Raw genomic sequence first — 60,948 nt, 5'->3', positions numbered from 1 at the left:
CAGGAAAACTTTTCCCTTCTTTGTTACCACAGTCCCACCTACCCTATACCACCGCAGCTGCTGGGGAAATAAGAGAAATCTAAGCTCCAGGCAACAGTCTATGCCACCAACAGCGCTGGGGACAAACAACTGTGAGGGTGTGACTGGTCCAGGTTCAGTGCAAGAAACAAAATCCAGTCTAGATATTTTAAGGAGAAAGGAATTTAACTTATTGAATTAGGTGTTTACAAAGTTATTGGAAGGGCTGTGGGAGAGGGCTGTACTCTGGGCTTCTATGGATGGTTCTCAGAACAAGGCAGAACCAGTCTGTCTGGGAAGCTGCTCTCTTGGCTGCGATCAGAAAGTTGGGAGGCTGTCAGGGGGTTAGTGGAACTATGCAGTTCAAGAACACAATACGACTCCATTGCAGTTCGGTAGAGGAAAGGATGGTCTTTTCACTAAATGGTGAATATCCACATGGGGGAAAAATGTACTTTGATCCCTAACCTCACAGCACATGCAAACACTAGCTCACAGTCGATCATGAACCTTAAAGTGAAAAGTAAAACAAATAAGCTTCTAGGAAACAAAAAAAAACTTCTTGATCTTAACCAGGATATCAAAAGCACTAACCATAAAAGAAACGTTGATAAATTGCACTTTATTAAAATTGAGAACTTCTTGGATGAACTTGGAAAACATTCTGCTAAGTGAAAGAAGCCAGATGTAAATATATTGTGTGACTCTATGCGTATGAAATACCCAGACAGTTAGATCTATAGAAACAGAACAGATAAGTGGTTGCCAAGGGCTGGGAGGGTGGGGAATGGGAGCAACTGCTGAATGGGGATGGAGTTTCTTTCTGGGGAAATGAAAATGCTTTGGAACTAGATAGTTGTGGTGGTCACACAACAATGTGAATATACCAAATGCCATTCAGTTGTTCACTTTAAAGTGTAAATTTTACGTTATGTGAATTTCGCAAGTAAAAACAAATTTAAGAGTTTATGTTCACCAAAAAACACCATTAAGAAAGTAGGAAGGCAAGCCCACAGACTGGAAGAAAATATCTAGAATCAACATACTTGACAAAGGACTTGTGTCCAGAATATATTTTAAAAAACTACAAATCAATAAGCAAAGAAAAACAAAATAAAAACAAAAACCCAATAAAATCCTGAACAAAAGACTTGAACAAGCTCTCTAAAAGGGATGACACAAATGGCCAATAAGAATAATAAAAAGGTGCTTAACATCATTTTCCATCAGGGAAATACAAATGAAAACCACAATGAAATATCACAACATACCCACTAGAATTTGTAAAATTAAAAGGATTGACAATGCCAAGTGTTAGTGAGGATACTATAGGGCAACTGTAACACTCCCAAATTGCTGGTGGGAGTCTAAATAAACCGGAATTCTTGGGAAAACTTGTACTGTCTCCTAACAGTAGACATACACATCTAGACCCACCATCCCTGAGTATATACTCAGGAAAAATTAGTGCACCTGTCCATCAAAATTGAGAGAAGAATGTGCATAGTAGTTTTACTTACAATAGCCAAAACCTGGATACAGCCAAAGTGTCCACCAACAGTAGAATGAATACATTGTGGTTTATTCATAAAATGAAACAAAATATAGCAACAAAAAAGAATAAACTAATTGCTGTAACATAATTAGATCTCACAAACAAAATACTGAAAGAAGCTAGATACACAAAAATTATATATTGTATGATTTCATTCATAAGAAGCTCAAGAAAGCCAAAACAAGTCAATGGTGATAGAAGCAGAATAGTAGTAACTATTGTGCGGGAAAGGCCAAGAGGGGCCTTTGGGGAGCCAGAAATGCACACTCACACTCATGGTTATACCACCCACCGCCTCTCCTTGTTGCAGCCATCTGCGGCCCCCGCCCCGTCACTCTCTCCGACACAACTCCTGTTACCATCCTTGTAAATGAATCTTCCAACCTCCTGACTGCTCAGTCTCCTAGTTCATTCCTCTTTCCCACCTTCTCTCTCAAACCTCTAGCTCCTTCATCATCCTCACTTTTAGGGGGCGATCTTGTTTCTTACACGGTGACAAGAGAAGCAGCCAGAAAGACCTTCCACAGCTCCCTCGCCATGTGCACTTATTCTGCCTTCTCTTCTGTTATCATGGGTGAACTATCCATGTCCCTCCACTTGTGAACTAGACCCCACCCTTCACCTTTTGAAGCACTTGGCTCCAGGAACTTTTCTCTATCTCTTTGCTGCGACATCAGTTTTTTCTGCCTGCAGGATCTTTCCTACCAGTGAGCAAACACTGCAATTTCTTCATCTTGAAATAGTCCTTTCCTCACCCCTCTTTCCCTTCCAGTTACCAGCCCATCTCTCTCCTTCCCTTCTTTGAAAGAATTGTCTATATTCACTGTCTCCTTTTTTACCCCTGCCCCATTCTTTTGAACCCACTATATGCAAGCTTTAGTTGCCATCAATCCACCTAATGTGTTCTTATTGTGATCACCCACGACTTCCATTTTGCTAAATCCATTGGCCAGTTCTCAGGCTTCATCTTATTTGACCTTTTAGTGGTATTCGACAGGTCATCATAATTCTTTCCTCCTCCTCCTTGAAACATTCTTTATTTGGCTTCAAGGACACAGTCCTCTCCTGGTTCCCTCTTTCCTCTTTCCTATTCTAAGTCCCCTTTACTGATTCCTCTCCCCTCCCTGACCTTTAAACTTCAGAGTTCTCCATGGCTCACTCTTTGGACTTTGTCTCTTTCCCTGGTGATCTCATCCATTCTGACCCAGATTTTAAATACTGTCTATAAGCTGATGACACTCACATTTCTGTCTCCCAAGTATGTAATTATGTGTGTAAACATATGGGTTAAGCTGCTGACCCTCCCCCAGGACCTGCTTCTCCTGTAGCCTTCCTTGCTCAGGAAATGGCAACATCATTCTTCTACTACCTCAGGCCCCAAATTTTTGAGTTTCTTTTTCTCGTATCCCATATTCAACCCTTTTAAAAGGTAAGTCAGGCCACCACGTCATTTGTCTCCTTCCCATCTCACTTTGAGAAAAAGCCGAAGTCCTTCCAATAGCCCCCAGAGCATCCCGTGATCTGACCCACTCCTCCCATCTCCTTCCCTCTCTGGCACGTAGACCCACCTCAAGACCTTGCTTAGTCCCTCTTCCTGGAGGGAAGCCATCTTGTCCCACATAGCTGCACGGCTCACTCACCAACTTTCTCAAAAAAGCCTTCACTGTCCACCATATCTAAAATTGCAACCCTCTTCACACTTCCTGTCCTCATTCCCTGCTTTGCATTTTCATAAATTTTTTTTCATTAATAGACTTTGTTTCTTAGAGCAGTTTTAGGTTTACAGAGAAGTTGCACAGAAATTAAAGCGTTCCTACACACTTCCTTTCCCCTAGTTTCTCCTCTTACTAACATCTTACGTTAGTGGTACATTTGTTACAATTAATAAAACAATACTGACACGTGATTATTAACTTAAGTCCATATGTTATGCTAGGGCTTTTGACAAAAGTATAATATCACGTATCCACTATTACAGTGTCATGAAAAATAGTTTCACTGCCCTAAAAATCCCCTGTGCTCCACCTATTCATACCTCCCTCCATCTGAATGCTTGGTAACCACTGATCTTTTTATTGCTTCCCATAGTTTTGCCTTCTCTGGAATGCCACATGGTTGGAATCATACAGTATATACCCCTTTCAGATTGGCGTCTTTCAGTTAGCAATGTGCATTTAAATTTCTTCCATGTCTTTTTCTGGCTTTTCTGGCTTGATAGCGCTGCCTTATTTTTCTCCTTGGCAATGATCATTTCTAACATGCTTCTATATATTTTACTTATTTATCATATTTATTGCCTTCTTCACAGGACTGTATATGTCATGAGGACAGGGATCCTCGTTGTCTCTGTTCACTGCTGTATCCCCAGTGCCTACAACAGTGTTGTACTTATAGATGGTCTTCAAGAAATATTAGTTGACTAATATTAAAATATTTCTTAAATACAATTAGTGTATCTAAGTGAAGAACAAACCTATCCAGAACACTCTTGGCAAGAGAGTATGTGAAAAAATGTTTAACTTTTTGGACTGCAAGAATCTCAGCTCCACTATCTTTGACCTTGGGCAAGTCACCTAACTTAATCTGTGTGTGACACAGTTTCCTTCTTGTAAAGTGGAGATAATAATAGCACCTCCTTCACAGGGTTTTGGTAAAGAATAAATGAGTTAAAATACGTAAATTCTTATAATAGGTCCCACATGTAGTACGCATATATGAGTAGTAATTATGGGGGAGGGTATAACTCAAGTGGTAGAGCACATGTGTAGCAAGTACAAGGTCCTGGGTTCAATCCCCAGCACCTCCTCTATAAATAAATAAATAGACCTAAGTGCCTACCACCTCCCCGCAAAAAGAGTAGTAATTATGGTTCCATACAGGAAGACTCAGAGAAGGTGGGACTAGAATGCTAGTTGGCTACATCCAGTGTGCGATTCTAGTTGTTCAGAGATGGAAGAGGCTCTATGAGTTGGAGCAACTGCAGGTAATCTTGAGAAAGACGGCAGCGGAGAAGGGGGCATTAATTCCATCTGCCCATCACTTTACTAAGCACTTTTACGTCCCAAACGCTTTTAATACTCACAAAAACAGTCATGTCAGGTGGGCATCGTAATCCCAATTTTACTCATGAAAAAAATGGTTTAGGGAGGTTCAGCGACTTGCCCGTTAGAACCATGTGCTAAGTGGTGGCCAGAGGTTTCGATTCACACCTCAATACAGTCGCTATTACCTAAGCAAACTCTCAGAGCGTGCCAGATAGTCCTGGGTCTAGGGGTTCCCCCTGGACAGAGTAACAGAACTACCTTAATTAACTTCTTCAAGTTGTCAGGGGCTGCGTGCAAGTCAGGATGCGCAGGCTCGCAGGCCGCATAGGGTGCGCGAGAGGTGGCACGCTGAGCTTGCAGGCGAAGACTGCGAGCGCTTGCTGATTAGTGTATCCAGCATCCCCTCCCCTTCCCCCGCCCAGGAGGCGGGACAACAAAGCGCGGGAAAACCGGCCTAGACTCCACCCCCCGAGCCCGTGCTAGGGGCGGGGAAAAGAGCTCTTAAATGGGAAATGGACGTGGTGAGGGTTTTCCCCTTTCCCCATACCCGTGCTTAGGACGCCTACTAGAATGCTGCTTTAAGATCCCTTTGGAAATGGTCCAGGCCACGCCAGCAGTCCTAACGTCACCTCTCCCCTACTTCCGGTCTGCAAGCCCGTCCAAGGCTTCAGGTGCCGGTTCCTTCCACACTCTAAATCCCGTCCCTGCTCCAAGTCCTCCTGCAGAGGGAGGAGCAGTGGGTGACGCCATCACCCAGGCGCTGGCCCGTACGAGGATCCCATCCATCCAGATTATGTGACGATTTAGATAGACAGTGGGAAAACCGCGAGGAAATGGTCAACCAGATGACGTAATGTTTTCGGTGACGTTCCGTTCTGACTTCTGCATGGCATGATCTACACTGTGGTTTAGCTTGAGAAAACAGACCTACACATCCTGGCTCCATTCAGGGCCAACAAGGTTCCTCTCAAAGTGCCCACCAAATAAAAGCAGAGTTCTTTAAATTTGCATAAGTGAACTGCAGGCTTCAAGGATCACAGCCAATAGGGAGTGTTGAGGCGGAGACGCACCTGGGACAGTCACCCCCTACAGTAGGGAAGCTTGGAATCAGATTGGCTTCTTGCTAAGCGACAGTAGCGGAAGCCAATCACCTTTGAGATGCACAGATGGGGGGCAGGTGGGCCCTGGCGCAACCAATGGGGAAAAGTATCTCCAGAAGGACTAGGCTCCTTGCCCAATGAGGCTGGGAAGGCCGTGCGGAGCTAGTTCCGAGAGGCAGTATTTTAGGCCAACCCAGTGCGGAGCTGGACGGGGCGTAGTACTGAATGACGGGAGGATTGGCCAATGGCGAGTGCGAAAGCGGGCAGCCGAGACCGGGAACGCGAAGGGAGCTGAAGGAGGGGGAGGCTGAACGGGAGAGAAGCAGGAAGTAGCGGCGGCCGCGGGGAGGGCGGCGGCGGCTGCGGCGGCGGCAGCGGCCAGAGCAGAGGCGAGACCGCCGGGTCTCTTCCCGCCCTGGGAGCGGAACAAGTAAGCGTGCCTGGGGTAAATACCCGCCTATGGCCCCGCCCCCTGGGGGGGACGGGTAAATAACCCCCTCCCTCCCCCACTTGGTCAACTAACCCCCTCTCCGCGCCGCCCCCCTGGATGGCTTCTAGGAGGGCCTGGACGCCGCCCCCGTTCCTTGGGGCGGATGGGCGAAACTCCAAGCCTGTTGAAAGCACAGCCCCTAGCAGGATAAGCGTGGAGGGAGGGTCGGGGTCCTTAACCCCTGGCGCCCCCAGCGCAAGAGGCGGCCGAAGCGCGGCCCGGGGACTGAAGGCTGCGGGATGTCGCGACCTAAAATGGTGTCCGTGTCCGGGAGTGGGGGCGGGGGAGCTGTGCCAGGTCGGAGAGGAGCCTGCACCCCGACTGGGGCGCAGGTCAGCGTTCGGGCCCCGGCAGGACTCGGGCTCGCGCCCCGGGCCGCCGCACGCCTTCCGACCCTTCCCATCTCAAGAGAGCCTTAGGAGTCCGCGGGAGAAGGAGGCTGCTCGGGGAGGGGAGGGGAGGGGAGGAGGTCGGAGTTGGGACGGACCCCGGCTGGAGAGCTGCGAGTCAGGCAGAGACTGTCCCCTCCCCACCGCTCTCTTTCCACGCCTCCCCTACTCCGGTGTAGTCCTGGGCCGAGAGGTGCGCGGCAGCTCCCCGAGGGCCTGGTCTGGCCGAGGCCCGTCCTTCCCTTCGCACGCTGGTGAGAGCTAGAGAAGCCGCGCGCCTTAGTTTCCCCTTTGGATTCTCCCATGTACACCCCGCCCCCTCCCCGCAACCCTGGACATGCTCCCCGCGCCGGTCCTCGGCAGATGGCAGGGACTTAATTCCGCCCGCTGCCCAGCTTGGCGGCAGCCTAATCGCCCCCGGCCGCCGGCCCCTCGCCCTCCTCTGCGCAGCAGGCCGCGGGCCAGGGAAAGGGACGTGGAGCCCCCACCCGACCGAGGCCAGTTCACCCTCTTCCTGTTCAGCCCCTTCCTTTGGCTTTTGGGGAAGAACAGAGGGAAGGAGTGGGGCTGGAGCCCAAGAGACAAGGCGCAGCAGCCGTAGAAAGGCCTGGGCCGTGGGGCTGGGGAAGCCTCTTCGGCCTTGAGCTCCGCTGCATGATCTTGGCTATCCGATGACCTCTAAGTCACTTGGACGCCAAAGGGGGAGTTGCTTGGGGGAGGCGAGTTTGCAGATGTTTTCTCTTAGTCCCCAGTGATCTGTGTTCCACCAGCCCACTTTTCTGAGGGCCTGAGTGGAAGGTAGCTCGGGCCTTTCCAGGTCCGGAGAGAGCCAGGCAGAGGAGGGCCCTAGCGATCCAGCAGAGCAGAGGCAAGGGGTGGAGGGCTTTGTTTAAACCCAGAGCCTGCAGAATTAAGTAGGGGGGGATGAGGGGAGGACTCCCCTTTCTTCCTCTAGTTGGTACCCTCTCCCTCCACCCCCACCTTGGTCCCTGCAATGCCAGCTGCCACCTGCTGGGACTATCTCCAGTTACAGTTTAAAGGCTGGAAAGAGGTGAGAGAATTGGCCCTGGGAAATGGCTTGCATCCTGGATAGGAAGTGTGTAAGGACAGAGACTTCTTCAGTTGCTTCTTCCTAGATATAGAAGCACATGTGGGGAGAAACAGATAGGAAACAGACCTGGGTCCTCTGCAGGCTCTAGGCTGGTCTCCTTGTTGGTTTAGTGCCTCATAAGTCTTGTGGGATTTGTGTGTGTGTGTGTGTGTACTGGGACAGGTTAGGGTTGGGTGAGACTTCCTGGGCTACTGTTGCCAAGGGAAAATGAAAAGGGTAAGCAGTATGAACTGGGGATAAACTGGGGTGAGGAGCTCAGAGCAGAAATGATAGGAGTGAGGGGCCTGGCTCTTCCCCATTGTGGCAGCTGTGCTGGATAAGCTAGTACCCTGGAGTTTTAGTCCTGAGAGAGCAAGATGGGGAGGGAGGGAGGGAGAGAGGGAGGGAGAGGCTGGCTAGGGGAGGACCAGGCACTCTTGGGAAGGTAGGTTAGCGAGCAGCAGGTGTTTGTGACAGGAGAGGCCTAGGCTGGGGCCCTTGTGACCAGGCTGCTGTCATGGTTTTCCCCTGTTTTTCTCTGTGTCTCTTTCTGTTCCTGTGCCTTATTCTTTCCATCTTGGTCTCTTGGGCAACTTCCCTGAGTCCACTTCTCCCTGTTAACCTAGTTAGATCTCCAGGTGCCAGTGATGACCCCAAGTGCCCCAGACTTGACCTCACACTACTCCTGACTCCTGTCTCTGACCCTAGCCGTAGATTTCCAGTGCTTATTCTCTCCCAGGGCCTCCTTGACCTGGCGTGTCCTTATTGTCCTAGTTGTAATACTAAATCGTATACTGGTTCTGACTCTCATGTTTATGATCCATATCATGCTCAGAACAACCCTATGATATATAGATTACTTGTCCCTTCTTTCAGACAGCCAATGTAAGGCAGTGGAGTAACTTGCTTATACAGCAGGCTATTGATAAAGCTGAAATTAGGATCAGTTCTTGCATCTTGGCTTGTCACTGCCCCTTTGTACACATGGCCTTTCAGATCTCTGTGGTCCTCAGGAGATCCATGAAGAATATGAATGATCCCGTTCTGCCGTGAATGAGCCCTTAAAGCTAGAGCATTGTGTACCTCCTCCTCCTTAATAGTAGTATTGATTGATTGATTGATTCTGTGCTGGGCACAGGAGGGGCTGAGGTGGTTTCAAACAAGATGCGCACTGAATTCCCTCTTACCCTTATCTCTTTTGTATTTCTGAAAAGTGTCTTCCTTTGCTTTTTCTGGATCTTGGTGTCCTCCCTGGAATGTGCACACTAACTTCCTTTCAGTTTTAGTGTTTGGCGTCCCAAGTGCCTTCACCAGCTGTACGATTTGCACTGTGGTAGAGGTGTACCCGAGTCAGAGTGCGAGTGGCTTCTGAGAGGGGATGGACATGGAGATCCTGAGGGCGGAGAACCAGAGGTCTTAGTTTCTCCCTCTTTTTTGCTGTTTTTGTCAAGTCTAGGACTTGCTGCCATGGGGGACATGAAGACCCCTGATTTTGACGACCTTCTTGCTGCCTTTGACATCCCCGACATTGATGCAAATGAAGCTATCCACTCTGGGCCAGAAGAAAATGAGGGACCAGGAGGCTCAGGGAAGCCAGAACCCAGTGGAGGGGGTGAATCTGGAGAAGCAACAGCAGCAGCTGCTGGGGATGGGCCTGGGGTTTCTGCCCAGGCCTCTGACCATGGCCTACCACCACCAGACATCTCGGCAGTCAGCGTCATTGTCAAGAACACTGTGTGTCCGGAGCAGTCGGAGTGCCTGGCTGGGAGTTCAGGAGGGGAAGGGGCCCGAGCTGGGCGGATGACTAAGGAAGGGCCTGTGGGACCTCGTCTGATGCAAAATGGTTTTGGGGGCCCTGAGCCACCCCTTCCAGGAACCCCCCACTCTCCAGCTCCTCCCAGTGGGGGTACCTGGAAAGAAAAATCCATGGAAGGCAAAGCTTCCCTGGATCTCTTTGCTCATTTTGGGCCTGAGCCAGGGGAGCACCCTGATCCTCTGCCTCCCTCTGCGCCCTCCCCACCTCGGGAAGGGGCCATGACCCCACCTCCTTTCCCCTCTCCCTTTGAGCTGGCCCGGGAGAATGGCCCAGCCCTGCTGTCCCCTGGTTCTCCCCCGCCGCTGGGGGCCTTGAAGCAGGACAGCTGCAGCCCTCTTCATCCCCAGGGCCTGGCTCGGCCAGGCGCAGGCTCTAGCCCTGAGGCCATGGGTGTCCCTGACAGCACCTCGCCTTCCCAGGTTGCTGGGGTGCCCTTCTTCAAGCAGTCTCCAGGGCACCAGAGCCCTCTCGCCTCCCCTAAAGTGCCCGGCTGTCAGTCCCTAAAAGAAGAAGAGGATGAGGGACCAGTGGACAAGTCTCCCCCAGGAAGTCCCCAGAGTCCTTCTAGTGGAGCCGAGGCTGCAGATGAGGACAGCAATGACTCCCCTGCCTCTTCCAGCTCCTCTAGGCCTCTCAAGGTGCGGATCAAGACCATTAAAACATCCTGTGGGAACATCACAAGGACTGTAACCCGGGTCCCCTCAGACCCTGATCCCCCTGCCCCCTTGGCTGAGGCGGGCTTCCTGGCAGAGGCTAGCCTCTTGAAGCTGTCCCCTGCAACCCCGACACCTGAGGGCCCAAAGGTGGTCAGTGTCCAACTGGGTGATGGCACGAGGCTAAAGGGCACAGTGCTCCCTGTGGCCACCATTCAGAACGCAAGTACTGCCATGCTGATGGCGGCCAGTGTGGCCCGCAAAGCTGTGGTTCTGCCTGGGGGCACTGCCACGAGCCCTAAGACGATGGCTAAGAATGTGCTGGGTCTGGTGCCCCAAGCCCTGCCTAAGGCAGAGGGGCGGGCAGGGCTGGGGACAGGGGGACAGAAGGTGAATGGTGCCTCGGTGGTGATGGTGCAGCCTTCCAAGTCGGCCACGGGGCCAGGGGCAGGGGGTGGCACGGTGATCTCACGGACCCAGTCTAGCCTGGTGGAGGCCTTCAACAAGATCCTCAACAGCAAGAACCTGCTGCCTGCCTACCGGCCAAACCTGAGTCCACCTGCTGAGGCCGGGCTGGCCCTGCCGCCGACAGGCTACCGCTGCCTGGAGTGCGGGGATGCCTTCTCGCTGGAGAAGAGCCTGGCGCGGCACTACGACCGCCGGAGCATGCGCATCGAGGTCACCTGCAACCACTGCGCCCGGCGCCTGGTCTTCTTCAACAAGTGCAGCCTGCTGCTGCACGCCCGCGAGCACAAGGACAAGGGGCTCGTCATGCAGTGCTCACACCTGGTCATGAGGCCGGTGGCCCTTGACCAGATGGTGGGGCAGCCGGACATCACGCCCCTGCTGGCTGTCCCACCTGCCCTCGGACCTCCAGCTTTGCCTGCTTTGGGCAAGGGGGACGGGGCCGTCACCTCCTCCGCCATTACTGCGATTGCTGCCGAGCCCCCTGTGCTGCCGCTCTCGACGGAGCCACCTGCTGTCCCTGCCACCTCTGCTTACACGTGCTTTCGCTGTCTGGAGTGCAAGGAGCAGTGCCGGGACAAGGCTGGCATGGCCGCCCACTTCCAGCAGCTCGGGCCCCCTGCCGCTGGGGCCACCAGCAATGTGAGTTGCCTTTTGCAGCCCCTCCCTGGGAAGGGGACAGCCAGATCCCATGGGGACAGGATCTAGGAAGGTGTTGCGGTCTTGGTTAGGAGAAGGAATAGGGGACACACCACTCCTCACCGACTCACCTTGTTTCAACCCGCTCGACAGGTGTGCCCTACCTGCCCCATGATGCTCCCCAGTCGCTGCAGCTTCAGCGCCCACCAGCGTATGCATAAGAACCGACCTCCCCACGTCTGCCCTGAGTGCGGGGGCAACTTCCTGCAAGCCAATTTTCAGACCCATCTCCGGGAGGCCTGTCTGCATTTCTCTCGCCGCGTGGGATACAGGTGCCTCCCACCTCTCCTCCCCATAGTGTCTCGACACTTTCCCCCTGCACTTAATGGCCTCATGGCTCCTAGCACTAGTCTTTCAGATGGCCTCTCAAGGAGAGCCCTATCTCTTCTGTGGAACCCCTCGACCTTGGTGTGTTGGGAAGCATGGCCTGAGATCTCTCTGTCTTTCCTTCCCCACCTTGGGAGCAAGGAGGGCCGCCTCTGTGGCCCCAGCTCTGCCTCCACAGGCCTCCCTTGGGAAACTAGGTCTCTGCAGCTTCCTTCTTTCTCCACCTGCACATGTTCCACCGCTGAGTAACTTCTCAGAGTCCACCTAGTCCCTAAGAATGAGTGTGTTGTGGAGGGTGGCTGTGAGATGCCCCCTCATCTCACCACCGTGCCTCCCACTTCCTCCCCAAGGTGCCCCAGCTGTGCAGTGGTGTTTGGGGGTGTGAACTCTATCAAGTCCCACATCCAGACGTCGCACTGCGAGGTTTTCCACAAGTGCCCCATCTGCCCCATGGCCTTCAAGTCTGCACCCAGCGCCCACGCCCACCTCTATACCCAGCATCCTAGCTTCCACACGCAGCAGGCCAAGTGAGACCCGGGGAGGGAGCATGAGGAGGGGTGGGCTGGAGCGGGGCTGGGCCTCGATGGGGCAGGGTGTCTTCACTGTCCTCTCCACCCGCACAGGATGATCTACAAGTGCGCCATGTGTGACACGGTCTTTACTCACAAACCCCTCCTCTCCTCACACTTCGACCAGCACTTGCTGCCCCAGCGTGTCAGTGTCTTTAAGTGCCCGTCTTGTCCTCTGCTTTTTGCCCAAAAAAGGACCATGCTGGAACATCTTAAGGTACAGGAGTCAAGGGATGGAGGCTGGGTGCTCAGCTGTGTGGACCTGGGGCTAGGGTCACACGCCCCTTAGGAAGTGGGGGCAGGGGAGAAACCAGGACTCTGACAAAGCCAGACCTTCCCCCGTAACAGCCATCTTCTCTCATCTGCCTCACAGAACACCCATCAGTCTGGGCGTGTAGGGGAGGAGACTGCTGGGAAAGGGGCTGGGGGTGCCCTTCTGACCCCCAAGACTGAGCCTGAGGAGATGGCTGTGTCTCGGGGAGGAGCAGCTGCCCCTACCGAGGAGTCGTCCTCATCCTCAGAAGAGGAGGAACTGCCCAGCTCCCCCTCGCCCCCTCGCCCCACCAAACGGCCCCGGCGAGAACTGGGGAGCAAAGGCATCAAGGGCGGAGGTGGGGGCCCTGGAGGCTGGACCTGTGGCCTTTGTCACTCCTGGTTCCCTGAGCGTGATGAGTATGTGGCTCACATGAAGAAGGAGCACGGCAAGGTGAGTGGGGCGCCCCCAGGGGAGCAAGATGGGCTGGAGGGGCAGCCTTGGGCTTGAGCTGTGTGGCTATGGGGATGGGGTCCTGGAGCCTGGCTCTGAGATCCCCCTCCCCCTGCTCTCCTAGTCAGTGAAAAAGTTTCCCTGTCGCCTGTGTGAGCGCTCCTTCTGCTCCGCCCCCAGCCTGAGGCGTCACGTCAGGGTCAATCACGAGGGTATCAAGCGAGTTTACCCATGCAGGTAACCCTTGCCCTCTTGCCCCTTCCTCTTTTCTGCCCAGCAGGGTCCCCCTCCACAACCCTGGTTCCCCAAAATACCTTTCCCCCTGCCTCTTAGGTCTGAATGGACTGAAGGTTGAGGCCTCCCTCTGCTCTGGGAGCCCATCTGCTCAAGCCACGGGCCTCGGTCTTTGGGCTGTGCCCCTGGCGCCCACCCGCCCGCTCTCCCCTTTAGGTATTGCACAGAGGGAAAACGCACCTTCAGCAGCCGCCTGATCCTGGAGAAACACGTCCAGGTCCGGCACGGCTTGCCGCTTGGGGCCCAGTCCCCAGGCCGGGGGAGTGCCCTGCCTCGGGGCCCCGGTGCCAGAGCCCAGGTAGGCAGAGGCTCAAGCCGCTGTGTTAGGGCTGTGGGAGTGGGTGGGTGTGCCAGGGACAGTGGGGGACGACGAGGAGGCCCACTTCCTTCACTCTTCTCCAGGGGCCAGGACGGAAACGCCGCCAGTCCTCTGACTCTTGCAGCGAGGAGCCTGACAGCACGACGCCTCCAGCCAAGTCCCCGAGAGGTGGCCCCGGGGCAGGAGGCCACGGTGCCCTGCGCTACCGAAGCAGTGGCTCAGCGGAGCAGAGCCTCATGGGGCTGAGGGTAGACGGTGGCGCCCAGCAGTGCCTCGACTGCGGCTTGTGCTTTGCCTCCCCTGGCTCCCTGAGCCGGCACCGTTTCATCAGCCATAAGAAGAAACGGGGTGTGGGTAGTGCTGCTGCCCTGGGCCTGGGGGACGGGGAGGAGGAGGCCCCCCCTCCTTCCAGGTCTGATCCAGAGGGTGGAGACTCACCGTTGCCTGCTTCTGGAGGCCCGCTGACCTGTAAGGTCTGCGGCAAGAGCTGTGACAGCCCTCTCAACCTCAAGACCCACTTCCGCACACACGGCATGGCGTTTATCAGGGCTCGGCAAGGGGGCAGTGGGGACAACTAGGCCCCAGGCCTGGACTGACCAGCCCTCTTCCCTCTTCCCTGGGAGCCGGGGTCACTGCTGCTGCCTGGTCCTGGGCTGGGAGTTCCATTGATTCACATTTTGTTCAACTCCTCTTCCCCCCGCCCAAGGACGACAAGCTTTTCTGGATGGTAGTTATTTGCAGTCCCCCCTTGGGTTTGGCCCTTGGGTCCTAGTAGAGTGGGCCCTCCATTCCTCCTTTCTGAGCCCAACACTAATTATTCTCTGGCTGCAGACCCCCATGTGGGGCGGCGGGTGGGAGGATGGGAGGGCCCGAAGCTGGAGCAGTCAGGGGCATGCTCCTCAACACTTCTGGGCACAGACGGCAGCCCTGCCCCTGCCCTCGTGCCCACCTCAGACTCCCTGGCACTCAAGCTCCCCCACCCCTGCAGTGCCTTTCACTTTTTTTTTCCCCAGAAATCTAGGGGGGGTGGGGGTTGGTGGGGACGAGTCCTGTCAAGGGGGTCCCAGGGAGAGAAGAGGACAGGCTCTCAGGAATCCTTTATTCTTGTAGTAATAATACTAACAAACAGTGCGGGGAATGGGAGGGAGAAAACCAGACCATTAAAACTGCTTGTGGTTTAATCCCCATTCAGGCTCCTCTTTTTATGTGGACATGACCTAGGAGGGGGCGAGGGTCAAAATTGGGCAGACCCTTCTCAGGGAGGAGGTGGTACTGACAGAGACAGGCAGGAAAAAAGCAGTATTCCACCTCGTTCTGTGGAGTGCCTTTTGTATGCTGGACGCTGAGGCATCTGTTCACTCCCCATCGCTTACCCCACACTTCCAAAAAAAAAAAATACAACTCAGAAATCACACAGATGGCTAACTAAGGACTTTATTTCAAACAAAAATTAAAAATAAAAAATTGAGAGTTGTTTCCCTGGATGTGGGGAAGGGATCAGGGCAAGGAATTCCCCTGGCTAGGCCAATACCCTCAGACTGGAGGGGCCGTGATAATTCCCTTCCTAGCCCCTGGGATGGGGAACCTTAGCAAGTGCAGGACCCTATGCGAGAGCCCACCCACCGAGGGGATCTCGGGCTAGGGGTCAGTCCCTGGGAGGGGACGGAGTCGGGCAGCAGCATGGCCAAAGGCCAACCACAGGGTCAAGTCCTAAGTACCAAGAACCTACTCTTGCCCCCTTCCTGGGACCCAGAACAGATTAAGAGGATGGCCTGTGGAAAGAATCTCTCGGACCCTGGCGAGAAGAAAGGCCTCAGTGTCCCTCACATTTGTCACCTCTATTCTCTGGAGTCTGTCAGGCGGTAATACTGACACAGCCTGGGGAGGGGGTGGAGGGAGGGCGGCGGGGACCCTGTGGCTGGCTCTCCCACCCCCTGGCAAGCTCTACGGTTACCACATGATCCTTCGTATTTCTTGCCTTCCACTTCCCTTGGGTGGATGGTTGGGTGGCGGGGCTTCCTGGTTCAGGGTTTCTCCAAGGGCCTTCCCAGGGAGGACCCCGAGTGCCCTGCTGCTCCAGGGCCGGGGTGGGCACGTCACATGATGCCGTTCGTGAGGTACTGGAAGCCGTCGTAGAGCTTGGTGGTGATAGACCGCATGCTGCCGTCCACCATCTGCTCTACCAGCAGCTGGAGCTGCTCCTCAGTCATGCTCATGTGGAACCTTTCCTTGAGGTTGCGGATGGTGCTAGAGCCATGGAAGCAAGGAAGCTGAGAACCTGGGGACAGCAGTGACAGAAGAGGGTCATGGAGGGAAAGGTGGGAGGGGCAGCGGTGGTAGCCACAGGCAGTACAGAGCCAGGCTACCCGAAGTGCCCCTTCCCTCCCACCTCAGGGATCCCTGGCAGTGTGGATGCGGGTCTGCTGGAGCAGATAAGGGAGAACTGGCGGGAGGCCCTGTCTTGAGCCCATCTTCATCCCACACTCCTAAGCCCCTCTAGGTGAGGGCAGAGGGCACAGGAGGGAAGAGCCAACACCACATCTCCCCCAGTAAGGGTGGAGGGAGCAGTTGCAGGACCCAGAGGGAAGAGATTCTAGGGAATGGGCCCTGAGCCGGGCACTTATCTGGTTGCAGGCCTCTGCCTATGCTATGTCTGACACTCACAGATGACCTGGGCCACCGTCATCACGGGGCCAGACGGGGATGCTCCTGAGCAACGGCGACAACCTGTGGGGTGGGGGCAGGGATGGGGAGGAGACTGGCAGCTCAGACTGGGTGGGCACCACAGCCTTGAGGGAAACTGGGGCAAGGGCCCAGAGGAGCCAGGGGAGGAGACTGGACAAAAGACTCTGAGGCGAGGCCATGAGGAAATAGCAGTGAGAACAGATAAAGGTGAGAGACAGGAATATTCCTCAGCTCAGAGCAGAAGGGGTGAGTATGGGGCAGGGAAGGGCAATCAGAGGTCAAAGGCCAGAGGGGAGGCAGGTGGTGACTGAAAACAGCTGAGCTGGTGAAGAGCCAAGTGATGGATGGAGACAGAAGCTGAGAGCTGGACGACGGCTGGGGAGATGGGAAGGGACCAAGAGCCTGGAAACCAGACTGTTCTCTCGGAGTGCACCAAGGAGGTAGTTTCTGCTGCCTCCTCCCTCCCCCGCCCAGGACTGGCTGTCAGGAGGAATGTTTCGGGGGAGAGACAGGGCACTGGACCAGAATTGGAAACCCTTTAGGAACCTCTGCCCCCAGTCTTGAGGTGGAATCAACCTTCTGGAAGTTCCGTGCCCCAGGGCCCCAATGTAAGTAGGAATTCTGAGGCACGACGGGGTCCTGGCTTCTCCCCAGCCCCACCTTGCTGCATGATCTCCACGATCTGCACCACCTTATCCATGTGCTTCCGAGCAGCAATCAGCCCCTGCAGCATCAGCATCTTGTAGTAGTTGAACATGTCCCCATCCAGGCCACCCATCACCTGGGAGGAGAGGAGAGGTGTGTGTGCAAGGGGGCTTAGCTAGCACTTCCTCCTTCGGGCAAACTCGCCAAACTCAGTTACTTCCCCACCTCTTATCAGGCAGGAAGCCTCCCAGGACATCCAGCCTCACTATTACGGCTATTTCTGTTCTGTTCATCCCCAGTTTAGAGGAAGCCCATCAGCTCCCCCTCCCACGACAGGGAAAGAACACAAGTGAGGCACTTCTCTTCCCTGACTTACATCCACAAACTCTGTGGTCAGCTTAAAGGCTGACGTCTCAAAGCCCAGGTTTCGGGGCGAGCTGGACAGGATGAAGCCGAAGTCGATGTGGATGATGTGGCCTTCTGCGTCCAGCAGGATGTTCCCGTTGTGTCTGCGGAGGGGCAGAGCAGAGGAGCAGGCAGTAGCTTCAGACTGCAACACACTGGCCACGTGACACCATGCAGGGAAGTCCCCTGTCACGTTTCCTGCTGCCTCTAACTCTGGGTCCAACCTCCTAGGACCCAAAGCTATCAGTGGGAAGAAAGGAAATCAGAAAAGTAAACTGCTGACAAAGGCTGTGGGGTCAGATCTGCTATCGTTAACAACTTGATAAAATAGCTTAAGATTATCTTGATTTTCCAATAATTGGGCTTCTAAGCACCCAAACCTGGAAGCAAGGAGAGGCCTCTGTGCTCCAGCCAGCTGTCAGAGGCCAAGTGCTGGGCTCAGTGGGAGGCCTCCAGTCAGAACCTAATCGCCTGTGTTTTATTTGTAATTCCTATCAGCCCACTGCAGGGCAGAAACCCCACCGGAAGGGAGTAGTGATCCCAGGCTGAGTGGAGTTTAAATGTAAAATAGTGTGGGGTCTTTGAGGAGAAAGTCTTAACTATATGGTAAAACCACTTCTGTAAAAAATCTCAGGGGGCAACTCCTACAGGCTAGCTAGCTTCCTACAGGAAGAAAAGATAAATCCCAGGTCTTTGTGATTCCCACATGAATGGCCAGCAGGAGGAGGAACAATTAACATGCTAAGCATGTGAGGCCCGGCCCATTCAGCATAATGGGCTTCCTCAGTGTCAACAGAGGCTCTGTTAGGCCTCAAAGCTCCAGGTCTGAGGGCCACCTTCTCTGGGGCTGGTCTGACTGGCCAAGGCGGGGGGTGGGGGGAGTGTGGAGGCACAGAGGGAGAACCCAGTCTCACCTGAGTCCTTCCCACTCTGGGAAAGCATGACAAATTTAGCTACACACAATCTTGAAAGCCAGGAAGTTCTAGGAGATGTCCTACTCCAGCCTTTCATTTTACAGGTGAGGAAACAGGCCCAGGGAGGAGAAGTGACTTCCTCGCCCAAGGTCCCAAGCTAGTAAGGGGCAGTTTCTGTCTTTCCTCAACCGCTCAGCTGCAGAGCTCCCCAGCATTCATGCTGAAGCAGTTAAAGACATCTTCAGCCTGTTTCCCAGTCTGGAGCCCATGCACTGCAGCCACATCTCTCCAGTGGAGGATTCCACTGGTGGCTTGACGACATCTATTCATTTTTGAGTTACTATGAAAGGTTTATTGCTGCCTGTCCCCTCTCCCCCTTTTAAAGGATGGACACTAATCTTCCAGATATATTAGTTTCCTAGCAAAAAGCCCAGAGGCCTGACCAGCACCTGCTTCCCTGCCACCAATTACTCCATCCAGGGGCTCAGGTTCTAGGCTCTCTGGGCTCTGGGTTCAAAATCCTGACTCTTCAGGGACAGTCTAAAGCCTGCAGCCAAATTCCATGTGAGTAATGACACTTCTCTTCAGTTCTCAAGTGCAAAGCCTCTGCTGGCGTCATCTGCAAGGCTGAAAGGGCGGAAGGAGTGCAGGTTCTGAGAGCTCCCCGACCCTTGTTTCCCTTGTGAGGAAACACCTGTCTGACAGTGTTTTCATCTGGTTTTCAGTCTAGGAATGTCAGGCCATACCAGGCACTTAATACGTGCTGTACTTCTGATAAGCGGCCCTGCAGCTAATCTTACTGGGCTGCCTTGTCACTGGGAGCCCTGGAAGCACAAGCCACTGAATCACTGCCTGCCCAGGACAGCTGCCCTGTGCCCCGGGAGGGGCACGACACATAGGGGCGCTCCGGGCACTGACCCGGAGTCACTGTCTGGAGACAGTCTTGAAACACAGGGCCTCAGGGATGTAATTATCTTTGTATGATACGTTGTCCACAATACGAAAAGCTGAGCTTCATAAAGATCACGTTATATAAGGAGAAATGACAGCTCTGGGCAAAACAACAGATGTTTAAGAGTTTTGGAAACCATGCTGGAACAGAGAGTTCAGGGCGGGGAGTTTCAGCTTTGTGTCTACTGCATCACTTATACCTTCTCCTTTCTGCTCTCAGTCACTATCGCCACCCCCAGGCTGGGCCTCACTACCTCTTGCTTCATTGCTAAAGGCCTACTTACACCCCAACTCACCACAGGGCCACAGGGCGCGTTCACTGGACAGAGACTGGATCATGTCATTCCCTCCACTGCAGAATAAAGCTCCTCAGCCTCAGAGCGAAGCCCTCCTAACCCAGCCTCAACTTACCTGACGTCAGTGCTGCTACCGTGCCCTGCAGTGTGGCCCGAGCTGTAATCACTTCCACTTCTTCCCTCTGCCTGGAGCATCCTTCCCCCACAGCTTTCTCTGTGTCCTCCAAGACCCTGCTTGCTCAAACCCTTGCTCCTCTCACAAATCCTTCATTCCTTTGCCCCTTACCCCAGTACTTGTCAGTTTGCCTCCCTGGCTTAATGGCACACGAATACGTCTGTCTCTGCTCAAAATGTTGCCTGTTTCATCTATGCATCCTGGCAATGGAAGGTGGTGATGAGTATATGAAAACTACACTTGAAGGGACATAGGAAACCCTGGAGAAAAGGTGAGGATGACGGACAGGAATTCACCTACCTGTCCTTGACTTGCAGCAGGTAGCAGACCAAGCAGTAGCCAGCACAACTTTGCACAAAATTGCGCTGGGCACTGAGGAATGCCTCAGTGGTGTAACTGCCATGCTCCTGCAGGAAGTAATCGAGCAAGGAGAGCTGTGACTGTTTCTTCACCTGGTGGATGGACACAGCATTGACCACTGGCTCAATCATGCCACTGTCGGCCGAAATCACGAGAATCTTGTATGGCTTGATCCACAGGGGCACTCGCTCCTGTTCCCAAATGGACTGTGAGGAGACACAGAGGCATTGGGACTATCACCTCTCTCCACTCTCGGGGAGGAGGCCAGAATCCCCTCTGTCCCCAGCCCTGGACAGTTCCCATCCTTGGTGGCCTTGGAGTCTAGGCCATCGAATAAGTAAAAGCCCCTGGTTCCACTGAGGACCAGGGAGTTTTGAAAGGAAGTCCAGGGTCTGACAATACACAGGGAAGCATGTGGGAAAAGGCGTCTTACAGGTAGAAGTCCAAAAAAAGGGAAGAACAGGAAACCTCACTGTCACCTCCCAAGCAGGGTGAGTGGGAGCTCAAAGTTCAAAGAACAGGGAAAAAGACCAAAAAAGATTTAGGTCCAGAGGAAGCTTCTCCAGAAAATGAAAATATTTATATAAAGAACTTATTAAACAGGTGAAGTTGCTTGTAGTCAGCCAACCCAGGAGCTCAGGGATCTGCATCTCAGCACACTGCAACCTACTTGCCACAAATCGGTTGGGAGATTTAATCTAAAGGGCAAATCTAGCACTCCAAAAGTTCAGTGATGAGAGCAGGTGGTGGTCAAAAGGGCCACAAGAGGTCGCTGTGGAGCCGCTCCTGTGGCTGTACTGCCCTGGGAGGAGCCCAGCTTAGGCTCAGTTCAATGTAAATCCAGTTTAGGCCTGGACAGGAAGCTGGTCCCCAGCAGAGCTCCCTGCAGAACCACCTGTGTGATCACCCCAGGGGAGCTGCAGGTTGTCTGAGTTCCCCTTCCCTCTCCCTACTCTTACCTGCAGTTGCTTCAGCACCTGGAAGGCCAGCAGCTCCTGCCGAAGGTCATCCCCACACTTGACAATGACGGACAGGAGCCGCCAATTGGGGAGATGGCCATAGGGGGAGCCCTCTCTGATGCGCCTGTGAAGAAGCAAAAGGTGTCAAAGGGTGAAGCCAGGTTGAGGACAGAGACATGGCTTCTACCAAAAGTCCAATTAAACTCCCCCCAGGGCAAGGACTCAGACCACCTGGGAGCCAGACGGACCCCGGGGGGAGGCCGACAGGCAGCACAGGGGGCGCACTAGCCGCCGCCGCCCCGCCCAGCTCACCGCACTTTCTCCTGCCAGGGCTCTTTGAGAGCAACCGCAGAAGGGTCTTCTGGATCTCGTCGGAAGGCTGTGGGGGTGTGGGCCAGCTGCTCCGAAAGCCGCCGTCTAGCAGGAAGAAACTATATCATTTGCTTGGAGGAGTTACCCCAGAGCCTCAGTCCCTGTCTATGCCGGCATTTCCTGCACTGTTTCCTTGATTCTGGGCACACAGAGATAGAGACCTGGGCTGAGAGACTCATGGAAGGAAACACAACCACTGATTCCTTTTTGCCAACCTGGTGGTTTGTAATCATGTTAAATGCAGATTACCAGGCCCCCCACTCCTCTACCAAGATTCTGCATTCAGAACAGGTGTGGCTCCAGCATCCACATTTCCAGCAAGATCCTCTCCCTCCCCTTGATTCTAACATGTGTGGTCCTAGAAGCCACTCTGGAAAGGCTGCTCTACTTCCATCCTCTGGTGCCTTCATTCCTTTTGGAGTGCTTTTAAAATTTAATTTCTTTCTGTAGTAGCCCAGTAATTACGCAACCCACACTTCACTGCCTCAAGTTTGGTGGCCTCAGGACAAGGACAGAGTAAGGAGAGAGAAGAGGGGAAGATACAGGCTGACAGAGAGGAAGGGGACAAAGATAGGCAGGGCCTAAGAGGGGGATGAAAAATGAGGGGCAGTGTAGTCTGGCCATACCGGATGTCACCTGCTGCAATGAACACGGGCTCCTTGCTCTCCTGGCTGGTGATACTGTCCACAGAGAACTGAGAGATGTTGTCACAGCTGTTGGTGTGCACTTCAGGGAGCTGGGGAGAGCAGGGGACCGCAGGTCAGAAGCGCTGAGCACAGGTGTTGCTTCCTTCACCGCCGCCCCTTCAGATCACCCTGCGTGCTTGCCATCTCCACGCCAGAATCAGCCCTCTCTTCCAAACTCTGCTCCAGAAAAGTCTCCCTGGTTATGCACCATCCTGCCACCTGGACCCCAAACTAGGCTCCCAAATAGACCCTCTAGCAGTGTTTTTCAGTGTGTGAACCACTCGCATACCTGGAATGCTGCTAAAACACAGATTCCCAAACCCCACCATTGGTCTGAATTAGAATTACTGGGAGTGGGATCTGAAAGTCTGAATTTTTAACAAGTTCTCCAGAAGACTCGCAGTGCACTCAAGTTTGCAAACCACTGCCATGACCATCACAGAAAGCTGAACTTCTAGCCTTACACTGAGAGCTCCCTGGGGCTAGGTTCCTCTGAGCAAATATTTCTTCACCCTAAGCCATTCAATCTTATCTGTTCGTCTGTCTCTAACTATAAAATGTCCTACCAGACCCCAACATCTGTATCAAGTCCCTTCTGTTCTCCTTCTTTTGTACCAGGGCATTTCTCCTTAACCCCACTCACCACTTTTTGCACACTGCCTTGTGTATCTTGTAGGTATTTTCCTAAATGTCTGCCTCCAGTCTCCCCAGCTGGACCATAAGCTCAAGTACAGAGATTCTGCCTTTTTGCAAAGTGACATCTGGCTGTGTGGTCACAGCTCTATGTAAGATCCTGCTCTGGATCCCTCCAACCCCAGAACAAAATCCAAGTTTCTTTCCGCAGCTTACAGGACCCTTCTCACCATCTGGCCTGTGCTGGCCTCTTCAGCCTCACTCTTCATCAGTTCTCATCTCACACCCACACATCACAGCCACGCAAAATTTCTTTCCATTTTTAAAACAGGCCAAGCTATCTCAGGTCTTCCAGTCTTTGCACGTGCTCTTCCCTCTGCCTGGAATACTCTGTCCAGCTAACTCCTACCATCTTCAGGCCTCAGCTGAGATGCTACTTCCTTCGGAAAATCTTTTGTGTATGTCCAGCCCCAAGTCTGGAGTGAGCGCTACCCCTGCCCTCAGATGTTCCCGTAACACCCTGCCTTCAGCACAAGCTGGGCCATGCCACACTCCGGCTCCCTGCTCTCCTGTGAGGCCATAAGCTCCTTGCAGGCTCACTAGCACACAGCTCTCCGGGCTGGCACAAAGAAGGCCCTCCATAAATACTCCTTGAATGAATGGATATATGACTTATTATTCTCTGCCTTCCTAAGATAACTTTATACAGAAGGTGTTCAATAAATATTTGGATTAAATTTCTTACACTCCACTACGAAGTGCCTCCTTACATTTAGCCTAAATTCCTTCTCCAGGAAAATGAGTTCCACCTGAATCTACTCCAGCCCAGAGCTGTTCTGAGCTTTCCCCTCTCATACCCATCACAACCTACCGCACCCATCAGGGCACTCGCCTCAGCCTGTCTTGTCTCAAATACACTGGAAGCTCCCGGAGAACAGGTGCCGGGCCCCAGGATTCCCGCCCGGAGCCCCCTCACCTCCACCTGCAGCTCGCCTATGTCGTCCACCGACCAGGCCTCGTCGTCATTGTCATAGTTGGGCACCGTGCTGAAGCTGCCCGCCCGCTGCTCGTGGGTGATGCCGCATTCGGGCAGGTTCTCCACAGACCGGGTGCTCCGAATTCGGTTCTCAGGGATCCGGGCAGGGACATTGGTGGTGTCGAAATTTTCACATTCAAGGACTTCCACGTAGATCAGGTAGGGAGCCTGGGGGGAAGTGAGAAAGGTATTTGCACTGTTCCCCACATTGTAACTCTGTTAACACAGTTCTTCCTGCTGCCCACTCCTGCTCCAGGCCTCATCCATCAGCCCCTGAAACCAGGAACGCCACACTGAGGGCAGGGACTCATTCTGTGAACACCCACATAAAGAACTTGGATGAGTATGCAGGTCTTTACAGCATTCCAGCTAAGTTTCAAAGTGTACAGATGATGCACTTGGGGAAACCCATTCCCAACTATCAGTTAGCACCCATCAGAGAGGCCTGAAAGCCTCTGTGGGCTTGTCCTAAAAACCGACAAAAAGACTGGGAAAAAGTTGGGCACTGTTCTAAGCAGCATTCTAATCTTTAATACATCTTCTGAAAAAAAAATCTGAACCATCAGCACTCATTTCAACCAGCAGACTAATTTAGCTAATTCTCTCCGATGTGAAGTGGGCACCCTTCTCTCTTTCTTCCTGCTCACTATGATCACAAATGGTCTCAGAAACAAAGATTTCTCTACCCTCACTGTTGCTGTACCTGGAAAGCCTAAGCTATAGAAGGGCTGGAAGAGAGTCACCAAAAGGCCCGTCAGGAGGGCGGCTCTCTCCCGAGACACAGCAAAAGGCAAGCCGAAAAGATCAGGCCTCTTTGGTCCAGAAAAACAAAGTCCAACAAGGGGAGCAAGAGGGCCCTCAGAATCACAATGGCGCTGAGGTAAAGTCAAGGGTTGACACGTGCACGTGAGCTACGGAGCGAGTCTAGGGTGCTGGAGGGGCTTCCCTGGGCAGATACACAAACCTGCACAACCACGGGAGTAGTCCGATGAGGGATATGGTCTGGGCCAGGGCCCACCTACCTTGTCCTTAGAGTTGAGGACAACAGCCTGGGTGTGGGGCACGCGGACCACGTGGTGGTCAAAGCCGGCGGTGGGCAGCCAGACTCGGGCAGGGAGCTTATGGTTGAGCAGGGAGAGCTCTGAGATCAGCCGCTGTGTCTTCTGCTCCTTGGTGGGGAGCGTGGCCAGCCGCTTGCCAATCGCCATCAGGGACTTGATGAATTCTCGCTCAGGAGCCAGTCTGACGGGCTACAGAGGGTTGGGGTGAAGTAAAACATGGTGAAGAAACCATAGGAAAAAGTGGCCACCCACGCAGTCACCCTGGCCGTGCAGACCAGGGGTCCCAGTGTCTCGGGAACTCCAGGGAAGGAGCTACCTTCTGGCCCTTTTAGGAGACCCCACCCACCCCTGTCAACCGGAACTGGGGACAGGTGGAAGAGCCAGCATATTCCTGCTCCAGAGGCTGTTTCTTGAGGGGAAGAGGGGTGTGAATCCAGGTCACTGGAAGGCACCCCCCTCCTCATGGTCTTGGGTTCCTGAGGACCTGGCTCAACGCTTCAAGACAAGTGTGGGAACGACAGCCAGCGAGGCTAGCCGGGGCCCCAGAGAAGAGCTGCTCACACCTGACGTGCTTCACCCACCTCGAGAACAAGGTGGTCCCTCTCCCCATCTGGCTCCTTGGGCTGGGTCTCCACCGAGGGGCTGTGCCAGGGCCCACAAGGCTAGGGAGGGGAGCTGTGAGGATTTCCCCTTTCAAAGGAGGACTCATTCCATTCAAGAGACTTTTATTGCTTTTCATGGCACCCCCCAACCGCCCGCGATCTCTCACCAGGGGCCAGTGCGCATGCAGGGGATGAGGAGATGAGCAGACTTTGCGTTAATGAGGAACAATCAACGAGGAAAGAAAAAGCAGATGGAGGGAGGGAGGTGTGGGCAGGTGGGTGGAGAAAACCACAGGTCTTTTCAGCCCTTGATGATGGCCCTGAAGGCCTGTCTCTCTCAGTGATTCCTCGTGGGGCCTCTTCGCCTTCCTCTCAGGGATTAGTCTCCCCACATTAGCTCCCTCCTGTGAGCATGGCTCCTCACGCCCAGCACTTCAGTCATCCCCAGCAAGGGCAAAGTCAGGCTGGGGAGTGAGGGGGGCGGTGGGGAAAAGATGGGCTCAGCCAGACATGAAGAAGGGCTCTTTCCCAGCCTCGGCTCTTCTACTGTAAGGGGCACTTTACCAAGAGAGCCACCCAGCTCTGGTCCCATCTCTCCTCAGCTCGGTAAGAGCAGTATCTCCTCCTCTTACAGAAACAGTATTCCACTCACCAGGCTTTCCTCTCCCTCTCTGTGTGCTGTGTCTTGCTTAGTTTCCTGAGTGAGAATTTCTACCCTCATTCCCTCACACTGCAAAAAAGAGCTTCTCTTGAAAGCTGGGCAGTACCAAGCCCACTTCTGCATATGCACAGAGCCAGGGTTCAAAGGAACAGCTCATCTCTCAGCCTCTATCCAACAGTGGGGGCTGGCTCAGGGCCCCATACAGTAATGAAATAGGGTGTCTGAATCCGTCAGGAATGGTCTGGGAGGCAGAGATGAAAAGAGAGAAAGACAGGAAGGTGATAGAACTAGGTCTCCATGGTCCCTGGAAATGTCCCAGGGACTTAACAGAAAAAGAGAAAGACAGGAGGAGTAAATCTGGAGACTCATTCCTTCGTTCATTCTGATCCCCTAATCCATCCACTCAGGTGGCAAATGGTCACTGTCCCAAGGACCCTCCACCCCAACCAAGTCATAGTGACCTCAGATTAGAAAGATCAGAATTCCTTCCCATCCTCAATTCAGCATTTGGGTCAGGGGCCCCTAAGTCATGTCAGCACGTTGGAAATGTGACCCCAGGCCTCGAGAGGGAGGCATTGCCACATGGGAGGAGACAGGAATCATGCCTGAAAGGGGAGCAGCACAGAACAGAGAAAACTGATTGGGTAGACAAATTAAAAATAAAATGTTAAAAAATCATCCAAACTCCCAGAGGGTCCAGCATTTCCTCTCACGTCTCTGCCCAGCAACAAGGTCCGAGACCCTGTGGGACCAGAGGGTCAGGGGTTAGTCCAGAGGGAATAAGAACGTAGAACAAGGAACATCCTGGGCAGCGAGCTGGGAAAGGGAAGAACTCAGACCTGGAAGAAATGTGGTTGAAGTTAACAAGAAAGCCGGCTGCGGGGAGGTAAAACTTTTCTGCAGGCCAAATCCTGTTTGCTTTTGGAGTCAGTTCACCCAGCACAGGGCCTGGCATTTAGAAGACACTGAATAAGTATTTGATGGTCTGATGGCGGAAGCCATGGGGAAAAGGTTCTGGGTGGGAGAAACAGGATCCTGGGGGTTTCTGCCAAGCAGTTCTTGGCTCCAACCCAGGGGTAAATTCTACCGCTCTCCCAGCTGTTTGCTCTAGAGACCCAGGGGCTGGGGGCTGAGGTGCACTGCATCCCAGCTGTCTCTGGGAGAAGGATCAACTGAGCCTGACTCAGCCTGGGCTCACAGCACTAGCAACAAAGGGCAGGGGGCGCCTCCCAGTCTGGGCGGCCTGGGAGGGAGGGGCTGATCTCCCAGAAAGAAAAGGCACCTTTTAACTCCTGCCTTGGCCTGAGGACTCAGAAGACCTGGGGACGGAGAGGAAATGCGGCCATGGGGGGAGCCTGCCACCCAGCCCCAGCCTGGCCCCACTTACGGAACTGAATGAATTATCAATACTCTCGGTGCTGGAGGAGAGCTCCTGGGAAAGGGCCAGAGGGCAAGGGGAGAAGGAGGGGGCAGGGAGGGAGGGGAGAGAGACAAAGGCAAAGAATTTAGCTCCAACTTGGATCATACCTGCTTCTCTCGTGTAGCTCTACCTTTCTGCTTTGATGAAAGAATGTCAACCCAGAAATGCCACTTGCCCAGATTCCTAACACTTGTGGGAGATGCTGGAAGGGCAGCTCAGACCTTGAGGTCAGAAGGGCTGAAGCGACAGCATCCTCTGCTTGTCACTTTCTTCCCATCTATTCTTGCCTACACAAGTCTTTCCAGGACAAAATCCTAAAGCTGGGTCCCTTAGGGAGGTAATTCTGCACGGCCAAGCTTTCCCTGATTTCTCTTTACCCACTCACAAGCCCTCAACCAACCCCTTCTCCATGGAGACCACCACTGAGGGACTGAGTTCAACAAGCCACACGGCCCGCACACGGGAAACCCCAGGCTCCTGCATATCCTTGGAGACGTCAAGGAGGAAGTAGAAGAGCTGGACTTTAGCGCCAGGTACATCTCCTCTCTAATCAGCCTCATTATCACCCTGGGATACCTAATCTCAACCTTAAATCCTGTCACAAAGGAGACCACCCAAGAGCATGAAACCCCTGGGCTGGATGCTGCTGGGAGTCAAGGATGAGTAACTCTTATTTACCAAATCTCTGTGGCTTCCTATGAGGCTGTTTTGCATGACACTCAAAAAATTACAATTTTTTGGAAATAAGTTGGGGAGCTAGGTCCCAGCTGAGTCCATGTGAGAAAGCTGAGTAGCTGAGCAGCATCAGCCTAGCCCAGGGGATTTAGCCAGACCTCACCCTGTTCCCACGAGCATCTGTGAGCAGAACTGAGGAAAGAGCTGGCAGTCAAACTCAGTCAGCAGCTCTCCTGCAGCTCATGCACAGGCCCATCCTGGGTTCTGTCCACCAAGGTCTCCCAGGGCAGGGAGAAAGGGCAATCGTGTGCACAAACGTGCAGGAAGGGAGGGGCCTGGACTTAGAGACAAAGTCCTGGGAGCGCCCAGGGCAGGAGGCCAGTGGTCACCAAGCTACTCTGCAATTAGCATCTCAAGCATGTACATAATCCAGTTCCACAGTGTAAGTTCTAGTCTAGCTGGAGTTCCTATAGTCAGGTCTTTTCTTGAAAAATCTGGGGAGAAGGGGCACTTTGAGGAAGAAGCCAGGCCGAACACTCTCCCAAAGTAGCAACTCTTCTGCTTTGGGTAGGAGTGGGACGGAGAACTGAGGCAGTGAGGATGCCAGAGTAAATGACAACGTAGTGCTTCACTTTTTACTCACGAGCTGGCTGGGGAGGGAACAGCAGGCAGGATGGGATATTGGTTCCATGAGCCAATTCTCCAGCTGATTCTCCCACAGACAGGCTGGTCCTGTCTGAGTCATTAACAGCCTTGGGGGAAGGGAGGTATATCATGACCCGCCCCTCTCTCCTACTCTGTAGGCTTGAGTCACTCAAACTGAGTCAGCTCCAAGGAGAAAAACTTGAGGCCAAGACGCTGACATCACACCGTATCAGGCTGGAAGGCCCACTGGGGCTGCCAGTGTGATATGCAGCAGCTTTCTCTGTACAGAGGTTGCAGTCCTGAAAAGACAAAGCTGATCTACAGGTGTCATTATGTGGGGCAGGATGTAAGATGGGAATGGTACCTAAATCATTCTCTGCATCCCTAGCCTATGCCAAAATATTTACCATTTGGTTACAAATGGAAGGAAAACTGCCCGAGCAGAGCTCCCTGACTAAGCTGAGAGAAACGGCTCGGAAGGGGTAGGCTTGGAGGGGTGGGGAGTGATGGGAGATGGGAGAAGTCAGTGCTAGAGCCCTTTGATTGTAGGGGGCAGTGGAAAGGATTCCTAATTAAAAGAAAACAGAACCCTCCGTGAGACCTGGGCAGAGAACTCTGTGGGGAGAGTCCAGGCAGGAAGAGACTGGACAAGCACCTGGCCTCCTCTTTGAGGCCTCACTTCACCCTCCAGAGCTTCTATCCTGGTGGTTGGAGCCTAGGATTAAACTCAGAGCCCACGGGGAAGCACTGTGTCTCTCCTTAGGGTCTCTGCTCAGACCTTAGGTAATTACGTGCTTTGTTTCAGTAAGTTGTATGCTTCCTCCTTACATGAGGGAAACGACATTTCAAAAGAGTCATGAATTCCACCAAAAAACTGTTGGAACTAAAAAATTCAATGAAGTTTCAGGATACAAAATCAAGAGTCACCAACTAAACAGTTCCCCAGAACTCTGGGCTCTCCATATTACCTTGTAAGTTCCTGGGGGAAGGACGGCGTTTTAGCCTACACTCTCCCCTGCCTCCAGCACAGGGCTTCTGCACACTATACAAGCTCGAGATCCATCTGCTGAGAGAATGGCCGTTGCACGACAGGGGAGGAGGAGGAGCAGAAGAAAACCAACTCCCTTGGCATTTGGGAGACAAAGGTCTTGAGAGATATATCCTCAAAGTCCCAAAGGGGTTTGGAAAGTCGCCTGTGCTGAAAACTCCAATACTGAGACTCCTGGGGCCCCGCTCACTCTCGCGCTTCCTAGGGAGCCACAGTGGATTCAAGCGTCCCTTTCTGCCAGCATCAGATAACCTAGAAGGACCTGGGGATGTAGTATCTCCTTCCTTTCCTGGATCTACTGACCCAAGATAAAGGAGCCAGGTTGGGAAGAATGGCACCTAGAGAAGCCACCCTAGAGGATTTAAGTACTCACAGAATACCTGTGTCTTATCGTCACCCCAAACCCCATGCTGGGCAGGAGTTAGAGGCAAGGAAGAGGGACCAAGGACCAAAAAGGGTAAGAAAAGCCCAGGACCTCAGCTTTTCTTGTCCTAATGTGAGAACTACAAAAGTCTGCAGAGAAAAGCCAAGAGGCACCTGACAAGAGGCACCACGAACTTCACTTCCAGCTGCTTCACTTCACACTCCCACTGCCACAGGCTCGACCTCCAGACCCTCCACAACCTTAGTCCCATCAGCTCTGGGTGATTCTTCTTGCTCTGCAAGGACCTCCCTTCATGACCCTGGGCTGCCCTGCCAATCTCAACCAGAAATGAAAATGATACATTCTGGTTCTGAGAACAGCTGGGCTCTGCCTGTGCATGGATGTGGAAACCCTGACAGCTAAGGCCAAGGCTGCTCTTCCCCACACGGACTCTGACAGCTGAGGACCTGGGGAAGATCTGAGGCCTTGTCTGATACGCACTGGCTGAGAGACCCTGGGCAAATCATCTAACCTCTCTAAGCCTGCTTCCTTAATGGTTAAATAATAACTGTCTCTTAGGGTTGTTGTAAGGATTAAATGGGAAGTACTTGACATGTGCCTGGCACATAATAAGTGCTCAATAAATGTTAGATCCTTTAGCTTCACTATTATCATAATAAAATACTGAATTTCTGGAGACTAGGCTCTGTAGTCTCCCTCCCTCCTGCCTCTCCCCTTCCCTAGTCACTCTGACCTCTCTAGCTGAAAGAAGCCCCATTGTATCAAAAATGTGGGTGGGTGATGTGCCCCACAGAGGAATTGCCTGCACCACGGCTATATGCATTTTCCAACAAGTGCAAATTCCTCTTTCTTTTCTCCCCTTTTTCCTAGGCTAGGCTGGCAGCCAGGATGGGAGCCAGGCTGGCGGTGAGTCAGGCATGGGGCGGAGACTGGGCACCATTGTCTGGCTTGGACATCAGGTCACTGGTAGTCAGTTGTCCACTGGGCAACTTTCCCTGCTACCTGTCCAGATGTGGAATGAAAGGTGGGTATAACCTACTGGTGTGCTTATCGCATCCATGCTCTGTACCTTAAATTGGATCCCGCAAATGCTGCTCTCTCTTCTTGGGCTTCAGGTCCTTGACTAGACACTGGGTTTGCCGAAGATTTACTCTGTCTTCCCCCTTCCCTTTGTGCTTCTCCCAAATGACATGGGAATGATACCAGCAAGACATCCCTTCCCCCAGGGAAAGGCAGGCAGGAGGGCATCCTGCAGATGCCTCAGTGACAGGGAATGAACCTTACCCCCATGTCAGCAAAGAACATGATCTTCAGGGAGTGGGAGGAGGGATTATGAGGAGGAATGGCCAGGAGAATGAAGCCAAGATTCTATTTAACATCTCCCCACCCCCAGCACACCCAAAATTCACACACAGAGTCCCTTATCCTTCCCCATGGTTGCTGCTCTGAGAGGTTCTGGTAGGTATCCCAGGTTTCAAGTCAGGGTGGGGAGGGTCTCTGCCAGTTCTCGGTAAGCAAGCAGTTAATGGAATGGCAGAGCAGTGAATAAAAACACAGAGGAGGAGTCAGGAGTATCAGCCCTGCCATTAGCCATATGACCTGAGGCAAGTCACTTGATCTCTCCTGGGTCTCCGAGTTCTTCCTTTGTAAAATGAGGCAGCTGGAATACATGAATTCTAAGGGCTTTTTCCATTCTAAACATTCCACTATCGGCGAAATGAAACAGAGGGAAGGAGAGAAAAGGACAGAGTAACCCTGTACCAGACATCCTGTCCCCATGCCCCCTTCCTTGCCCCTCCGGCCCCCCGGAAATTTTACCTCGTCCTCATTCTCCACTTTCGGGTTGCTGGCTGTTCGTTTCAGGTTGCTGCTGAGACTGATGCTGGCGGTGGCATCGGACTTCGAGCGCTGATGAGTCCTTTTAGAGGGAGACAGCCCTGTGTCGGGGGCTGGGCTCAAGGAGGGCAGCTCCCTCTTCCGGTGAGCCGGCTTCAGCTCATCTGAGAGGATCAGCTTCCGTAGCTTGGTCCCACGGGAGTGTCGCTGAGTGGAAATGTGCATGTCTGAAGAGTAGGCCCCGAGCAACAGGGCACACTGGAGGGAAAAGTTAATGCTCTGGCGGCAGCGGTGCACTATGTAGGGCTTGATGGCATCGCCTACGTCCTCATCCATGTGGATGTACATGTTAAGCAGCTGAGGCAGATAGAAGTCCACGTCCTCATTACGAAAGCAGAAGAGCCTGTTGCCGATGTAGGCTTGCACTCCAGGCTCCTTGGAGTTATACAGGTACGAAATGGCCATGGAGATGTCAAATAGTTTTGACTCAAACAGCCTCAGCAGCCAAGACTGTTTGGCTGAGTTGTTCTGCCGCCGCCTTCTTGCTCCCTTGGTTGTGCCCGAGGTCACTGTGGCCCCCATCTCATCTTCCTCTTCTCTTATCTGGGCAGGTGGATCATCCAGGCAGCGGATCTCACTGTCCACACCATCCCCATTGACCAACTCCAACGGGGCGCCTCTGCTAGAGACGGCCACGCCTCCATGCAAAAGCTTGACTTTCTCCAGCACCTCCTGGCAGGCCTTCTGGGCCACCTCTGGGTCAATCACCGACAGTTCCCCGACCCCCTCCGTGATGACGCTTAGCAAGGAGCCCCCATTATTCCCCGGTGGGCCAGAAGTGGGCTCAGAAGTTGGCTTCAGGGGGGCAGGTTCCACTACTGTGTCTCCCATGGCCACAGCCAGCCTTCGAGCTTCCAAGCTATGGGGGGGGAAGAAGGGAGCAAGGAAAAGAAAGGGAGACATACACACGCCGGTTAGTGGTGCCATCCTCAGGTCTTCCCTTCTCCACGGAACTTTTCCTGGCACCTCCTCTCTGTGTGTCCTCCTGGGCTCCTTCAAAGGCAGATGACAAGCCATCTCCTCCCAGGAAGCTTTCCCTGACTACCTAGACTTCTGATCGATACTTTACTCTTCATCTCTTCTGCACTTAGCTTCTTAGCTTAGTCTCTGTTCTTAACACTTTTTGCAAAATGTTGCTTTATGTGTTACGTTTATATAGGTTTACAAGTTCTTCAGGTAGGTCGGGAAGCAAGTCTGGTGTTAATTCCCTTGTCCCTAACTCTTCGAATGCTTTTCTATCTTCATGCTCTTCCCATAACTCCCTTTAAATGCCTGCCAATAACCGTTTTTTCTCTTTAAACTGTATTTCCTTACTCATATAACATTCCACACACAGTCCTGAGCATTCCACCTTTATTTAGTATTAAAATCTTGATGTATTTTTCTAGTTAGAGATACTTTCTTACCTTGCCTTTTAGACTCAAAGTTCCCAAGAAATAAGAGCCAGCAAATACCGTGCCAGTCTTCACTGAGAAAACAGCTCTAAAGCCATCATCATCAACCCTGCTGAAGCGTGCCATCTCTCTGCTCGTCTGACTCCATAACATCACTCTCTCTTTCTCCAGTGCTGTGGCAGCTAAAGGACAGTGGGAAGGCTCCTGAACTTCGAGTCAAATAGGCTGGGATTCAAAATCCTGGCCCTGCCATTATGAGATGTGTAAACTTATGCAAACCATGTATCTTCTGAGTTTCAGTTTCCTCTACTGCAAAATGGGGGAAACATACCTACTTCCCATTGTTGCTGTGCAGAATAAATACCTTTGCGTGTGCAAGAGGATCTAGCACAGTCCCTGGCATACGGTACTCAGCAAATTCTCGCTGAATCCTAATCACCTGAAAGGCCAGTAGCAGCTTGTGTACCTGTGTGTGCGCACGCACGTACTGTTTATAAGGGAAGGGAATTCCAGTTACACTTGTACTTGAGAATTTTCCGTAACATTTATGACAGCCTTGTCCTAATCCCAACACTACCTTCCCAATTCTCATACACACACTCCAAGAACTGGAGAGTTGGGAGAAGGCGAAAAAGAAATAAGGCTGGAACTCACACGTCTCGAATGCCCAAAGAACAGGGAGGAACAGGAATCACATAACCAAGAACCCCTCCCTGAAGGAACTCTCAGGAGTAAAATCAGTGACAACACTGCTGGCAAAAGCTACTGCCTTCCTCGAACGATTCTTCAGAGCCCCAACAAACCCAGATCAGGAGAATCAGCGCGGAACAGGAGGAAACTTCAAAGCAAGAACGGGGTGAGGCATGCTGGTAACGTGAGCTCAGCCTAGCTCGAGTCCGGCTGCAGTCAGCAGTGGGCTGAGGCCTCTGTACAAAAATGCAAATAGAGTGAGTCTAAGACACACTCAAGAGTGTGAGCAACAGGAAGGCAGAAGCTATTGTGGAGCTGGAATGCAGGTAATTTCCAATAGTGACATCACCCCTAACACTAGTGACCCTGGGAAGGTGGAAGATGGCTCGAGACACAGATCCTCCAGTCACTCTGGAAGCCCCGTTTCCACTCTTCCAGTGCCTCTTCTTGCACCTCGGAAATGTTAAGAGTCAAGGTTACCTTGATCTGCCTAATCGTCTACAGTCCGGCTCCTGCCAGCAGTCACCTCTGAAGTTTTGCAGGAAGACAGATGGGGGACTCTTCTGTTCTCAGAGACCACCAAAAAAAGCTGCTTCAGTTTGCCTTTCTCCCGACTGTCAAGAGAGAAGTTCACCCCCAAATTAAATTTCGCTGACGCCCTTTGAACTTGGTATCCGTAAAAAGGTGGCAACTCTTTCACTGGGCTCTCTCCCAAATTAGGCAGTGCCATCTGAGCAGCAGGACCAGCATGGCTGCCTGTGTGGATCTGTCTCTACTTGCAGTATGCGTTGCACAGGAATAAGAAGGAAGAAGCTTTATTTACTCCCTGCCACACCACTATGGGACACTCTGCACCAGAGGGTCACCCAAATTCCCATGGGACCACTACCTTTTGGGTCTGTTCAGAAACTCACACAACAGCCTTAAATGTCTTATACAACCAATTCTTTTTCCCTCAATTTCTCTATGCTTGGGACATTTTTCTTTTCCTCTACTCCAGAGACTTTCAAGTCATGAAAAGCTGCTAAAAGTCCACTTTTTTAAAACTTCCAAGGGAAATGAAGTTCAGACATTGTCCCACACAGCGTCTCAGATTTCACTAGGAAATGCAGAAGATTTGCAAAGGGTCACCAATGGGATTATTACCAGCATCAGGAAGAGCATGAAGGAGACCACCATTTCTTTTATCTCAGGCCTCAGTTAGGAATCCCGCATCACAGTATTTAGGGGCCCTCCCCACTGAACAGAGCAGATGCCCCATCTCACAGCCTTTACTCCCCAGAAACAGACGATGACAAGAGGTGGAAGAAAACCAAACTCCTCTCCTGAATAGGCAGCCACTAGAAACTACCAAACTGGAGCTGGGCCTCCCTCCTGGCCTTTCTGACCCTTAGGAAGTGCCTGCATCTGAAGCAAGTCATGGAGAGAAGGAGGTGTTGAAGGAAATGTAGGTTGTTTTGGTAATTTAAACAACAAGAAATGGATTCTCCAAAGCCTAAACCCAGGTATGGTCCTCAGCATCGATTCATTCACTTTCAAATGTGAAGAAAATACAGCTCTGATAAATAACCATTCTCAAGAGAGCAAAAGGACTAGAAGGTGAAAAAGGAAGAAACAGGTTCTGTATTTACCACTCTTCCTCTAATTAGTCAGAGAATAAGAAAAACATGAGAGAAGAAAATCCAAACATTTAATATCAAATGACTCTGCGGCTCTCAAAGACATCCAGACAACTGAGGCTCCACATTTCGCACTGGGAGCCTAAACTGACCTTCTAGGGAGACGGGGAGGGAACGGAAGAGGCCTCCTCTGCCCCAGCCTAGCAGCTGGCTTCTAGGGAAGGGGAGTGTGAGTGGGGGCGTGATGACAACCGGCCGGGCTTCACAGCTTATATGTGGACAATGCAGGGAATCCTCATCTGAGCATCAGAGGGCTGATCAGGGCAAAACAGAAGAGCAGCAGTGGTAGAGGCCAGAGAGGGTGTACATGCAAGTGTTCTGTGTGACTGAGCACTTAAGTAAACGTCTGCAGAAGATTCCTGGGTGGGGGGGGGGAACGCTATTACTTACCCTGGCCTCCCCCTTCTCAACACCTCAAAAGAGTCTAGATGAGCAACCCTCCACTGGCCTCCACTAAAGAACTTACTAGATTGGTCTCTGCTCAGACAGGACGGTAAAGAGCCCCAAAATGATTCCTTCACCTAGTTAATCACTATCCCCTTCTTGAAATATTTTCCCATAAACTAGATAAATATGGATTGGTTCAGACCAATTCTCTCTTTTTTTTTATGTTCCTGTATTTTCATAGAATGGCCCTTAAGAGATCATCTAATTTAGTGCTCTGCCTCCAAACAGATAGGTGAACTCAATCTTCCACCTCCTTTTAAAGGATCCTGCTGAGATGGATCACGTGAATTGGGAGAAAGAGCAGTGGAGCCAGTGTCTTTATCCTGCAAGGTGGGTAGCTAACCGAGGCTGTTAAAAGTTAATGGAAAGAAAAGAAAGTTCCAACGTTAGAGTCACACAGACTTCTATAAAAACAACATAACTATATAAGTAAGAGGTACAAATCTTCTAAAGTTCAATTCTCTTTTGTAACAATTAATAAATCAGGAAATAGAGGCACCATAACCTTCAGAGACAAAAACTAAAATAACTAAGAGGTTAACTCTAAGGGAATAGGAGCCAGGATGAAGGGAAAGGGACTGTTGGTTGTCCTCGTAAACTCTTAAGTACCACTGGATTTGCTGCCAAACGCATATATGCCTTTGATAATAATTTTTAAAAAGAACTTGCTCTTCAAAAAAAGACTCCTAATCATGCTCAGCCTTCTGTTCCGCCGTTGAGAATTCCCTCCTCACGGCTCCAGTCTAACTTAAACTCTTCTGTAACGAGGTCTTAGCTCGTCTTTCCCCCTTAACCTCAGTGGTAAAGGTGGAACCTGAGTACCACCTTTTCCTTACAGAAACAGAGCCCAGCAGTCAAACAGGCTCAAGCCCCATCAGGAATCAGGTAAATGCTTATCCAAGGCCCAAGGCAGAGTGGCATCAGGGCAGAGGACATTCTCAAGCTTCCAGGAGGAGGGCAGGGAGGGCAGTGGTCTCAGGGTAAAGTCAATATTGAATCAGGCTGAGAGCTCTGTTCAGGGCTATAGAGCTGGTATAAGCAGATTCCAGCCAGACAGCCCAAGCCAGCTCTGGGAGCCCCTGCTGAAACAGACAGATGGCAAAGAAAGCAATCTGTATGCTCACCTCTCTCTGAACTGTTTCTTCCTGCTGCAAGCCCCAGATGCACTTGAATTAGGCCCTCTCTTGTCTTATGCCAGCTGCTGAAAGGCCCCTCTCAAACTTCTTCCCCAAACCGAAGAATCTCAATCTGCTGCTTTGAGTAGTGTCTAGCAAACATGCTCTCATGCAGTGTGGACCCAGCTCTGAGAAGGAAGCAGGGAAACTAGGGGAAATATGAATTCTCTGTGGGGTTGCCTCCAAGGAGTGAACCTGCTCCTACAAAGAGGAATTATGAGACTGGACACTAGCCAACAAGGAGGGAGACAAAGGGAGAGGTGGGCTGAGGTAGCATGATTATTTTCAAACAGGCCTAGAATAGGAAGATGAACGGAACTTCACGTGCCCTCTTCGCTATCACAGGCCAAGAGACACGGCATACGAGAGAGCAGCTAGTTTCCTAAGTCCCAGCTCACTCCAAGTTTTCTTTTCCAACCAATTTCCTCAAAGGGCCTTCCCACAAACATACTTTCCACCTACAGAAGCTGGAGTTATGGCCCAAGTACAAGGGGAACAACAAAGCGGGTCAGCAACTTACAGCAGTGGGGAAAAAAAGCCAGGCAGAAGAAAGAAGCAGGCCCCGGAGCCTGTCTTTCAAACGGATTTAGTCCCACGGTTGTACAGTAGGAAGGCCCACCAGAGACACCAGAAGGAAGAATTCTCAGAACAACTAAATCACTACTAATAAATGCCTTGTGTCTGAGGAACCCAGAATGTTTTGTTTTGTCCAGTTTTTTTCCCAACCCACATCCTGCTATTAGCCTATTACTGTACTGGTGCCTATACAGTGGGCCATCTTCCCCACAAAAAGGTCACTGTAAAGGTCAAGTGAGTATGTCATACGCTGAACCCAAAAATCCTGATTCTGAATGTACAAGCTCTTTCCATTGTCTCCTGTTCCTTTCTCAGTTACTCCCGGCCCCTAAACCAACCCCACTCCAGGCCTAAGCTCTTATGGAATCAACCAACCATTTTAGTAAAGCCACAGACAGTAAACTGATTCCTCCTGGATCTGGATAGGGGTGAGAAGACAGACATTCTATTCTGTGATCCGTTTAAGACAAGCCTAAAATAAAACAATCCAAAACTAAATTTCTCACAACCTCATTCAGTTTCCATGCAGGCCTGTTCATCCCTCCAACAAAGTGTAATCTGATAGGGACTTCTTCAAACTTGCTCCATCCTTCAGAAACACCCTTGTTGTCCAGAGAAAAGCCCGAGACATCTGAGGCTCCCCCTCCTCCCAACACACTTTCTTCATAGTTCAAGGTTTAGTGATCCTGAAATAAGTGGTATGTAAAAGTAAAGAGTGTGACAGAGAACACAGAAAGATCACAGGGAAAAAAGGACCAAGTGTCACAAGGATCAGCAAAATCCTTGAAACTCGAGGGAGGTGTCAGAGTTGGAAATCCTGAATGGGAAGGGGTACTGTCAGATGTTTTTTCTGCTATAGGAACAAACTTCCAGAGGTTGGGAGGTTGAGGAAGGGGAGAGAGAAGCTAAAGAAAGTTACAGGAATCATAAAGCACTCCAGAGAAGGGCAAGGATTAAGGTCAAAGTAGAATGTAAATGGTGCTTTGCAAACGATGGTGAGAGCCTGAGATCCCTTAAGGAGAAGGGAATAGACAATTCTTGGAAGCCAGAAGCTGGGTGGGTGGCAGTGAGGTAATGGAACCAGAAGCAGCAGAGGAAGAGAGAGCTACAATCTTTCAGCTCAGGGAAACGGGAACACAGTGCTGGGGCTGCACAGAGACATTGGATGAAAGGGGCAAAATAGGAAAAGGGATAAAGGCGGAGGCCATGGGAAAGATTCGGGGCTGGAGCACAGAAGACGAGGAACAAGGATGGACAGTATAAAAGGCGTCGTGATGTGGAAAGGGTCGACGACTTAAGAGAAAATAATTCGGGACAGAGGCAACAAGGATAAGAGTGAGGGAGGGGGGAATCCCCAAGGCAGAGGGAGGAGCTAAACAGAAGAGGAAGCCAAAAAGCAGAGGAGGACCCCAGGCCTGGGAAGAAAGGGTGGAGAAGGAATCTGGGGTGCAGCTGCCACCGGGAGGGCAGTTTTGTAGTCGAACCCAGGTGTGGGGGCGGGGGGGAGGCTGTGCGGGACAGGGTGAGAGAGGGACCCCTCCACACACAGGCCAAGGCGGACTCATGGGGTAGGAGTCGTTTACCTCTGGGGGACCCCAGCGGAGGGGGTGCGGGCGGTCGGGGTCGGGCTGCCGACTCCGCCGCCTCAGCAGCAGCGGCCGCTCCCGGGTTCCATTGGCCGCCTGCGCTTCCCTGACAGCGGCCGCGGCGGCTGCACCAGGCCCCGGCTGCGGGGCTGCCCTCGGCGCCGCCTGAGGGGCCTTCGCGCTGCCTCACGTTCGACCGGGCCACACAACCTCTTCTTCCTCCTTCGCACAACCAAGACCGAGAAAAAAAAAAGCCCAAGCAGGTCTCGATTCTTCTTCTGAGTCCAAGCCCTTCTTCTTGGACTATGCTTTCTTGCTCCTCTGACGCTCAGGACCCTACCGATCCCATAGTAATCCAAGGAGTCAAGTGAGCTGCCTGAGACATGCCTGTTCAGAAATAGAGAGGGGGCGGGGAAGAGATATTTGGAAGCTGGGGAGGGAGGAGAGGACGAAGGGAGGAGCTTACGGTTGGGAGGAGGGGCCAATCTTTAGGAGGTGGACCTAAGAGGCCGCGTTTGCTAAACTAAGGAAGCCGAAAGGAAAGTAAAATTTGCTGGATTAGGGGCCGGGGCTCCTGGCCTAGAGCAAGTAGCGGCAGGGGGCAGGCGGGCGTGGGTGCCTTGTTAGAGGAGTACAGACTTGCCGCGTACTAACCACAAGTACAGGGGTATGCAAATTATATGTAAATGAGCCCTTTGAGTTAGCCCCCGAGTTACGGTAATTGCAACCAGCGGCTTTCCCCCTCCTCTATTCCACACGACTCCCTTAGTAAATCAGGTCGTGGGATGGACGCTGGGGGCCCAGCTGGGCAGCAGAAAGAGAAAGCGCAGGTGGGGAAGATAATCATCTTCTTAGTCATCTTTAAGGACGATGTCCAGATTACGCCCCTTCTTGCTGGAGGAATGGCGCGGTCCAACCGCGTCAATCTTTCGCGGTTAGCGGCGCGACTCAAGGCCTCGGTTCTGCCTCCCAAGTCACCCACCTGCTTTTCTGGGCAGCCCTTGACCTCTAGACTCCGGACCTCGATCCCCCAGGAAGGGGCTGGACAGAGCCAGTTGGAAGAGGTGAGTGAAATGACAAAAGCTTGGAGGGCATAACCCCTCCTTCCAAACAAAACAAAACCGTTAAAAAAAACTAAATAAATAAAGACACGCCCCGCAAATGGACCTCTGGTGTTGGTTTTGTGTATTTGTCAGTTAGCATTATTGATTGGCGGCCCTCTCTGTCAGAACCTCTGTCCGAACCCTCATAGGGCCTAACAATATTCTACACTGAGGCTAGTTATTTGAGCACAGATCTTGGATGCCACCTTCCCTGCCACTTAAAGGCTGTTTGCCTTGGAATGACTGATTTAACCTCTTTGAACCGCCATTTCTATGTCTGCAAAGTGGATCCTGGAATATTAGAACTTCACACAGTTTTGTGAGGATTAAAAGAGAGTACAGATTACTACTACACATGGTACTATATTACTATGATAGGGACAATAATACAGGATAGATGATAAAAGAAACACTGCTTCAGTGTTTGGGAGGCAGAATAAAGAATAATAGCTTGAAAATACCTATGTAAAACATGCGGTTTATACAAAAGTAGAACAAACGGGGTACCTAATTGCTGAAGGAACATCTGGTTAATACAGAAGGCCACTCAGTATATGATGGATGAATGAATGGAAGGGTTCTCAAAAATACTGTGAGCCAGGTCATAGAAGAGACACTGGAAATGATCCAGCTGAACAAAGAAGAAGAGAGAGCATTCTGAAGAGAAAATTTGCTCAAATCATGAGAGGGCAAGCTGATAAGCTAGGTTAAAACAGGAGTACAGTAATGAAAGAGGAGCCAGAAAGAGGCCGAGAGTGCCAAAGATAGCTTAAATTTGTCACCACTAGTCTGGAGTGGGGAATCACCAGTCCACCTGTCAGGCCCAGCAGCTCTTGGCCAGCTCCCAGTCAGCTGTCTGGCAAGTATGGAGAGGTGATGACCCTGCTTTAGCCTGGAGTTTATAATGTCACACATCCATCCCCTCAAGAGACAAGGATCCCAAGGGCTGTAAAACCCACCAGCTTTTTGAAGCATGGTGAAAAGTGATGTGACAATCTTACTGTTTCAATGTAGGAAGTTTTTTATTTTCCAGAAACAAAACCCCCCACAAATTTCCAGGAACATCTCTGTTCAAACTTTAAGTAGGAATTTTTTGTAGCTACAGGCAGTTGTAAGTCCTTTATTAACCAAGTGAGCCTCCCCTCGTATTCTATACACATACATGTGTGTGCGTGCACACATGCAGAGTATTATGAGGTAGATTTTGTTTCAAGCTTTCTGTGTTTATAGCTCTAAGGGCTCTTACGTGTAAATTTCTTTGCATATCTTTATGACTTTGTCTTTCTGCCTTCTTTTAGAGTTTTCTTTGGTTCCCTCTGTTTTTTGGGGTCTCCAGCCCCCTCTAGTCTGAGCTCCTCAAGGCAGGAAAGGATTTATCTTTGTATTCTAGCTCTATCCTTAGTTCCTTAGTTTCTACCACAGAAAAGTATGTTTATATTTGTTGAAACAGCAACAGATTGAATGCAGAAGCAGATCTGAGAATCCAGTCAGGCATAAAAGAGATTTCCAAAAATGCAGAACCATTCCCATTGTCTGACTTTTTTTGTTGTTGTCATTGTTGTTTTGGGAAAATAGTTATTTTAAATGAATGAATAAAATAAAAATATTTACAAATAAATATTTTGACTAAATGAATTTTTCTCCCCCCCTTTCTATTTGCTTCTCTTTTCCCTTAAGTCTCCTTAATTGTCATAAAACTGAATGCTACTCTGTTTCTCATATTCAGTTTAAAAGCATAACATTTATAATATTCACCACACTGAAACTATATTTAAAATTCTCTTTTGATTGAAAAAAATACCACTTACCTCTATCTTAGGCCCCAGGGAGGTACAGATGGTTGTATATGGATGACATGTGACCCGCTAGGAACTCATTCTGTCCTGTTTGCATGTGAAGCCTCTTACGTCAAAGCATGTACACATGTGGCACCTTGGGGTGTGAGGGCAAGGAAATACCAACCAGGTCAAGTTATGTCATTTATTTATTTAACTGTCATCAAATTGGGGAAAGAAGTTGGCTTATTTATCAACAGCTGATAAAACTAGAGGACCCAGGTCATAATACAGCTCCAGGTATATTTTAAGCATCCCTATGGTTAAAGAAATTATAAAAAGTCAAATTTTTTTCTTGAACCATAGATACTATGGGCTTTTTTTTTTTTTCAGAGAAAAGAAAAAGCAGCTCATTATTGCTTGGGCTCCTACCGTGTATGAATACAAACGTTACCTCATATATCCTTCACTACAACCCTGTGAAAGATTTAATCTCATTTTATGGAAACTGCTTCAGAATGGTTAGGACATTGTTTTTAAAATTGTTTTACTTCAACCTACAATAAATAGATTTTATAATCATGACCATAGACATATCTTAACTGAAATGAAAGTTTCGTGAAACAATGCTTACCCTTACTATATGTATTGCACGCTGATTTTTTTTCTATTCTAGTTTATCTGACTTTTAAAAAACACTGGCATTCTGCTGAATCAGTTTCACAACCCACTAATCAGCTGCAATCTACTTTTGAATCCACTTTGAAAGAACTGGACTAAATAAGTGTTCAAAATGATATGGAAAGAGGTAAGGTAAATTTGTACAGAATTCATGCTCTTTCCAGTAAACAAATTGCCTCTTCACGAACATTTAAGAAATAGTTATGTATATGTAATGATGAGCTTTACCTCAGGGTGGCGCCAGCAGGTTGATCCCAGACAAAGGAGTGGGCCAGCTGACGAACGTTAACACTAGACAGAACACTTAGAGAAACGTGTCATGACATTAATTCCCCCGTTTAGCACATGAGTCAGTGTGGCATTTGCTTTGATTTTTTAAGAAAATTGTTATCCACAAAAATAAACAATAAACTCATTTATTTGAGGCTATAGGCTAGACATACAGAGTTTGTTTTGGTTTAAGAGCAAAAGATTATTTAAAATTTTAGTAAATTATAAATTACCTTTAATTCAGGATAGGGCTAAATGAAAAAAGCAACAATGGGAGTGGGGAACAGGGTGTTGGGGAGAGAATGAGGACTGGCAGAGAGGAAGCGGTAGGCAGTCCCCCAAGTCTTAGTTTAGCCCTTCATCTAATAAACTGAAGGTCGCCTGAACTACAGAATAATAACTTGTTTTATGTTAGATTTTTAAAACAGGATAAAATTTTAAAACAGGCTACTTAAAGACCCTGTAACAGTCATGTAAATCTCAAAATCTTCCAGTGGTCTGGTCTCCCAAAGTGAATGGATCCATCCCCAAACCAAGTCACGGTGAAGACATTTCCTTGGCTATGTCTATCTATTCTATCACCAGTGGTTCATTTTTCCATATGCCTGTCACCTCTGACATGTCAGCAGCCTGAGGTCCAGGCCCTCAGCTCCTCCCACATGGATAATGGCAACAGCTGCCTGGCTGGTTCCTTTTGATTCAGTTCCTCCATTTTCTAATGCAAACTTCATACCATTCATTCAGTCAATCAATGGCTAGCTATCATGCTTGTGTGTTCTTCTTCTAGTTTATTTCTCACTATTGTTCATTCACAGCCCTTCCGCCCGACAGGCCTCTTTACTGGGTTGTACTGCCATGTCTTATTCACACCCCACATCCCCAAACCCCTGCTTTTCTTGGTATGCCTTCACCTTTTTCACCTAAGTTCTACTTACCTTGAAGGCTTAACTCAGATCTACCTTTTCCAAGAAGCCTTCCCAAATCACTCAATGTCTTTGAATTTACAGCTCTCATGTGCAGAATAAGTGTTATGATTTAGCTCTTTTTACCCTATGTCTTATGTTGTTCTGTCTTTGTTTTATGAGTTAGACTTGTCCAGCTTATTCCTATTCACCTCTACGAGAAAGTCATTCCTGATCCCTGTCTGACTGCTGCGCTATTGCTCTGGGCTCCCGCAGCTCTCTGTGCTTTCTGCTACCGTAACTCACGCTGTGCTGTGATCATTATTGATCTGAAGACAGTGCCTAAGTCCTAGCTTCTCATGAGTGAGTAGCTCTTAAAAAACAAGAAGGGAAATGCCAAAACCACAGTAATGGACCCTACTTCGGGCAGCATGGATAAGAGAAAGAGCTCTCCCACTAAAATACAACTAGATCCTGGATAAATTACAGCAAACATGTTTACCACATTGCTGGGCTCATCAGAAAATAGAAGAGACCAGTAAAGGACAAAAAAAGAACATTAAGCTGAAATCTACAGGAAGGCTAAGGTAAGAGTAGGAGGAGAAGCAGGTTTGCCCCGGGCACGAATGCCAGTGTCAGTACTGCTAACAGAGGCTAAGCCCTGGGCCTGGCCAAAGGGGAGAAAACCTAGGACTCCTGAATTAAACCTGGACTCTGAAAGGGGCTACCACAGTCCCAGGTCAGGAGCACCCTTTGTCTCCTGGCAGAAGCAAATGCAAATCCTCTCTGGAAGAAAGCACCCTTAATCAAGGCCCTCTGGATTCCCTTAGATTAAGTTAATAAAATATGAGCTCAAAATCCCAAAACACAAAATATACAAGGAAACAAGCTACTATGGGAAGGAGTCAGTAAAAAACAACAAAATAGATTTAGTCATCCAAGATAATTTATAGAATACAAAATAACAATCCCCCCAAATTTCAAAGAATTGGTATCATACAGACTACCTTCTCTGAGAACAAATGATTAAGCTGAAATCACTATCAAAAAGATAAATTTTTCAAGGGGATGATATAGCTCAGTGGTAGAATGCATGCTTAGCATGCAGGAAGTCCTGGGTTCAATCCCCAGTACCTCCATTATAAATAAATTTTTAAAAATCTAATTACCTAATTAGCCAAAAGAAAAAAAGATAAAACTTTCAACATCCAAACATTTGGAAATTTGTAAAACTTTTCTAAATCATGAATCAACAAAGTCATAAAGGTAATTTGAATATTCTTGGAACTAAGTAATAATTTAAACAAAATAAACAAAAATTTGGAGACTGTAAAGCGAGTCCTTAAAAACTTAGTATAGAAAAAAGCTTGAAAATTAGATACAAATTAAGATGTTATAAAGGAACATAAAAATTAAATCTAAAGGAAGCAGAAGAAAGGAAATAACTATAGACAAGATCCGTAATTAATGAAATGAAAAATAAACATGGGGGGAGGGTATAGCTCAGTGGTAGAGTGCATGCCTAGCACACAGGAGGTCTTGGGTTCAATTCCCAGTACCTCCGTTAAAAATAAATAAATAAACATAATTATAGCCCCCCGAAAAAAAACATAAAAGGGAGAGGATCAACAAAGCCCAAAGTAGCAACTAAAGATAGATTAGTAAAATAAACTTCTGGTGTAGCTGGTCAAGGGGTAAAAAAAGAAGGCACAAGTAAATGGTAGAAATGAAAAGGACACAAGTACGCAGGGAGCAGAGGCAAAATAGAAAATTTAAGAAATTTCATTTTTAAAAAATGACATAAAATGCATGGAATTCTAAAAAAAACACTTTACCTAAATGGACGTGAGAAGAAGTAGAAAGCCCAAAGAGCCTATAATTATTAATGAAATTGAGTCAGTAATTAAAATTTTTCCCACAAAGAAACACCAGGCTCAGATGGTTTACCAGGTGAATTTTACCAAACTTTCAAGGGACAGTTCATTTCAATCTGATGTAAACTCTTCCAGAGAAGACAAGGGGGACTGGCCCCAGCTCAGAGGGTTTGTAGACCAAAGGAACCATCTTAGAAAGCTTCTTAGAAATCATTCTAAAAACAAAGGCACTAACGTGTACAAGAATGTTCATAGCAGCATTGTTTGTAACAGCAAAAGAACTTTAAACAACCCAAATATCCATTGATAGGTGGGTGAATAAATAAATTGTTGTTTATGCACTTGAAATATTATACTGATGGAACTGAACGGATCATAGCTATCTACAACATGGATGAATCTTAGAAATAATGTGAAGTGAAAAAAACAAACAAACCCAAACCGTAAGGGACTATTAGAGAGCACAATTTTTGTAAAACTGAAAAGCAAAGCTGAATAATACATTTTTAAAGGATATATACACATATGGAGATCTATATACCTCTCTCTATATATACATATATATGGCAGGTAAGTAATAAACACAAAATTAAGGACAGTGGTTACCTCTTGGGAGAGGCAGGATAGGATAGGGGATGAACACAAGAACTTCAACGGTATTTCTAATGTTTTAATGTACAAATTGGGTGATGGGTCATTTAATTACTATGCTCCATAATTTATTCATGTTAAATATATTCTTTATAGATATCAAACATTACATATTATAATTTTTTAAAAATCTGCAATGGTGGAAATAAATGGACAGATTAATGAAGTCTCCCTGAAGGAACACTGAGATTCCCTGACAGAAGCTGCCCTGTGCAGAAGACGAAGTAGGTCCGCAATGAATACTGCTTGGTTTACTGCTTTTCCCAGCATAGGGGGGCTGGATTCCCTTGCCATTGGTGCTCCCTGACACGCGAAGCTACCTCCTTCCATACACAGAGCCTAAACCACACAGTCCTGGCTAAGTCCTGACACATGCATGACAGGAGACTGACACCTGGTGGATACAGAATGAATTTAATAAAAATGACTAGGAAGTAAATCTTTCACTCTACTTGGTGAAAGTGGCAGTAGGTTGGGGGATAGGGAAGCAGGAATGAGGCAAAAACTAAAATTCAGAAACAGGAAAAGGAAAGATAGCCATTTCTGAGATGTAGGTGAAAAAAAAGGGGGGACTGTCATCTAAAGAGACTAAAGAGATAGTCCCTAAAGAAGAATGACTTCCTCTCATTCCTTCTGATGTGAGAACAAGAGGAAAGACTGCAGCTGCAGCAAGGAAGATGCAAGAAAGACTATGAGGAAAAAAGGAAGCAGGTATAGCTGTCAACCTGGCAAGTTAAAACCACATGTAGTTCATACCTGTGGCCAGGTGCCAGCTGCCTCCCCAGGAACACCCCCCTCCCAGTTTCCATTTAGGGATCTATGTGATTCTCAGGAGGCTGATCCTGCCCTTTTTTAAAAGGTACAGTCCATGATGCAGAGTAAGTAAGCAAATTAGTATACACCAATCTCCTGGCCGCAGTGATTGGTTAGGGGTGGGCACGTGACCCAGGCTGGCTGAACCGAGTGACTCTTTTGCTAGGATTCCTGACACAAAGATGCCCTCTCTTTCTGGTTGGGCATAAATGAGGATACACATAATCCCAAGAGTGCTGGCAGCCACAAGGCAGCCCAGGTGTAAGATGATCCTACAGAAGGCAGAGCAGTGGGGAAAAAAAAAAGCAATCAGGTATTTAGAGACATACTGGGCCACTGGCTCAGCTTTACCTGGAGCCAGCACTACCTCTGGACTTTCCAGTTACATGAGCCAATAAATCTTTATTTTTGAGCCAGTTTGAGTTAGGTTTTCTCTGATTTATAACCAAAAGACTCCTAACTTATACATTCATCAAACTCCATCCCTGTATGTCCACAGGATAGCACAGGGATCCAGGTAAGGTGGTCACTACAGATTTATTGGTGACTCTAAAGCCAAGGGTATCGAGCGGGAAAGGTCAGAGGCAAGAAGCAGGCACTGTGTAAGACAGGGTACCTCAGCTGTCTATACAGAAGGGCCAAGTGAGAAGCAAGTGCAGAGAAGGGCCTCTATCAGGCAGGCAGGTAGAGTTAACATACGGATATACACGCTCCTCCCCACATACCTAGCATGGGGGTGTTGCTTTGGGGTCTTTTCGCTCCTGGGATAAGGAACTTTGAAGCACCTGCCCCTTTAAGTCTTTATTACCCTGTGCTGCCGTGTCTACCCCTCCCCTAACCAAATGAAGAACCTCCTTTTGGCTTCTACTGCCCTTGATGACACTCACTTTCGGGGTGACAAGAGGAATTTTATCTTCCGCTTCTTTGGCATGCCGAGAACTGGGGCCCCTTCCTCCTCTGGAAACAGCACCATCTTCCTGTCCCTGGGCAAGTATCGCCTTCCCAGCCTCTCCCATTGGCCCTGGCCCCTCGGACCCTCCAGCTGAGTTGCTTGCCCCTCGAGAGGCCCACGTCTCCCGCAGTAACCTTGAGGACTGGACAGAGTCCATGGCAGCGGCTGACTTGTCAGGGGTCGCATTCCTTTCCCTACTTCCACCTGATTTTTTTCGAGGGCGCCCTCGTTTTCTTTTGGCATCACTTCCTGTATCCTCTATATCCTGCTTTGTTGCCTTAGCTGGTGGGTCCTGCCCACTCGCCTCACTCACAGGTACTTCAGCTGTCCTTTTGACGCCCTTGTCATGGGGTCCCAGGTCACCACCTATGCCTACTTCCCTGTTCTCTGGGCCCCTCAGCTGAGTGAGCCCCCCAGGTGGAGCTTGACCAGGCCCAGGCCCAGGCCCAGGCCCAGGTCCAGGTCCAGGCAAAGCAGGAACAGTTGGTAAAATCATGTTAATGATGGGCACGGCTGCTTGGGGTCCCCCAGCCCTACTGGGCAGAGGCAGCGTGGCCACTTTCAGAGAGCCTGAGGAGAGTTTGGGGGCCAGGATGGGTGGAGAGACTCGGATTGGTGGAATAAGCGAGCGCGGGGCCCGGGGCAGGAGCAGAGGCAGCCGGGCCACGAGGGCGTTAACCTGCGGGTTACTGGCTGCTGGAGCCGGGCTCTCCACCGCACTCCTCCTCCGCTCTCCGCGTGCTGGGGGCCCAGCCCCAGCCCGGGGCTCCAGCTCCTTCGGAGGCTACAAAGTAAAGAGAGGAATGCAGAAAGTGGGAAGGCTGGACAATGGAGGAAGCATAGGAACAGGAGGTGAACAAGTACTGGGCCCTCTGGGGGAGGGGGGTATACTAAACCCTCAGCCCAGGGGAGCAAGGTCAGGGGCGTCAACTTCCTTACCTGGGCTGGTCTCTCTGGTTTCTTATGGGCTCCGCCCTCCAGGTTCTCCACACCATTCTTGGATTTAGATGACCGTTCCCGAGGGGCATGTTCGTCCTCTTCTGCGGAGGTGCCAGAAAAGGCAACAAGGTGAGTAGGAGACAGAATGGAGGAGTGAGGTGACTCTGACTGGCTGGTATAGGCAGGGAAGAGAAGGTGGTCTAAGGTATGTCCTGGAAGGGTCTCTAGGAACAGAAGGCAAATCCAAGGTGTCTCTATGCTAGTATGTGGGAGGGCCTTTGAGGCTGAAAGTGGCTGAGGGTTTCTCAGGAGGTAAGAGGGAGTCCACCCACCAGCAAGCCCCATGGCCTTGAGCACATGCGCGTGTGCAGATCGGGCGGAGATGAGATGCTGCTGTAGCAGGAAGCGCGCCACCTCAACGATGGAACTGAAGGACCGTTTCAGGATTCGCTCTGCCCAGTCACAGGTCAGGGCACAGGCTGCCTCGACCAGTTCATCCCGAGGTGCTGGGGTTACCTCTGGGCCCATTTCTGGCTGCAGGAGGGGAAGGACACACCCAATCACACTCCAAACAAAGAACCCTCAGCCCCTCTCAGACACCAACACTGACCATGAGGAAGAACAGACTGAGGATGGGAGGAGCCTCCATCAGCCCATCTCAGAAAGCCACAAATGCTCTGCCTCAGCCGCAGGGTAAGCAGAAGGGCATAGCCTAGATACCCAGAAGCTGTGTGCAGAATGACCTCGTTGTGTCAGCCCTCAGAACATGTCCTGAAGTCCTCTGACTTCTACCTTGGAGAGAAGAGAGCAGTCGGAGGGCTGTTTGTTACTTACACTCTCAGAGCCCTTTAGGTCAAGTCCAGGCAAGGGCGGCATAGATACCAAGGTCTTCCTTCGTATGCCACTGTAGCAATATCTGATGTAAGTTAAGGAGCAACCAGTACATGGGGCTCTCCATGCCCCTTAGGAAGCTTGGGCTGTTTTCATTCTTGGCTCTCCACATCCTAAGTTTCCCTCCCCAGCCCCTCCGGCCCAACCTCTCCAGTCAAGGATACTTAGACTGGCCCCGGCCACCAAGTCGTCGGGCCTTGATGTCAGGGAAGATCTCTCTGATGATTTTGCCAAAGTTGGCTGTGCTGAGTGGGCGGCAACAGGCGAGGCTCTCACAGTACTTCCTGGCAGGGGAGGGGGAGGAGTGGGAAGCTATTCAGAGAGGGAGGTCATGTCTAGGTTTAGAGGGTCCCTGGGGATCAAGTTTGGGAAACCTTTTAAATCAGGCTGTATCAAGGGAGGGAGCTCCCAGGGGTGAGGAGGTAGTCCTATGCCCAGCAACCACCCCCACCCCCATCCACCCACCGATAGGCATCATAAACACTTTGTTTTGGCAGACAGGTGTCAGTGTGCTCTTCCAGGTGGTTGCGGATCCATCTATAAGCATACATGTACTCCTCATTGCTGAGTGAACTTGGCTCTGAGCTGCAGGAGAAGGGAAAGAGACGAGTACTGCTAACATTCCCAACAGCTGCCCTGGTTCCACCCGGACTATCACTTCAGTAGTGCTGGACTGACTCAGTTCCTCCAGAATCCACCTTTCCCTGGTAAACCAAGGCAGGACATGGACTTTCCTTCTTGATTATGGGTAGCTGTTAAGAGTATTCCTATTCACCCCACCCTTTTTTAGGGAGGCTTTCTTTGAGAATCAGAACCTTGACATCTAAAACTCTAGCACCAAATGTACCTTTTGTCTCCAGTACTGGGCCCTGAGGGGAGCTGAAGGTAGAGATACAGCTTGTCATTGTCTGAGAATTTCTGTACATCTTGCTAGGGTAGAGAGAAAAAGAGGCAGGAGAAATATTACGACCAAGAAGGACTCAAGGTAAGACTCTCTGATCCTTACCAAAAAGTCTAACTGACTTAGTGACTGTCAGACTGAAAAACGACCTTAGAAATGATCTGAGGCTGGGTGCTCACTGTGCCCTAAAGAAGCCCTGATGGGCTACCACGGTGAGAGGGAGAGCAGAGGGGATCAGCTCTGATCTTATTTCTACCCAGCTTCTACACAAGAGGAGGTCACAGAGAGTTTGAAGTGAGATGCTCAAGATCAAACTGATAGCAAGTTGCAAAGCCAATTACCTTCTGACAGGGCAGACGACACTGCCTCTCTCACATAAACCTCTCATTTACCCATATCCTCACCATCCTCATCCCTCACCAGTTCCATCTCTCTGTTGTCCTCTTCTCCCAAATACTCACCAGGATTCCCTCTACTTTGTTCTGCACGGCCTTGCTGTGGAAAAGAAGAGAAAGCTGGAGGTCATACGGAAGATTTCCCTCCAACCCTGTGTCTGACTGCTAGGGAGAGGAAGAGGTCTGAAAAACCCAGTGGGTGCTCAAGAACTGCTACCATGATGAAGACTCTTCCCTGGTCAGATGCACTTGCTCCGGGAGAGGCAGGTCATCCACAGAGGAAGTGAGGTACTAGGGGGAGCTATACTCAGGTTGGGAATGAGGTTTGGAGGTGGTGATGAGTACTTACGAAATGGTACCTCGGAGCCTCTGAAGAAGGGTAGTGGGTTCCCCTGCCTCAGCACTACCTGAGGGGGCCCTGCCTCCAGTCTTGGGGCTCTTAGCATCGGGTTCATCTTCTGCCATCCCGGCATGAGGGCTACAGTTGAGAGGAGACAGGACATGAAGATTAAACTTCCCTTTTCCCCTGGAGGCTCCAGGGCACTCCTCATCTCTCTACCCAGAACGACAGAAAAACAGTAAGAAAGCCTCCGAATTTCCCCAGTGGTCTTTTTCTCACCACTTGCCTTCTCCAAAAATTAGAAATTATTCCATTACTTCTCCAGGCCCATATATACCCAGAGAGATCTTTGCCATCTCCATTCTATCTGCCCCACCTTTCTGCAGTCTCCTAAATGTGTAAAACTGTAAAGGAAGAGATAGGGAGATTGGGAATCCACGTTAGAAAGAAATTTTCATTTCTGCCTCTGACCCTGTACTGCCCTCCTTCCCCTCAAAAACAACAGTCAGTAACAGCCACAAGACAAAGTTCTTTAATTCCTAATATACTCCTCACCACTGAATCTGCCTGGGAGGTCAGAAAGGATACGAACACATTCTGGCCTTCCAGGCTTGTAAAAAAACTGGGCCCAAGTTCTCATTACTAAATCTCGCCACGGCTTCCCCCGCAGCTCCCCCTCCCCACGTCGCCGGCCCCTACGTCATCTCCCTCAACATCCCATCCTGATGCGCGCCCCCACCTCCCTCCCTCCCCCCTCCATTCAGTCCCGCGTCGCTGCAAAGTGGGGGGTTCACGATAGCGGAACTCCTGGGCTGGGCGTAGGAAACCCGGTTGGGGGAATGGGGTCCCAGATTCGGGGCACGTGCACATGGGGTGAAGAAGCTTGAAAATACAGCCAAAATCTTTTTCTGCTCTCCTCCCAACTCACATTGCCCCCTCCCTACCTTTGGACAGTCGCCTTCCAACACAAGCAACAATAAAGGTAAGGGAGAAAGAGAAACTACCTCGTAGCCACCTTCACTCCAGCCCAGCCCCACGGTCCTGGCCCAGCGGGCTCGTGCGTTGCTTTATTTTCTTTTTTCTGAATGGCTGGAACAGCCCCGATCTGCCTAGATACTCGGACGGCCTGCTCTATCATTGGTCGTTGCTGCTACCCGGAGACAGAAGGCGCCGGCCTCGCACCGGTGGCAGCTAAAGTCTGCCTGGTAACAGAATCTGATTGGTCAATAGGGGAGGGAAAATCCAAAGTTGGTCTTATTTGAGTCAAGAGGGGGAAGTCCGGGTTAGGTTTCGGTTAAAACTGGGGTCGGTTGGGACTGCCGGTCCCAAGACGTTCTTCTCTTAAAGGGACCGCAGGACGGAAGACGGGGCGCTCGCCTCCGTTTGCAGCTTTCTTTTCGTTTTGTTCTCTCTTTCCGTGTTTCAGTTTTGCCTCCGGTCGTCAGGGCTACTGGAAGAAAAGACTCAATGGATGATGAAATAATTAGAAAATTATAGGTAGCAGTGATGGAAGTTCGCTGTAAGCTCACATAACCCTCTTTTGATGAAAAACAAGTTGAACCATTCCCCCACCCGCCCACCACCCACCACACGCACACAGACACAGACACTTACAACAAACCTGCAGACACTGGCCCACATTCCTCATTGGTGAAGGCCTTCAAACCTCAGCAGCTGTACCACATTCAGCTAAAGTGCCCTCACTGTTCCCAGGCTTCCCGTATGTACTTTATTTCCTTCTAAAGAATTGCTAATGCCTTTGCATCCCCATGGCTCTGCATTCAGTGAACACTGGAATTTTGACTGACTCCCCCAGGGGATGCTGGATGCCCACATGAACTTTCTCTTCTCAGAAAACATTGTACTATTTGACACAACATTGTAAAATGATTATAAGTCAATAAAAAAATTTTTTTTAAAAAGAAAGAAAATATTGTACTGAAAGGTCACAGGTTCTTAACCCTCTTAGTTAAGGTTTTTTTTAAGGTCATGAATCAGATGAAAGCAATGAACCCTCTGTCAAGAAAAATGCACATGCAGACCAAGTGGTGCCTCTAATTTCAGAGCTCAAGGACTCCAGGTTAACTACCCTTTGAGTGGATGTACAGTATTTTATTTTGCACAGCAGATATGTTATACCCAAAACTATATTTGTAATCTTGATTTATACGTTCTCCATACTCATCATCACTGCACTTTTGTAAAGAGAACAGCAGTGTTGCTGGATTTCATTACCATCCCCCTTTACAGCCTCCATTTCCTTACAACCAGCTTCTGTGGGTGCTGGGGGAACCAGGAGACTGCAGAGTTGGGGAAATAAGGATATATTGGTGAGAAAGTTTTCTAGTAACAGCTAAAATTTATATGGTGTTTACTGTGTGCCAGACACCATAGTAAATATTAAAGACCTCATTGAAAGCGTTTTGAAGTAGGAACTATTATTGTCTCCATTTTATAGACAAGGAAACAGATTTGAAGAGGCAAAGGAACTTGTCCACAGTTAAATATGTAGTAAGTGCTGGAATCAGGATCCAAAGTCAGGCGGTCTGACTTCAAAGCCCATTCTCTTGAACATTGCCCTAGATCGCACGTATACAGATTTGCAGATGCTCATCTACAAATATAGGTATAGACTGATGGAAAGATACCCCCAAACACCACTGTTTTAGTATGTTTAGTAGGAAGGAGGATATAGAACACTTTGACTGGAAAAAGGATTTGGGGCAAATTATGGTGGCTTAAGAATTTGCGAGCAGTAGAGAATAATTGGAAGCTTTAATAAAAGGAGAGAAACTATTATAGATATGTGAGGGAGATTATTTTGATAGCACTATAGAAAGGTGAAGTTGAATGGGGAGGCAGGGGACGCTAGAGATGGGAAAAATAAACAACTAACTATGCATTTATGCCAAGTGTTGTGCTAAGAGCTGAGGATACAAAACTGAATAAGGTATGATGGTCCTTGCCCTGAGAAGTAACAATAAAAATTATCTGATAAGCATCATCATAATAACAGCAAGTATTTATACAGAGCTTAATATGTGCTGAAGATTGCTCTAAGGGCCTCACATATGTTATCTTTTTATTTCACAGCAACTCTCAGATAGGTACTTTGGTTATCCCATTTTACAGATGAGAGGACTGAGGCATTGAGAGATTAATACTTTGCCCAAGGCTACATAGTAAGTGATGGAGCCAGGATCTGAGCTGGGGTGTCTGGATTCAGAATTTGCTCTTCGGCACTATATGCATTGCCTACTAACATTGGGGTGGGGGAATTTATTTATTTATTTATCTATCTATCTATTTTTGAGGGGAGGAGGTAATTAGTTTATTTTTAGAGGAGGTACTGGGGATCGAACCCAGGACCCTGTTCATGCTGAGCATGCACTCTACCACTTGAGCTATACCCTTCCCAGAGGAATTTCTTAAACAAACACAAGAATGTAACCCATAAACGAAAATATTGATAAATTTAGATACATTAATATTAAAAACTTAAATTTATTTTAAAAACCACTATAAAAGAGTCCAAAGTCAAGCTAGAAATTGGGAGAAGATATTTTCAAGACATATAACTGACAAAGGATTTTTACCTAGAATTTATAAAGACCTCCTACAAATTAAAAGATAAACAATCAAATAGAAAAATGGGCAGAGAAAATGAACAGGAATTTCATAAAAGAAGCAGAAATGGCTCATATACATATGAAAAGTTGTTCACTGTCTATAGTAATAAAGAAAATGCAAATTAAAACCACATCAAGGAGGGAGGGATAGCTCAGTGTTAGAGTGCATGCTTAGCATGTACAAGGTCCTGGGTTCAATCCCTAGTACCTCCATTAAAAAAAAAATATATATATATATACACACACACACATATATATGTATGTATAAATAAACCTAATTACCTCCCCCACCAAAAAAAGAATTAAAACCACATCAAGATACCATTTCATACACACTAATAAATTGGCAGAAATGTTATTTTGCCCACGTTTGGAAAATACAGTCTTCTGTATGTAGGAAAAATTTTTCTTCAAGTTAACAAAACTAATAACGGAAGATGTTCAGCATTAGGTATCAAAACATAGGATATAATTACATTGATTAAAACTGTGTTACGGGTGGAGGATTAGGCAAATAGAATTGACAGAAAAGGGTCCAGAAATAGATTCAACTATAAAAGGGAACTTAGCATATGATAAAACCATTAGAGAAAACAGCTATAATAAAAAGGAAATGACAAATATTTTGATATAACTTGCCATCCATTTGGGAAACAAACAAATTAAATTAGCTCCTATGGAAGAATTGACTGGCTTCTGACAAATCATTCCTAAACCTCTTTTCCCTTGCCCACCATAGGTAACTTATATTCTTAATTTTATGATAGTGAATTCATTTATTTTTATTTTATGATAGTAATTTTCATTTTTTAAAATTTTGTTTCTGGTTCCACATACTATTCTAGCACCTTGCCACCTCTCCGTCAAGAGGGAAAATCTGTTTCCTGTGCCCTTGAAACTGGGAAGGCCTTGGTCACCATCTCAGTGAATGGAATGTGGTAGAAGTGATGCCGTAGGACTTCCAAGTCTAGGTTAGAGCAGGTGATATACTTTCCTCTTTGCTCTCCCTCATGTCACTCACCCTGGGAACCCAGCAACCATGCTGTGAGGAAGCCAAGCAGCCACATGGAAAGGCCATGTGTAGGTCGTAGCCCCGGCTGAGGTCTCAGGTGACAGTCCACATCAATCATCAGACATGAGTGAGCGAGCCGTCACACAGTTCTAGCCCCTAGTCTTTCAGCTGCTCCAGACAGAGAGCAATAGAAACAGGCTGTTTCCTTAGAGCCCTTTCTAAATTACAGATCTGTGAGCAAAACTAAAGCGGCCATTGCTTTCAGCCACTAAGTTTTGGGGTGGTTTGTTACACAGCCATAGATAACTGGAACACAATGCATTTACATTTCCAGATTAGTTTTAGAAACAGCTTGTCAAGTTCCATAAAAAGCCCTCAGCCCCTCTGAGGTCGTATGATCTGTAAGTATCCTCCCACACCCATGTTCTTTACAAATTCAAGACCACCTAAATAGAGATTTTTGTTGAATTTCTTCTTAAAAGTGGAGATTATATGATATATATATATATATATATATCTGCAACTTACTTTTTTTATTTAACAAAATGTTGTACCTATTCCTCTAAGTCAGGGAGTATTTAGAGCAGAAAGTCTGCTAGGCACCAGAATCAGTAAGGCAGGGAAGGGACTCCTAATAGCATGCTGGAGAATGGCCAGGAGCAGATATTTAGAGCATGGAGCCAGGCAATCAAACACTTGGCAAATGCAAGAAGGAGGATGATCCTCACTAGTCCCTGGGATGATGGCAATTGCCTGAAGTTGCCTTTGCAGACGTACCCAATTGCAGTGTGTGGGGGGGCAATCATGCTTAAAGGGCCAACACTGGGGGGATGCTTCCCAGTACTCGCACATCTTTCATCATGGTAGACTGGGACTACAGCTTTTTTGGGGGGAGGGGTGTCCCTGAGCTCAGCAAACTCTCTAGAACCTTCCAGACCGTCTCATAGGCCAACTTGTGAAGCTGACCGTGGTGCTGGCAGGTGATCCTAGATGATGCACTAGACTCTTCACATGGGAAGCTCAGCTTTTCCACTCTTGCTGGCATTGCCTAGTGCTGGGCCATGGGGTGGAATCCTTGTGAGTACAGCAGAGCGAGGTCCGTCATGGTGGGTACAGCAGGGATTAGGGAAGACTAGGTCACAGATTGCTGGTGGCTGGGTCGTCTGTGACAGGAGAGCCTCTCTCAGTTTTGGAGCATCTATTTCAGTGATGTAGGGGCAGAAATAGTGAGATGAGGCCAGGATCAGAAAGCAGGTGAGGAGGTTATTTTTTTTTTAAGTTTTTTTTATGAAAAAATTTCAGATATAGAAAAGAGGAAGGAAAAACATAACCCCTACGTAAACATACGCATCATCTTGCTTTAAGAATTATCAACATGTAGTCAATCTTGTTTTATCTGTACTTCCTCCACTCTCCAACCTACTCGCTCTAGATTATTTTGATACAGACATTCATCATATCATTATATCTGTAAATAATTCAGTATTTATGTAAATACTTCAGTATGACTAAAAATAAGGACTCTTTCTAACATAATCCCAATGCCATTATCATGCCTGAAAAATAATTTCTTATTATCATCAAACATCCATTCAGTGTCTAAATTTCTCCAATTTTCTAAAAAAAATGTATTTTTCTGTTCAAATCAATACCAACAAGGTCCACACACTGTATTGCACTTGGTTTTGGTTGATGTGCTTCTTAAATCTTTCTATACTCTCTCTCAATTTATTTGTTGAAGAAACAGATCATTTGCTCTATAGAATTTCCCACATTCTGAATTTTTGTGATTGCATCTTTATGGTGTTTTTAAGCTTTTAAAACTTGTTCTTCTGTCTGCTGTATTTCCTGTAAACTCTGAGCTCTAAGGGCTTGATCAGATTCATTTTGGTTTTTTGGCAAGAATTCTTCACAGGTGGCAGTGTCCTTCCTATTACACCATATTAGGAGGCATGTAATGTCTGGCTGTCTCTCTTTTTGTTATGTAAAGATTGATTATTGTGTTCAAGTTTTGTCATCTGATCTATTCATTATGAAGTCCTATTCCAGTCTTTCATTTAATGCTTTTATTTTCTAATTCTTAGTTTTATATTTTTTTGTGGGGGGAGGTAATTAGGTTTGTTTGTTTGTTTATTTTAATGGAGGTACTGGGGGTTGAACCCAGGACCTCGTGCATGCTAAGCATGCGCTCTACCACTGAGCTATATCCTCCCCCCAATTTAATGGTTTTAGCAGCCACTGATGATCATTGCCTAGATCCAATTGTCATTTGAGGTTACAAACGTGTGCTATCCAAATTCTATCATTCCTTCTGAATTTACTAGCTGAAATTCTGCTTTTTTGATGGTCTTTGTTGTTTTGCTTGTTTGTTTGACATTTTTGTATGTGGATCTCACATGCTTGAGGGCGGCAGCCCGTCTACAAGTCAACACGATGTCCCACGTTCCCGTGCAGTGCAGCCAGACTGACGTTCCATCCACATAAAGCTGGTTAATGGTGACCATGAGTAGGCACAGGACTGGAAGATTTCAAGGCTTTCTTTTATCATCACTCCTGATTTTATAAACATTGAAGCCCATCAACCCCATTCCTACCCAAATCTCCTAGTAAACTTGAATATAGTAGGGCTTCATGGGGATCTAAACACTCTTATTAAGGCTTTGAAGAATCTCGGCGCAGGACTGGTGGCTCAGGCGGCTCCAGCCCACCACCAACGACTCAGAAAGGTCACTGTTTTTTTGTTGTTGTTGTTTTATTTTTGCATCGGGGCCGGAGGGCTTCATGGTGTCAGTTAGAGGGCAGCGGTTGATGTCCTAGTGTCGAGAGTAAGTGATACCCGGCTCCCACAGGCGGCTCCCATGCCGGGGGAGCTGATGGTGACCCCTCCCCAGAGGGCCAGCCCCCAGATCCTTATCACCTAGGGGTGCTGGGCAGTGACTCACCAGGACCCAGCCCTCCTGACACCCATCCCCTGTTTGTTAGCTGAAATGCTATAAAGGGCTTTTTCTCGTCAACTATTTGCTTATCCCAAGGCAAGTTCTTTCTGAAGTTTGGTTATTGAAAAGGACAGGGCAGAAACCTAGGAGAGACTTCTGGTAAGACTCCGTAAATGCCGAGTCTCCCTGTAACTCAGTCATCCCCAGTACCTCCTTTACACTCACTTATCCGTTACGGCATACTGTGTGCCCATGGCCAAGCTAGGCGCTGGGAGTCAGTGGGAATTTTTCTCCCAACATTGCTACCAGCTGTGGCAACTGCACCATCTATGTCAGGGGTCTAGGGTGTCTCCTGTATGTGGGGGGGTTTTCTCCTGGGGGTGATGGGTGAGATTTTAGATTCACTAAAAGAAAGCACAAATTAAAAAATAATGATAATAAAGTTTAGGAACATCAACTGACGTTTTCTCCCCGCCAGCTCTCCTTGTGACAACCATCTCCAAAATCTCCAGGCTCTGTCTGGCCGTAGAAGCGAGATGTTGGCATCATTAGCTTCATAATCAGTGGCAGGAACGAGTTGTCATAACCACCCCACCCCTGAGTCCTCTTCAGAACTTTCCTGTGCAAACTACAAAGGGTCAGCAGAAGAGGAGCCACAGGCTCTGTGCCCCAAAGATAAGGTCATCTCAGGAAGGGGTTCACTAGTTTATTTCTGAGATAATTTCCAAGAACTCATGTAAAAACAGCACAGTGAGTGATTGGCAACATTGGTGAATAATTGGAGACACGGCTAAATATGTTTCAACAACCTGAGTTTAGCTTTGGTAGGACAAGCTTCCAAGGATCAGGGGCAGAGAGAGAAGAGTGAAGCCAGGTCCCTTTGGAAGTGAGGGCTCAGAATGTGGAGTGGGGCTATGAGGGGGACTTCAGAGCCAGATGTCAGAGCTGCAGTCGCCCCCAGGGTAGCGGAGCTCATGGGCCAGCGCTGGGCCGAGGGGTTCCTTCCCAAAGTCCACCAGGAAGTTGGGGTTCAACTTCAGCCCTCCCTTTTCTGTGTCGACATCAATCTGCAGCATCACAGAGCCTTCCCTGATGGAAACAGGGAGGGGAGAAGAAAGAGGTCAGCAGGGGCCATGCCGTACCCCCAAGAATTGAGTCTTCAGAAAGCCAAACCCCTCTGGGAGAGGAGGGTTGGGAGGGGAGCCCAGGCTGCTTCTTACTTGACGAGATCAGGGTAAAACTGCTTGTCCCAGCCACTGTACAGTGACGTGGTCAAGTAGAGACGCTTCCCAT

The 60,948-nt window shown here is 49.5% G+C and overlaps 4 protein-coding genes and 1 pseudogene across 14 annotated transcripts in view; 1 reads left to right on the top strand and 4 right to left on the bottom strand.

The window, feature by feature from the left end:
- The first annotated feature begins 5,903 nt into the window (after window positions 1-5,903).
- Window positions 5,904-14,721, top strand: ZNF687 (zinc finger protein 687). 4 transcript variants are annotated; one of them, XM_072946576.1, is made up of 9 exons: window positions 5,904-6,162; window positions 9,143-11,262; window positions 11,413-11,591; window positions 11,997-12,173; window positions 12,270-12,432; window positions 12,589-12,921; window positions 13,046-13,158; window positions 13,372-13,513; window positions 13,618-14,721. In XM_072946576.1, the coding sequence occupies exons 2-9, from the start codon at window positions 9,154-9,156 to the stop codon at window positions 14,110-14,112; spliced, it is 3,711 nt and encodes a 1,236-aa protein (XP_072802677.1). In that variant the 5' UTR covers window positions 5,904-6,162; window positions 9,143-9,153; the 3' UTR covers window positions 14,113-14,721. The 4 variants fall into 4 exon arrangements, with proteins under 4 accessions (XP_072802677.1, XP_072802676.1, XP_072802678.1 ...); XM_072946575.1 differs by having other exon boundaries at window positions 5,905-6,147; window positions 9,138-11,262; XM_072946574.1 differs by having other exon boundaries at window positions 5,906-6,147.
- Window positions 14,722-14,950: 229 nt separating this feature from the next.
- PI4KB (phosphatidylinositol 4-kinase beta) lies at window positions 14,951-40,006 on the bottom strand. 4 transcript variants are annotated; one of them, XM_072946578.1, is made up of 13 exons: window positions 39,589-40,006; window positions 31,967-32,903; window positions 27,363-27,407; window positions 24,674-24,901; window positions 23,592-23,819; window positions 21,923-22,032; window positions 21,237-21,341; window positions 20,925-21,048; window positions 19,906-20,171; window positions 17,241-17,373; window positions 16,880-17,000; window positions 16,199-16,261; window positions 14,951-15,812 (listed from the first exon to the last, which is right to left on the bottom strand). In XM_072946578.1, the coding sequence occupies exons 2-13, from the start codon at window positions 32,873-32,875 to the stop codon at window positions 15,631-15,633; spliced, it is 2,514 nt and encodes an 837-aa protein (XP_072802679.1). In that variant the 5' UTR covers window positions 32,876-32,903; window positions 39,589-40,006; the 3' UTR covers window positions 14,951-15,630. The 4 variants fall into 4 exon arrangements, with proteins under 4 accessions (XP_072802679.1, XP_072802681.1, XP_072802682.1 ...); XM_072946580.1 differs by lacking the exon at window positions 27,363-27,407 and having other exon boundaries at window positions 39,589-39,990; XM_072946581.1 differs by lacking the exon at window positions 16,199-16,261 and having other exon boundaries at window positions 39,589-39,989.
- Window positions 40,007-48,178: 8,172 nt separating this feature from the next.
- On the bottom strand, window positions 48,179-53,207 carry RFX5 (regulatory factor X5). 5 transcript variants are annotated; one of them, XM_031688959.2, is made up of 11 exons: window positions 53,083-53,141; window positions 52,365-52,482; window positions 52,088-52,216; window positions 51,805-51,838; window positions 51,290-51,372; window positions 50,908-51,027; window positions 50,607-50,726; window positions 50,386-50,467; window positions 49,884-50,085; window positions 49,552-49,652; window positions 48,179-49,396 (listed from the first exon to the last, which is right to left on the bottom strand). In XM_031688959.2, the coding sequence occupies exons 3-11, from the start codon at window positions 52,201-52,203 to the stop codon at window positions 48,386-48,388; spliced, it is 1,869 nt and encodes a 622-aa protein (XP_031544819.1). In that variant the 5' UTR covers window positions 52,204-52,216; window positions 52,365-52,482; window positions 53,083-53,141; the 3' UTR covers window positions 48,179-48,385. The 5 variants fall into 5 exon arrangements, with proteins under 5 accessions (XP_031544819.1, XP_072802686.1, XP_006217044.3 ...); XM_072946585.1 differs by lacking the exon at window positions 53,083-53,141 and adding an exon at window positions 52,634-52,729; XM_006216982.4 differs by lacking the exon at window positions 52,365-52,482 and having other exon boundaries at window positions 53,083-53,207.
- A 6,002-nt stretch (window positions 53,208-59,209) lies between these two features.
- On the bottom strand, window positions 59,210-59,502 carry LOC102538900 (ATP synthase subunit ATP5MJ, mitochondrial pseudogene; annotated as a pseudogene).
- Window positions 59,503-60,346: 844 nt separating this feature from the next.
- SELENBP1 (selenium binding protein 1) overlaps window positions 60,347-60,948 on the bottom strand; it is a 7,987-nt gene continuing 7,385 nt past the window's right edge. Inside the window, exons 11-12 of the mRNA XM_006216984.4 lie at window positions 60,876-60,948; window positions 60,347-60,744 (exon numbers count right to left, since the gene is read on the bottom strand). The exon at window positions 60,876-60,948 is cut by the window's right edge and continues 46 nt beyond it. Coding sequence (XP_006217046.2) covers window positions 60,582-60,744; window positions 60,876-60,948 — 236 coding nt within the window. The 3' untranslated portion in view covers window positions 60,347-60,581. The remainder of the gene's footprint in view (window positions 60,745-60,875) is intronic.

The sequence above is a fragment of the Vicugna pacos genome, chromosome 21 (genome assembly GCF_048564905.1).
Source record: "Vicugna pacos chromosome 21, VicPac4, whole genome shotgun sequence".
NCBI classification, from domain to species: Eukaryota; Metazoa; Chordata; class Mammalia; order Artiodactyla; family Camelidae; genus Vicugna; species Vicugna pacos.
The sequence above is the reverse complement of the archived record's forward strand: the minus strand, read 5'-3'. Positions and strand labels throughout refer to the sequence as shown.

What these genes read in the sequence shown, in the direction of transcription:
- RFX5 (XM_006216982.4), bottom strand. Translation starts at nt 52,203, where the DNA reads ATGGCAGAAGATGAACCCGATGCTAAGAGCCCCAAGACTGGAGGCAGG. An exon ending in GGTGGCCGGGGCCAGTCTAA is followed by an intron (nt 50,468 to 50,606) that starts GTATCCTTGACT and finishes AACTTACATCAG; the next exon opens with ATATTGCTACAGTGGCATAC. An exon ending in ACCTAAAGGGCTCTGAGAGT is followed by an intron (nt 50,086 to 50,385) that starts GTAAGTAACAAA and finishes CCCCTCCTGCAG; the next exon opens with CCAGAAATGGGCCCAGAGGT.
- ZNF687 (XM_072946576.1), top strand. Translation starts at nt 9,154, where the DNA reads ATGGGGGACATGAAGACCCCTGATTTTGACGACCTTCTTGCTGCCTTT. An exon ending in CCATGCTGGAACATCTTAAG is followed by an intron (nt 12,433 to 12,588) that starts GTACAGGAGTCA and finishes TCTGCCTCACAG; the next exon opens with AACACCCATCAGTCTGGGCG. An exon ending in TGAAGAAGGAGCACGGCAAG is followed by an intron (nt 12,922 to 13,045) that starts GTGAGTGGGGCG and finishes CTGCTCTCCTAG; the next exon opens with TCAGTGAAAAAGTTTCCCTG.
- PI4KB (XM_072946578.1), bottom strand. Translation starts at nt 32,875, where the DNA reads ATGGGAGACACAGTAGTGGAACCTGCCCCCCTGAAGCCAACTTCTGAG. An exon ending in TAGGCGAGCTGCAGGTGGAG is followed by an intron (nt 22,033 to 23,591) that starts GTGAGGGGGCTC and finishes TGCTCTCCCCAG; the next exon opens with CTCCCTGAAGTGCACACCAA. An exon ending in GACGGTGGCCCAGGTCATCT is followed by an intron (nt 15,813 to 16,198) that starts GTGAGTGTCAGA and finishes TGCTGTCCCCAG; the next exon opens with GTTCTCAGCTTCCTTGCTTC.